Here is a 72,089-nt window from a genome sequence, read left to right as displayed (position 1 = left end):
GCGAGCTGCTGCCAGTTTGAGTAGACAATACTGATCTTGATGGACCAATGGCCTAATTCAGTATAAGGCAGCTTTGTATCTCCATGTGAAGTAACTAAAGGTCACAGAAAACAATTCCACGCCATCCCCTAGATGACAGCCCTTCAAGTACTTGAAGATGGTGAGCATATCACCTCTCAGCCGCCTCCTCTCCAGGCTAAACATCCCCAGCTTCTTCAACCTTTCCTCATAGGACTTGATCTCCAGACCCCTCACCATCTTTGTCACCCTCTTCTGGACCTGCTCCAGCTTGTCTATAGCCTTCTTAAAATGTGGTGCCCAAAACTGAACACAATACTCCAGGTGAGGTCTTACCAGAGCAGAGTAAAGCGATACCATCACTTCATGTGATCTGGACACTATACTTCTGCTGGTACAGCCCAAAATTGCATTTGCCTTTTTAGCCACCGCATCACACTGTTGACTCATGTTCAGCATATGATCCACTAAGACCCCTAGATCCTTTTTGCACGTACTACTGCTAAGACAAGTCTCCCCCATCCTATAACCATGCATTGGATTTTTCCTACCTAAATGCAGAATTTTACATTTATCCCTGTTAAAATTCATTTTAGGCTTTAGCCCATTTTTCCAGCTTGTCAAGGTCATCTGTATCCTGTTTCTGTCTTCTACTGTATTTGCAACCCCTCCCAATTTAGTATCCTCAGCAAATTTAATAAGCATTCCCTCTATTCCTTCATCCAAATCGTTTATAAAGATGCTGAATAAAACAGGCCAATCCTCCAAGAGCTTACAGGGCTCTTAGCTCAGGGCCTATTGTAAACTCCAGGAGGACTGGCTATATCAGGAGTATGTGGCCTAATATGCAAAGGAGTTCCTGCTACAAAAAAAGCCCTGCTTCAGATCAGTCATGGAGGAAACTGAACACCTGATATTTGCTTGGCTAACTTTCTGTGTTGTAAATTGTTAGGAAAATGTAGGGGTCCATTGCAGTAATGCTGCTTGCTGCTCGTACTGTTGTATTTGGAAGGACATCCAATTATACTTCTGACCCTTGTCAAATGCTCTGTGGAGACATGTGCCCTTAGGCATCAGTTGGTCAACTGGCTCTGCTTAAAATATTAGTATTGGCAGGAGCTCTGTTCACAATATTCAAGCCAGGCTTGCCTAAAATGCCAATTGTGTTAGGCTAATAGATAAGCATGTCACAAATTATAAACCCAGACCCTCAGGTGTACAGCAACATGGAGTACCATATGGTAGAATGTTCTAATTTTATTTAATCTTACTGGCCAACAGTACTAAAAGTGCTGAGGTTATTTACTGCAGAAATGGAATATTGGCAACAGAGTATACTAAAGTATAGAATAGTGGAACTACTGGAATTTAAATCTATAATGAGTGATAATTTTCTTGATTTGTATAACGTAAAGGCTGCTTATTAGTCCTGCTAGCCTAGAGTAGGAAGATTCTTTAGCTGTAATAGAAAAATATGCAATATATTGCTTTATGAGTTAGTCATTTTTTCAAAATAGTTCAAATCAGGGTCAGTAAGATCTAGACTTGTTGCTGAAGTTTACCCCCCCCCCCCACACACACCAAAGACCCTAAAATGCAATATGGAGATACTTAAAGCTACCACTGACCAGTGTCTTCTCTATGGGAGTGATCACACTAGAGATTTGACCCGACCTAGCCACACCTTCCCTCTGGATTTAATGTGCGCAATCACTTGCACATCTGCCCCCCAAGTCCCACCTGTACCTACCTCATCTGAGGATGGTCTGGGACCAGATTAAATAGCTGTGGGGAACTTCTAAAATGTATGCAGAGTGCATTTCTCAGCTGTCTGAATGGTCAGGCACGTGCTGCACCTGCCCCACACCTGCCTGCATGTGCATGAGCAATCTGAATGCTCCTCTTGCTTATATGCAACTCATGCCTCTCCTGGCAGCTGGGCAGGGGTTGTGTGATTGCCGAGGCATGGATCAAAGAGAATCGGCTTTTTCAGAGCTGGGATACTGCTGTGCCAAATCTCTTGTGTGGTCTCACCCTATGTCTTCCCAGTAACATGTAGTTTTAAAATACATGTTATCATTGGATTAGTTCAACCCCACCTCCATTCTACTTCATTGGTGGCTATTTATGGGCAACCAGGATAATATATTTTTGATGACATCACACATTTTCCAGTAGCATGGTTCCAGGCAGATATGGGTGAAAATGTGGCCAAAAGCCACAAATATCTCTAACACAAGTACAATTTGAAGCAACTTGGTGGAAATGTCTGACCTTGGACCTATATATGCAGAAGAAGCAGGTAAACAGATGACAGAACTTTGCAATGGAAGAATGGTTAGTCCCACTTCAAACTGCAAGTAGTGGATCATATTTTTGAATGTTCACTTGTTATACAGCTAGAAAATGGTTTGTATGAAGAGAACTAGGTTGTGATCATGCACACTAAATGACGCGCTTTCAAGCCACTTTCAAGGCACTTCCCAACTGGATTTTACAGTGTGAACTGGCAAAATCCAGTTGGAAAATGCATCGAAAGCTGTTGTGTGTGATCATAGCCCTGGGCTAGCATTTCACTTCTTTATATTCTTATTTTCTACTTGTAGGCAACTTTTTTACAGAGGTGGCATTTAAAATTTGTCATGCATATCTGCAGACTGAATTAGAACAGCTGTACCTATCACCTCAAATTTTTCCTACCTTGTTCTGCACTATGTGTAGATTAGGTAAAGGACGTTTGAGGGAAGCCAAGAATTTCAGTATAACTAGCAACATTTCACGGGGGAGTTTACTGATCCATGGTCTGTGTGGGATTTGGAGAAGAAGAACGGGTTAGAACCTGGGAAAAGGGGAAGAGCTTGCGCAAGGTGCTGCGCACATAGCATTATTTTTGTAGAGACACAGTATTGATATATGAAAACAGGGCTTTTGTTGTAGTAAAAGCAAGCAGGAACTCAGTTGCATATTAGGCTACACCCCCTGACATCACCATAGCTTCACTCAGGGCTTTTAAAAAGAAAAGGACCAGCAGCCACTCATTTGCATATTATGCCACACCCCCTGATGCTAAGCCAGCCAGAATGCATTCCTGTGTGTTCCTGTTCAAAAAAAGCCCTGTATGAGCCTTCTGGCTCTATATAATAAAGTCAGTTGGTTGGGTTTTTTTTAATCCTGTTCATATGCAATTTCACCCAAGATGACCTGAAGACAGTATCAGTTTGATAAGAAAGAAAATGTCATTTAAACCATTTTTCCCTCTGTAACAAACATGTTGGTTTAGTGGTGTGATCCTTACAAAACACCAGTTCTGCCTAAATTGGCTCCTATTACTAATATTATCCAGGTGCAAAGTGATTGTAAATGGCACTGTCTTGCATGGCATCAAGAGGATTTGTGAAACAAAAGCAGAAACACTTTAATGAAGGGAGGCATGTGTGATGAATCAGCACCATATATCATTGCCATTCCAAAGCAAAATAAACAAACCCACTACCACTTAGGTAGGATTTTAGTATTGTACTTTATTTCTGCGTGGGAGAACCCATTCCTTGTATGGATAAATCTCTAATCCAAGAACAAAGCTGGCGATTCAATAATTTTATTTTAGATCCTGGGGAAAATAAATTTGATTTTAAGGAATATATGTAAACACAGCCCTATCTGCCACAGAAAAACAAACAGAACTAAAACACATACACAGCACAAAAATAAACTATGGATATGAATAAACTATGGATATGAATTTCAGCTCAATGCAGAGTTAATTGGTAGCATAAAATTGTGCCAGTGATTACAGAGTGTCAGTACTGTGGGATCAAATCTACGGCCTGGTGATTCCTAACAAATAATGAAAAATGCTACCCATATTGAAAATCCAGTCAGCTAGCCAGGATAACCTATATTATCTCTGTAATCGACATTGAACTTGCAAAGTGCACAAGCTCATATAGGACCATCCCAACATATTTTGCCTCCTCAGTCAATTGCACTGTCTGACCTAAGAAAAGCTTCTGTGATCTCTTGTAATGTGTTATAGGATGCTGGGATGCCCTTGTGCATTGTGCACTGCTTCATGGGGTTTTTCTAAAACACCCCCCCTGCTGTCCAAGATGATTTTTTCAGTTGCCGGAGCAGTTGGGTTATGGGCTTAGAAAACCAACTATTTAACCAGGGTTTTTTTTCACTAGCGTTTAGTCTCAGAACAGTTTTTCATTTCAGGGACTTGAAGTAAGACGAGAAATAATAATAATTAAAGCATGGCCAACCACAATAGGGAGATGTCCCATGTATTTTCCCACCTTCTCAAATTGCATGTTTGGGACAATGTTCCTGGGAATTCAAGTCTGCTAATGCTTATCAGTTCAGAAAAATGTAAAAGGTGCCCTCCTGGATCAGACCAGTAATCCACTCATTCCAGCATCCTTTCTCCCACAGTGGTCAACCAGTTACTATGGAAGGCCAACAAACAGGCCATTCCCTAAAAGCTATTTTCTAGTACTGATATTCAGTTTTACTGCCTCTGAACATGGAGGTTCCCATTAGTCAGTGTAGGTAGTAGACATTGATAGACTTATCCTCCATTAATCTGTTGCTTTTAAAACCATTTATAGAAGTCACTATATTGACAGGCAGTATCATGGAAAAGGACTCCAGCTCCCTGGGTGACAAAGACTCTGAAGGCAAGACTCAAAAGCATCCGTGGCATGCCAAGAACCCTCTTTGACATCTGGGGGAATCCCTAAGAGACTGGATAAGAACATAAGAGAAGCCATGTTGGGGGGCCAATGGCCCATCCAGTCCAACACTTTTGTGTCACCCAGTAGCCTTCAGGAGGTCAATCAATGACACCAGGACACTAGAAGCCCTCCCACTTTTGCCCCCCCACAAGCATCAAGAATACAGAGCATCACTGTCCCAGATAGAGTTCCAACAATATGCTGTGACTAATAGCCACTGATGGACCTCTGCTTTTATCCTGAGAATTAGGATAACTACTAAAGCTTGAACTCTAAATCCTCCACCACACTAAAGCCCCTGATGCTTGTCCTCAGCTAACCCTTCACACTCAAGAAGGATCACAGGCTTGTTAGGAAACTCACCACTCACCTTAAAAGACCAATGTTCTGTTTCAAAGATGCGGGTCTTGCATCTCTTCCTCCTTGTTGGAGAACCTACAGACTCAGTCCAGCTTTGGCATTTGCTTGAGCAGTCTTTGCATGCTCTGTAAAATCCAGCCTCAGTGACACCCCTTCCCCCCGTTCTTGTTGTTGCAAATACCCTGCTTCAACAGCCTCAGTTTAGTGGATCTCAGTGCTGATGAAGACAGGAAACGAATCCCACAAGTTAATTAATCATTGAGTGGAGCACTTTCTTTCTCCAGTCTGAATCTATTGCCATCAACTTTATTGGGTGCCCCTGAGTTCTAGTATTACGAGAGGGAAGAACTTCCATCCATCCATTTTCTCCACCCTATGCATAATTTTATAAACCTGTTATCCTTTTAGTAGTCTTTTCTCCAACCTGTAAAGCCCCAGAATTTTTAACCTTCCTCTTAATCATCCTGGTTACTCTCGTCTACATATTTTCCAGCTCTGCAATATGTTTTTTTTTTTAAGTGCAGCAACCAGAATTATATACAGCATTCCAAATGTGACCACACTAGAGCCATATAAGAGCATTACAATATTGGCAGTTTCATTTACAGCCCCTAGCATGCAGTTTGCCTTTTTCCCTGTTATTTTCCCAGTGCTATTTTCATTGAGCTGGTCAAGACAAAACGTTCTCAGTCATAACTAATTTAGAATAGAGATTCTATGAACTTTGCAGTGAGCACACTCTGTAGTTGAATACAGGGGATGGGGTCTTGGTGAGTTTGGGGCCCTGAAAAAAGTTAGAGATGCCCCATACCTTTCTGGCCCAAACCATGGAGATAGAAAATCACTACCCTCAAAGTGCAGCACTCCCTCTCCCCTCACCTCAGTTACTGTACACCAGGGGCAGGGCAGATGCATGGAGGTTGCCTACCCTATCATTTGTTCCTTGCCTCTTAACTTTATATTGCTGCTGTAGTTGCAGAGAAGGCAGGTGGAGCAGCCAACCTCTGTACTTTGCTCTTATGTCCTGACTCACTGCTGTGTGGTGACAGAGAAAGGAGTGGCTTCCAGGACATCTGCATGGTAGTCCCCCCACTCCATTGTGTGGGACATCCCAATGCAGGGACTGGGGCAACTGCTCTGGTAGCTATAGCTAAGACTATCAGTGGTCAAATACACCTTCTTCAATAGCCACAATAATCTGTCAGCCAGATATCAAATCTGTTCATCTTAACCCGCTGTGGAACAGCTTTGCAACTGCACAATAACTGTAGCGATGAAATATCATTTCCTTGCATTGCGTGGTTTTTGCATCTGTGCAGTAAGTGAGGTTGATAGTTGGGTCACGTCATTAAATGACATGAAGGGGGAAATATGCCCCCTATAAAGCTGTGCACAAATGTGCATGCATGAAATAATGTTGATAACACGGACTTAGACACCAAACAATAAGAATTTTTTTTTTTCAAAAAATGGGATGTTAACTTATGCACATTGGTTGACAGGTTGCTCACTGTTTACTTATACTGTGAGTAACACAACCTAACACAAACCACCTCCAGCAAAGAATGAACTTGTAAAAAAACCAACAAAAACATTTGACAGCCACAGAATCTTACCTACAGCATCCTGGCAAACCCTGGGAGACATAGAAAAATAGTGGGGGGACAGGGGGAAGAAGGAAGAAACACTTCTGGGAGCCTGCAGACTCCGGCTCCTGATATGTCTGGTTATTTCCAAATATTTCTGTGATTTTGGGAGTCATTTTTGGTCTCCCCAGAAAATCCCAGGTACATTTCTGAGTCCCAAATATCTATAAAATGCCAAGGTATTATTGCCCCCCAAGGTCGGAATAAAGAGTCAGACACAATGCATTGGAATAAAATTGGGCCACTTTATTAACTAACAGCATAAACAGCAAGGGTACCCCACCAGCGGCCTGGCCAGGGCTAGGGGTCACCGCGACCGCTCCCCTGCCATTAACGGGCGAGAGACCCAGCCCCCCAGCCGGAGCTGAGTGACTCAGCTCCCTCCAGGCAGGCCCAGCAGGGAGGCACGCACCAGAGGGCCCCAAACCCAGACGCACGTCTCGCCAGAAAGGCACCCTCTAGCCGAGCCTCCTGGACAGTCTGCAATCTCCAAACCCGGGTCTTCAAACTCCAGGTTGTTCATGCCAGACCCCAAATTCCCCAAAAGGGGGATGCTTCGCAGTCCTCCCCTAGCCGCATAGTGTCCTAAACCCCAAAAACCTGCCAACTAAAGTGACCAACTATTTAAAGGCACCTTCCCTGAGCCAATTCCACAATCCACTGCACTGCTATGCAGGGTAGGCGAAAAACACACCCCAGCAACAGCCAATCAGCCGGGTGTAAAAAATTCCTACCCGGCTCCTCAAATGAGGCAACCAGCCAAGCCTACATAACAGACAGGGCGGGAGGGAGGGCCGATCAATGACAGAATGAGCTGAGGGGAACGTGGAGCTAGCTGTTAAAGCAGCTAGCCCCGCCCCTCACATTGCGCGCCCAAACGGGCGACTTCTGACTCTTCCCTCCCAGGGAGGCAAACAGCGCAGAAGCAGCCTAGCAGCTACGCTGCAGGCTGCAAGCTTCTGATTGCCCCCCAAGGTCGGAATAAAGAGTCAGACACAATGCATTGGAATAAAATTGGGCCACTTTATTAACTAACAGCATAAACAGCAAGGGTACCCCACCAGCGGCCTGGCCAGGGCTAGGGGTCACCGCGACCGCTCCCCTGCCATTAACGGGCGAGAGACCCAGCCCCCCAGCCGGAGCTGAGCGACTCAGCTCCCTCCAGGCAGGCCCAGCAGGGAGGCACGCACCAGAGGGCCCCAAACCCAGACGCACGTCTCGCCAGAAAGGCACCCTCTAGCCGAGCCTCCTGGACAGTCTGCAATCTCCAAACCCGGGTCTTCAAACCCCAGGTTGTTCATGCCAGACCCCAAATTCCCCAAAAGGGGGATGCTTCGCAGTCCTCCCCTAGCCGCATAGTGTCCTAAACCCCAAAAACCTGCCACTACTAAGGCCAAGTCTCTACTTAGGGCTTAGCGCCCACCGGGAGGCCCAAAGCCACCCGCAACCCTTGCTGCAAATCTCTCAGGAAAAGCATATTACCCTTTTCCGAGAGATGGACCCCATCCCCTCTGTAGAGGCCAGGACATCTTACCAAAATATCCGGATGGGGCAAAAAGTGGCCCAAACCCCTTTCCAGCAGCTTTTTAATTTCCTTGTTGGCCTTATATCTAGCCCTTTCTATCACTGTGGGGTCCAAAGCACAACGCCATACCAGGCGGGGCAGCATGGCTGACCACACTATGATGGTCCCCGGCCATCGCTCCCGAATGTGCTGGAAATCATCACGGGCCTGCCATACCAAGGCCTTGCCCTTCAACAACCCCAGATCATTACCTCCCAGGTAAATAATTAAGATCTGAGGAGGAGGACCCGCTCTATAATTGAATCGAAATGGCAGCAAGCACGGCCACTGAAGGCCCCGGCGCCCCCGCCATTCGACAACGGCATGCTGGCTGAGTCCCAGCTGAGAGCCAACCGCAGTTCTCCATGCCTGAAGAGCAGCCCAAAACACGTGTCTATGGCCGCAGATGAGAACTCGGCTCCGGCTCCTCTGGCCAGGAACAGCAGCATCTAAAGAGAAAAAACAGTTAACACAAACAGAACCAATAACATTCTAACAACCAAAAGGTTGTACATAGGCCTTATGGGCCGATGAACGCCACCGACCCAGCCTCAGAATAGAAGTAGCAGGATCCCCATGACCACCGCTGTAGGGGCCGCCCCAGTCCTAAAGGAGTGGGTCCCAAAACTGCACCTTTGACAACCCCAGCGCACAAAAGCCCGGGCCGTCACCGCCCAAGACTGGTGCCTCATCACAGCTCGCTCACCCTAAGAGCCCCCCAAAAAGGCTAACAAGGACGCAGCATGGAACAAACATGCTTCAAAATGCGAAGCACACACCACGTCCCAAACCCTCATCAAACCATGTAAAATCGAAGGAGACACGGGACTCCACATATCGACCCTGGGACCGGCCTCTCTAGACCACCCCTCCCACATCTTTCGAAGACAAAAGTCCACCGTGTCTTCCCTGTAACCCTAGTGCCTTGCTGTCAAAAGCCAACCCAGACAGGCGCCCCCTAATGGATTGCACTGCCAACCCCTTACCTCTCAGCAAAACACAGTAATGGAGTAATACCTCCACCAGAAGGGGCCACACCCTGCGGCACCCTACCACAGCCCTAAAGTCTTCAAACTGCCGCACAGCCCGTTTGTAAGACTTCAGCGTACTAGGCGCAATAGCTAGACCTATCGCTCTGCAGGCTTCGGCTCTCCAATCAGCCTTAGCTCCTGGGGCATTGGCACCTGTCTGCCTCTGGGGCCAGCTGATGAAATCTCTCCATCTGTTTATGAGATAGAGCGTTAGCCACCCCATTACTTACCCCAGGAACAAGTTTGGCTAAAACAGAATATTAAGCTGCAAACAACGCAGAGTGAAGGCCCTCACCAATCTCATAACCTACCCAGATTTGGATGAAAGGGAATTAATGACGTGGACCACTGCCATATTATAACACCAAAAATGAACGGTGTGATTGGCCATATCCTTCCCCCACAGCCAAACTGCAACTAAGATGGGAAAGAACTCAAGAAACATGAGATCCCAGTTCACCCCTACCCTTGCCCACAAATCAGGCCAGCTAGCCGTGCACCAATGTCCACGGAAATAAACCCCAAAACCCAAGGAACCAGCAGCCTCAAACATGACTTGGAGCTAAGCCTCAATTCCTCCCCCCAAAAGGAGACTCCATTAAAAGACTCCAAAAATTCCTGCCAAACCCTTGAATCATCCCTCATGCTGCACGTAACCCTAGTCCTATGCTGAGGCAAGCGTAATCCTGCCATAGCATCACAAAGCCTCCTAAGAAAAGGCCTACCAGGAACGACCACTTTAACCATCTTATCCCTCACAACCTATTCCAAACCCCAAACAAACTTAAAGGTTACCTGACATAAACGGAACTCGAGGACCCTGGAAAAGGATCCGAAACCCACTTTAAACCCTCTAACAAATACCAGCTATCAACCCTTTGAGGGTACCTCACCAGCCACTGCTCGAGATCCCACCCATATCGGGCTGGGTCCCTTTCTCAGCCGGAAAGGCTCCTCCGCCTCCTCCAGGCTTCTTTGCACTCCTACACCCCCGAGCTTTAGGGCATTCACCAAAAGAGTGGGATCCCCTACAGGGGCATTCGTGCTTAAGCTGGCACACCGTCCTATCACATACCCCAGGGACTCCTAATTCCCAGCAGAGTAAGCGGGGCCGTCACCTGCAGCCAAAGCTGCTGATGGATCCGATCCCATGAAGAGACGGATACAGGGCAGCCCTCATCCGCAATTCCTGGGCATATTGTAACCAGGCTGGCCCGCTAAAGGCCGTATAGCCCTTGTAGATTATATCCATGTACTGGAACAGGGACGCCGCGCGCCACGGCTGTGCCCTGGCAATCTCCACAGCATAAATACAGAACCCAGGAACCCAATTTGCCCAGGTCCTGTCCACTCTTCGCTGCTTTAACTTCTACTTCACTTTTTCATCAAATTCCTCCGTATCCTTTTTTTTTTTTTTTTTTTTTTAACTCACGATAGAGAAGAGAAAAAATGTCCACATATTCCCCCTTCAAAATTTTACCCTGGCGGCAGGAAGCAGATGATCCCCAAGCGGTAAAGCAACCTCCCCAGAGGGCAAGGCTGCAAAAGGCACCATCCCAAGGAGAAGGTGCCCCCTAGCTGGTCCCGCCAAGTTCATCTACCCTCCACCTGATCCCCGACAAGGTATGCATACCTGTCCATGCCCAATTTTGCGGTACTCACGCCCCGGAAGAAGCAGGCACCACAGTATTCACTCCTGAAGTACCCTGCCCAGCCTCCAAAGCAGGCCCCCATACAGCCAATGGCCAAACCTGTCCAGGCCCCACCTGTAAGTTATCACAACACCTACCTCCAAGGCCAGCAGGAACCACTGGCCGAACCAACACCAGACGTCCCAGCTGCATCCACCGCACCTGCATCAGGACCACTGAGATCGATGTCCCTGCCAGGCACGACTCCACCATACCTGCCCTCAAGTATAGACAGCCTGGTGAAAATGTTAACTTGCCTTGCCTTCTTGGATTGCCTCATCCCTCCCCCCCCACTTGGAGAAGGGACACCTAACGCCTGCTCAGGCGCCCTTAGCCTGTGCAGTATACGAGATTCTACTGCTGCTCCATCCTCATCCTCCAAAGATGACAAGGCCTCCTAGCAGGCCTCTAGATGGTATGGGTGCAGTCTTGTTGCCTTTAGGCTTGCCTGGGCCCACACCCCCAGCCATATTGCCACAGAATTGTCTGAGCAAACAATCACCTCCGAAATAAAACATATGAACATATGACGCTGCTTTACACTGAATCAGACCCTCGTTACGTCAAAGTCAGCATTATCTCCTCCGACCGGCAGTGGCTCTCCAGGGTCGCAAGCTAAGGTTTTCACACCTATTTGCCTGGACCCTTTAAGTTGGAGATGCTGGGGATTGAACCTGGGGCCTTCTGCTTACCAAGCAGATGCTCTACCACTGAGCAACCCTCCCTCCCCAAGATGGAGAGCTGAGTCAACCTGGAGCCAGCTACCTGAACCCAGCTTCCGCCGGGATCAAACTCAGGTCGTGCGCATAGGGCTCCAACTGCAGTACTGCAGCTTTACCTCTCTGCGCCACGGGGCTCTAATCCAGTCCTAAAATGGCTGCTGCACCCTACAAGAAAGGAGACCTAAGATGGCTGCTCCACTCTCTCACTAAGTAAGCAAAATGGCTGCACTCCCTTTCCCCAGGGAAGACACACAAAATGGCTGCCACTATTCTCTTAAATGCCCTATCTCCCTCCAAGAAAGGGCAGAAAATGGCTGCCTAATCTTCCCCCAGCAACAGGACTAAATAGCCACCAAAGGTCCCCTCCAACCCACCAAGGCAATCTGATCCCCTAAACAGAAAGGGGGGGCAGACCTGAGCCTCAAAATAAGATCTTCAGGGATGCAGGCTGAGGTTTTTCACACCTAACTGCCTGCACCCCCTTATAGCAGGAGATGCTGAAGATGACCACCGAGCCCTTCCCTCCTGGCCGGCAGAGTCGCAGGCTGAGGTTCTGCCTGCACCCTTTATAGCTGGAGATGGTGGAGTTTGCCCACAGAGCCCCAGTCCCTCCAGGCCGTCCTCTTCCCCAAAAATAAAAGGGGGGGAGGCAGACCACCCCACCTCCTAAGAAAACCCCCCGCTCAGAGACCCCTGAAGCTAACCTCCAAGTGCTAACCAGGGCTGCCCCTGCCTAGCTGCCAAAACTGGGCTAGTCTGTTAGCCAGTAAGAAAAAGGGGGGGGGGTATCCCAACGGACTGCTCTTTACCCCCACAAGGCGATGTTCCTATAGTCAAAAACGACTGGTGCTTGCACAGGGGACCTTTCCTTTTCTCCCCTCAAAGTGCTAACCAGGGCTGCCCCTGCCTAGCTGCCAAAACTGGGCTAGTCAGTTAGCCAGTAAGAAAAGAGGGGGGGGGGGGATCCCAATGGACTTCTCTTTACCCCCAAAAGGCGAAGTTCCTTTAGCCCCTGTGAAAAAACCAACCCAGAAGAACACCCAGCAACAGCCCACAAAATAAACTATCTCCAGGGCACACAGCAAGCCCTGGTAATCAAACTGTTTAAAGGAAGAATGATCCCTCGACGCTCTCAGCTCTAGTCGATCCACCAGACGCTCCACAAACGGCCCAGACAGCCCCGACGCGTCAGGAGCTCACACACAAACTCCGAGCCATCCGAAAACGCCGATCAACGACAGAATGAGCTGAGGGGAACGTGGAGCTAGCTGTTAAAGCAGCTAGCCCCGCCCCTCACATTGCGCGCCCAAACGGGCGACTTCTGACTCTTCCCTCCCAGGGAGGCAAACAGCGCAGAAGCAGCCTAGCAGCTACGCTGCAGGCTGCAAGCTTCTGATTCTGATATATTTTTGGTTCAAGAATATCTGATTTCACAACACTAAAACTGGACTTAAAAAAAAAATCTGTTACATTTGCTACTTTTGAGTTCTGGTCAGAAGATAAACAAGTTCCCATTTGCATCTTTAACTTTTGGGTGTCTACCACCTGGACTTGAAGATTTATTCATTTTTATTTATCAATTAACCCTAGAATTTAGGGATGCCATAAATTTATTCAGCACTTGAACCTGCCATTTTTGATACTAATCATGACTCTATCAGGGATATATTTGGATTGCATTCAGCAACAGAAACAGCTGCTGCTGGTCAGAAGCTCACTCACAGCTGATTGGGGAATCAGTTATGTGAAACCACAAAAAGGGGAGGAGAAAAAACTCATTTATCTTGCCTCCCCTCTAGGAAAAGAAGCAATGCTTTTGATCTCTGCATTGCAAAATGGAGAGAAATCTGTTTTCTCCTTTTCTCTGCAGCCCAACCAGATGATGTGGAGTACGGAGAAGAGAAAGGAAACCAGCTGGGGTTTTGATCACTCCCCCAAATTCACTGTATATCAGCAAATCTAGGAAGTAGCAAATTTTCTAAGATGGGAGACCAGAAGAAACGCGGCTTCCAGCTGATCAGTTTAGATTCATTCAGTTTGCCTGTCATTTAAATTAATATTTTGTTCTTCAGTAGCCTGGATGCCTTTGTGACTTTTTCTCTGCTCCTGTTGTATCTGAATAATTGATTCTCTTAATGTATTTAGCAATCAGTTCCTTGAATTCTGTTTTTGCTTGCCATATTGTCTACTGACAGGTTTTTTTGCCAGAACTCATAGAATCATAGAGTTGGAAGGGACCTCCAGGTCATCTAGTCCAACCCCCTGCACAATGCAGGAAACTCACAAATACCTCCCCCTAAATTCACAGGATCCTCATTGCTGTCAGATGGCCATTTAGCCTCTGTCTAAAAACCTCCAAGGTAGGAGGTTTGTTTAGGGGCCCACCACCTCCTGAGGAAGCCTGTTCCACTGAGGAACCACTCTAATGGTCAGAAAGTTCTTCCTAATGTTGAGCCGGAAACGCTTTTAATTTAATTTCAATCCATTGGTTCTGGCCCTACCTTCTGGGGCCACAGAAAACAATTCCACACCATCCTCTATATGACAGCCCTTCAAGTATTTGGTGATCATATCACCTCTCAGCTGCCTCCTCTCCAGCCTGAATATGCCCAGCTCCTTCAACCTTTCTTCATAGGACTTGGTCTCCAGACCCCTCACCATCTTCGTTGCCCTCCTCTGGACTCATTCCAGCTTGTCTATATCCTTCTTAAAATGTGGTGCCCAAAACTGAACACAACACTCTAGGTGAGGTCTTACCAGAGCAGAGTAAAGCGATACCATCACTTTACGTGATCTGGACACTATACTTCTGTTGATACAGCCCAAAATTGCATTTGCCTTTTTAGCCACCATATCACACTATTGCCTTTTTTTGTTCTCATACTCCTTTTTTGTTCATCTTGTTCTAACAACACTTCTACTTTTAAAAGGATGACTTATTGCCTTAATGGCTTCCTTGACTTGCAGTATTAGCCAAACTGACTTCTTTTAAAACTTGGTGGTACCCAGGGCTGGCCCTGCCACTAGGCAAGATAGGCAACTGCCTAGGGTGCAGCCTTTGGGGGGCACCAAATTGGGTGCCCTCCTCATGATTAGTGATATCACTGTGCAGATCATGAGTGGTGTGTGTGGGACTGCAAGGTTTGCTGCCACTGCCACCCCTTCCAGCTGGGCTTCTCCCTGCCCTAAGCTGCTCCTGCACTGTTGCACTCATGAGCCAACAGCAGCAGAGACAGGACTGGCAGCCAGGCAGTGAGTCCTAACTCTCTTTTCCAAAGCTATCACTGTAGACTTTCCTCACCCCCTCTAGGTTCTCTTCTCCCCATCCAAACCCAAGTTCACTTTAAAAAAAAGAAAAACAAGCAGCAAAGGGGAGGGGGAAAATGAGTACACAGGCAATTGAGTCAGGGGAAGGGTGTGAATTCTTCTTCTCTGAATCTCTCCTTTGAATGCAGGAAGGTGGGGTGGGGGGGAGAAGAGAGACAACAGAAAGTACTTGGTTGCAAATCAGCAACTCAAATGCATTGCAATAATTCATTAATTGAAAGGGAAAGCTTGTTTGATTGCAACTCATCCTTCCCTCCCTGGAGAAAAAAAGTCACAGAAAGAGAGGGTTTAAATAGCACCAAGAAACCCTCCGCCCCCCCCCCCACATGTTCCATTAGCAGGGCAGAGTCTGAATCATCATAACAATCATCCTCATTTCTTCTCTCCCATGGAATCTGCAGGCTCAGTCTCTCTCTCTCACGATGCTCCTTCAGTCAGACTCCAATTTGAAATCAGTTTCCGCCCCAAAGTTGAAAAATCTGTAGACTGGAAAGGTAAGGAAAAGGCCACATTCTCTCCCCCCACTTCCATTTATCTGAAGCTGCAAAGTGGAGATTGAATCTGATAGAATTCCATCCTCTTTTTAATGGTCCATTTGTAACGAAATGTTTTTGATCTCCTGGATCCCACAACAAGAAGGTAATGCAAACAGTGCACTGCCAGCTCCTGCCTGACCAGCCCCCGCAAAAGCTCCTGGCCGAGCTGCTGACTTGCCCAGAGGGGTGAGAGAAGTCTGAATGACCGTGTGGAGGTTCCACTCCCTTCCCCACCAGCTGGCTATGCTGGTGAGTCACACTGCACAAGACCTTGGTGCCCCTGGATATTGCCTGCCTGCTTGCTGGTGAGTAGGGGGCCTGGCTGGGGAGAGGCAAGGCAGGTGCAGATGGGAGACACACATCCCAGGATGCATCCAGACAATCATGGGTTCACTTTCCAAAAAGTGCCTGAAACAGCTTGGGAAAGTAGGCAGTCGTCTGCTGCACCCTGACAAATGTGGAGGGGGGGAACATTTGAACAGCCTGATGCAGGACTTAGCTGTGTCTAACTAGGATCTAAGAGACCCAGATTCGAATCCTGACTCTGCCCTGGAAATTGGCTGGGTAATGCTGAGCCAGACACCTCCTCTCTGCCTAACCTGCTTCACAGGGTTGTTGTGAGGATAAGACAGAGGATGTTGTTGTTCAGTCGCACAGTTGAGTCTGACACTTTGCGACCCCATGGACAAAGTCATGCCAGGCCCTCCTGTCTTCCACCATCCTCCGAAGTCTGCTCAAATTCGTGTTTGTTACATCAGTAACGCTGTCCAGCCATCTCATCTTTTGCCGTCCCCTTCTTCTTTTGCCTTCTGTCTTTCCCATCATCAGGATCTTCTCCAGTGAGTGCTCTCTTCTCAATTGGTGTCCAGAGTATTTCATCTTCAGCATCTGACCTTCCAAGGAACAGTCTTGGTTGATTTCCCTTAGGACTGACGGATTGGATCTTCTTGCAGTCCAAGGGACTCTCAAGATTTTTCTCCAGCACCACATCTCAAAAGCATCTGTTCTTCTGTGCTCGGCCTTCCTTATGGTCCAGCTTTCACAGCCTGGGAATACTACTGGGAATACCGTTGCTTTGACTAAAAGGACTTTTGTTGGCAGGGTGATGTCTCTAGTTTTTATTATACTGCCCAGGTTTGCCATAGCTATCCTCCCAAGGAGCAAACTTCTTTTAATTTCATGGCAACAGTCACCATCTGCAGTGATTTTGGATCCCAGAAATGTGAAGTCTGTCACTACTTCCATGTCTTCCCCTTCTATTTGCCAAAGTGTGATGAGGCCGGATGCCATGATCTTAGTTTTTTTGATGTTGAGTTTCAAGCCTACTTTTGTGCTCTCCTCTTTCACCCTCAACAAGAGGTTCTTTAGGTCCTCCTCACTTTCTGCATATCTGAGGTTGTTGATGTTTTTCCCAGCAATCTTAATTCCGGTTTGTGCTTCATCCAGGCCAGCATTCCACATGATGTACTCTGCATATAAATTAAATAAGCAGGGTGACAATATACATCCTTGTTGAACTCCTTTTCCTATTCTAAACCAATCAGTTGTTCCATATCCCGTTCTGACGGTTGCTTCTTGACCCTTATACAGGTTTCTCAGGAGACATGTGAGGTGGTCTGGTACTCCCATCTCTTTAAGGATTTGCCACAGTTTATGGTGATCCACACAATCAAAGGCTTCAGCATAGTCAATGAAACAGAAATAGACTTTTTTCTGATATTCCCGTGCTTTCTCCATAATCCAGTGAATGTTGGCCATTTGATCTCTAGTTCCTCTACCCTCTACTCTAGTTCCGAAACCCAGCTTGAACTTCTGGTAGTTCCCAATCTATGTACTGCTGAAGCCTAGCTTGTAGGATCTTTAACATGACCTTGCTGGCATGTGAAATGAGTGCAGTGGTGCGATAGTTTGAACATTCTTTGGCATTACCCTTCTTTGGGATTGGAATATAAACTGATCTTTTCCAATCCTGTGCCCACTGTTGTGTTTTCCAAATTTTTTTACATAATGTGTGCATCACTTTAATAGCATCATCTTTTATGACTTTGAATAGCTCAACTGGGATACGGTCACTTGCTTTGTTGTTAGTAATGCTTTCTAAGGCACATTTGACTTCACGCTCCAGGATATCTGGCTCAAGGTCATTGATTTCACTGTCATGGTTGTCAAGGACATTGAGATCCTTCTTGTATAATCCTTCTGTGTATTCTTGCCACCTCTTCCTGATCTCTTCAACTTCTGTTAAGTCCTTACCATTTTTGTCCTTTATCATGGCCATCTTTTTTTTTAAACAATAAAACAGTTTATTAAAGCTTGTTTGCAGTACAGAATACTTGCAAAAACAAAATGTTACAGCAATGTGATACATTCAAACACCCCCTACACCATTCCCACCCCCCACCACCAAGAGCTTAAGGGGAGTTACCAAAACATAAATTCAGATTCCTCATTTCAATTCCCACACTTTTTATCCATAGATACAGCGGGTTCCAAATCTTTTTACAAGCCGAGTAAGACTGTCCTCTTAATTTCATTGTTAGGATATCTAGCTCTGCTGCCTCTAATAGCTTTTGCACAAACTCATCCCTTTCTGGGATTTTTGCAACCTTCCAGTACCTGGCATATAGAATTCTAGCCACAGTGACAATATATAACAATTTTTTTTTTCTAATTTGGGGAGATTTTCCTTTACTATACTTAACAGGTAAAATTCAGGTGTATGCAAAAGTCTTATTTTGAAAATTTTCTGGCACCAGATATTGACTTGGGCCCAATATTTTTTGGCGTGAATGCACTGCCACCAAATATGAAATAAGGTTCCTTTCACCTTCTCGCATTTCCAGCATTTGTTAGAATAGCTTGGATAAATCTTGGCCAGTCTCTCCGGAGTTAAATACCATCTATAGGCCATTTTATACAAATTTTCCTTAAATTCATTTGCCAAAGTTAATTGAAGATTTTGTTTCCAAATATTATCCCATTCTTTCAATTCAATAGTATATCCGAAATCCCTCAACCATCTAATCCAACTCTCTTTAACCAATTCATCTTGCATTTTATTCATTAACAACCAATTATATATTTTGGAGATTAGTTTCTGCCCATCATATATTATCATGTCAAAGTCATTTGGTTTTTTAAAGAAGCCCATTTTTTTATCTACCTGAAATCTAGAGTTGATTTGTGTCTTTGTCCACCAGTCCAATTTGATATTATCATCTAGAGTCAAGTTTTGGGTAGAATCTAACAAAATTTTGTAATTGTAATGGTATCCCAACAATAAACATTAGGATGTAGAGATGCTTCCACAGGGGAAATCCAAAGAGGGACTTGGGTATAAAATATTTTCCTTATTTCGGTCCATATCTTAAAGATCGGCTTCCTAACAACATGGCGAAAAAAATTATTGTTCTCCAGGGGGGTTTGATACCATATGTATGAGTGCCAGCCTTTAACTAAATCTGCTCCCTCTAGCACCAGCAATCTTTTATTTTCCAGGAGTAGCCATTCCTTCGCCCAAGCAAGGCAGCAAGCTTTGTAATAAGTTCTCCACTCTGGCAGGGCTAAACCACCTCTTAGTTTACTGTCTTGCAAGAGTTTAAGTTTTATTCTTGGCTTTTTGTTTTGCCAAATGAAGGCCGATATCATCTTATCCAGCTGTTGAAAAAAGGCTTGGGGGAGCGAGATAGGGATCATCTGGAAGAGAAAGAGTATTCTAGGCAATATGTTCATTTTAATAGAGGCTATTCTTCCCAGCAGAGAGATATGCAAACTTTTCCATCTGTTCAGGTTTGCCTGAATTTCCTTTAAGATTTTGTCGTAGTTATCTTTTTGCAGTGTTCTCAAATCACTTGTCACACAGACGCCCAGATATTTCACTTTCTTCTCACATCTAAAACCTGATTTATTCTCCAGGGATGTAATTTGCTCCTTTGTTAAGTTCTGTGTTAGAAATTGAGTTTTACTCCTATTTACTTTAAAGCCCGATACTGCCCCAAATTGCTCAAGTCTCTCCTTAATATAGTCAATTGAATGCATAGGATCTTCTACTATGAATAAAACATCGTCTGCGAAGGCTTGAATTTTGTATTTTTCATCTTTAACTCCAGTTCCTTTAATTCGGTGATCTTCTCTTATACTTTTGAGGAGAAATTCCAACGTTATAATGAATAGTAGAGGGGACAGTGGGCAGCCTTGTCTCGTACCCTGCTTAATTTAAATCACATCAGAAAGCTGACCGTTAAAGTTTACTTTTGCGTTTTGACTGGTGTATATCACTTCAACTAATTTACAAAATTTTCTTCCGCACCCAATGGCTTTTTAGGGACAATTGACATTGTCGAATGCTTTTTCAGCATCCACCATGATGTCAGCGAATTGTTTATCCGGGTGTTCACGATAGTACTCTAGTATATTGAGGAGGTATCTTATATTCTGGCTCATCTTTCTCCCAAGAACGAAGCCCGTTTGGTCAGCATGTATTACAGATGAGATAACTTTTTTGAGTCTGTTTGTCAGGATCGTGGCATATATTTTATAGTCTGCGTTTAATAAAGAAATAGGTCGATAGTTCTTTATCTCTTGCGGATCTGTTCCTTCCTTGTGTATTAGAGAAATCACTGCTTCTCTCCAGGATACTGGGATTACAGCCGAATCTTAAATTTCCTTGATCACATTTTTATATGGAATTAGTAGGGATTCTTCAAATACCTTAAAAAATTCAATTGGTAGGCCATCCGGGCCCGGCATTTTATTGCTTTTCTGTTTTTTAATTGCTTCACAAATTTCATGAATAGAGATCGGTTCCTCTAATGTTTCCTTCTGCACTTTGGTTAATTGTTGGATTTGGACTTCTTCAATATATTCCGACTGTAGTTGTTTAGAAATCTCGCGTTTATCATAAAGGTTCTGATAGACGTTTTGAATAATTACTTGCATTTGCGACATTTTAGAGACCTCCTCATTCGCATCGTTCTTGAGTGATCTGATAAAATTTTTCTCCCTTTCCTTTCTCAACCTGTATGCCAACCATCTGCTGGGTTTATTTGCGTTCTCGAAGTAATTTTGTTTCGCCCATTTCAGCTTTTTTTCCAATTCATCGGTGAGCAACAGGTTAATTTCATGTTGTATAGCATACACTCTTAGTTTCGATTCCTCTGAGCTCCTCATTTTTTGTTGTTTTTCTTGTTTGCTTAATTCTAATATTAGGTCGTTATAGGCCTTCATCCTTTCTCTCTTCCTTTTTGCCAGGTAGCCAATTGCGATGCCTCTAAAAAGGCCTTAAAGGCATCCCAGATAATTGGCATCAGTGTATCTTGCTTCTGATTATATTCAAAGAACATCTTAATTTCTTTCTTCGCTTTCTCTATAAAGGGTTCTTCTTTTAAGATTTGGAGATTCAGTGTCCACCGAGTTTTGGGACGAGAGTCTTCTAGAGTTATCTGTACAGGGTTGTGGTCTGCGTAGGTTTTAGGCAGTATATGTGCTTGGGTGACCGACAGACCTAAGGAAGCAGACATCCAGCACATATCTATCCGCGACCAGCAATTATGAACATGGGAAAAGTAAGTAAAGTCTCTGGTTTGTGGGTTTTTCGTTCTCCAGATATCAATTAGATTAAATTCATCCACCATTTTTAGGAAGGACGTGGGTAACAGATTTCGAGATTTCTTCACTTTGGTGCTGTCATATTTTTTAATCTTTGGTTGCGTCTAAGACTACATTGTAATCTCCCGCAATGCAATAGTTTCCTGAGTCGTGTTCAAGCAATTTCGAATGCAGTTTTGAGTAAAATTCTTCCTGAGCGTTGTTCGGTGCGTAGATAATAATAATAATATAATAATAACTTTATTTTTATATCCCGCCCTCCCCCGCCAAAGGTGGGCTCAGGGCGGCTTACAGACATGGATTCAAGTAAAACAATGTAATTCATGATTCCATGATTCAAGTAAAACAATGTAAACAGTTTTAAATATAATCAATCACATAATAAATTTTTTTAAAATAGATAGATAGATGTTACCAAAGGTTATTTGTTCCCCCTTTATTTCTAATTCTATGAGCACAATTCTGCCTATCTCGTCACTGTATAATATCTTGGATTTCACGTTTTTTTGTACATAAAGGGCAACTCCCCCTTTTTTTTCCGAGGCACAAGAGTAGTAAAGTTGACCAAGTTTCTTATTTTGTAAAAATTTTAAGTCCTCTTTTTTGATATGGGTTTCCTGTAAACATACTATTTGTGATTTAGTCTTTTGTAATTGTAGGAAGATCTTTCTCCTTTTCTTTGGTTCATTGAGGCCGTTTATATTGACAGAAATAATCTGTAGCCCCGATGTGGCCATCATTGGGTTATCTGATTATTATCAAGTCTCTGTTCTTTTTGTGTTTGCAATCTGGTTTTAATCCTTCCACCCTTCTTTTTCTGCAACTCACTTGAGCCTGGAGCTGTCTGTTCTGGCCTCCCTTCCTGCTCCTCTCCCGACTCAGAATCTTGATTTTCCGTTTTTACAAAGTTTGTCCAAAATTCTTCAACTTTTTCTGGGGTGGTTAGGTTGAATCTCCTAGATTTGTATGAAAAGAAAACCCCCTCTGGAACCAGCCATCTGAACTGTATTGCATTTTTGGTTAGCCATGTCGTGATTTTTTTATAGCCGAAACGTCTCTGACGTATTGACCAAGGAATGTCTTTCAGAACTTTGACATTATTGCCATCACATATTAGACCTTCTTCTCTTACCAGTTTCAATATCTTTTTACACGTTGAAGTTCGAGTGAATCTAACATGTATCTCTCTAGGGAGATTAAACTTTCTGGTATGGGTGGACGACACTCTCTTGGCCCATTCAATTTCAGATCTGCTCTCTATTAAGGCATCATCCTCTCCGGGCCTCATCAGCTTCAATATCTTACTCTCCGTATTCTCCCCCCCCCCGTCCTCTGGGATGTTTTGGAATCTTAAGACATAAGCCGCCTTTTCCATCTCAAGTCTGGCAACTCTATCTTCCATCTCGGCCACATTTGCTTTATTCTCTCTTGTGATGGTAGACGTTACTTCTTCTTGGTCTTCCAACTTCCCAATTCTTGCTGAGAGCTCATGAACTTGCTGGGTATTGGCTAACAGTTGTCTTTGAAACTCATTTAGTTGCTGATTAGTCTTCTTAATTTCTCCCATTAGATCGCACTTGACTTCTTCTAAGGCCTCTCTATTCTGTTGGAAGCCCGTCAACATGATATTTTGTAGTTTGTCAATGGCTTCCTGACTAACTGGTGGAGCAGCAGGTTTACCTCCCCCTGGTGAGGTAGACTGACTATATTTTTTCACTTTGGTCTCCATCCTAAATAAACTTGGCAATCACCCAAATTATTATTATTAACAACCAAGGCTCTATATCCAAAAATTCCTAATGGAACCTCTTAAACGTACAATTTCCCTATTAATTTGACCAAATTTACCAATTTATCATTAATTCATTTGACCAGTTGATACAATTAATCAGCTATTTTATACCTTCACTCAGTTATTAATACCCCAGAATTAATTTTTCAATTAATTAAGGTTAGTTCCCCAGTTGAATAAGTTAGGTAATCAGTTTATCAATTTATCAATCAATCAATCAATTCATCAGTTCATCAATTAATCATATACCACAGTTATTGTCAATGGCTTCTTAAATTGCAGAGGTTTATCAACTATCAGTTCATCAACTTATCAATTTATCAATTAGTCAATTAGTTTGTCAATTTATCAATTTATCAGTTCAGCAATTAATCATATACCACAATTATTGTCAATGGCTTCTTAAATTGTAAAGGTTTAGTCCTTGCCTATACCATTCTCTTGACCAAATCAGTCCCCTTTTCTTCTTTCTTCTTGCTTCTGTCTCTTGCTTCTTGTTTCTGCTCCTCTTCTTCCCTTGTCTTGCCTTCTTTCTTTCTTTCTTTCTTTCTTTCTTTCTTTCTTTCTTTCTTTCTTTCTTTCTTTCTTTCTTTCTTTCTTTCTTTCTTTCTTTCTTTCTTTCTTTCTTTCTTTCTTTCTTTCTTTCTTTCTTTCTTTCTTTCTTTCTTCTAGTTCCAATTAAGTCCAGCCACACCACAAACTTGACAACACCGCTTAATTTATCCAGCACTATTTTAATTATCCACTAGAGGGAGTCTCAGCCAATCTTCAAGGGAGGAGTAGCCGCAGCACCAAAAGTGCCGCTAAAAACCACCCCTTCCTTCTTTAAACACTTTAAAGTCTCACACCTTCTGCCTTCTTTCCGCCTTTCACCTTCCCGCTTCCAAACTGCTTCTTTACCTTCTCAAAAATCTCCTCCTCTTCTGAACTCCACTCACTATTTCCATTCACCGTCTCTGCTCCTTCGGCTCTTTACCTACTCTCTAGTAGCGCTGTCCAATAACACCGTAGCACAGTAACACAGTTTTATCGCCTTTACTCCTTCTGTATAGGTTGAGCCTTCCCTTCACCGACTTTCTCTGACCTTCTTCAACTTGCTCCAACTTTTTTAACTTGCTCCAACTTGCTTGCCTTTCCCACTCACTGTCTCTTCACCACAGGCGCCATTTCTAACTTGCCTCTTCCTGCCTCAACCACCATTTCAGATACCGTTAATACAACGTTTCGGCAGAAATGTTAGATGATAGACACAAGTTCTGTTTAAGTTCTTTTTACTCAAATAGTCACCTCTAAAACTCTCAGCTAGCTAGCTGTTACCTTCAATCAGCTTCAGCCTAGAGTCTCGTTCCTCAAACCGAAAGTGCTCTCCGCCACCGCCACCATTCTCTCCAGCACGGCCACCTCCGCTCCTCTTGCTTGGCACGTTATTTCTGCTTAATTTCTTCTTCTTCTATTCCATTTGGTCTCTCTCTCCTTCTGTCCACCACATCCAGGTACGATTTAAGAATCATTTGCCACCAAACCGGCGCTCAGTTTTGAGGTTAGCTTCTCCCCCCTCAGCTCTTCTCCGGCGACCTGGTTGAAACACAGAAGCGTCAGCTAGCTCCGGACAAGCCGGGTGCCAGCAGAAGAAGCCGCCGCCTCTTCTCCAGACACACCAGCCAGCTCCCCAGTCTACGAAGTACCCCCTGGTACTTCTTTAGGGGGTGTCCTCAGTAACAGGACCCCTCCAAAAGCTAGCTAAACAGAACGGGCTCTGCGAGCACGTTCTGCCTCACCACGCCACAAACTGGAAGTCTCCATCATGGCCATCTTTGTATGAAACATACCCTTGATTTCTCCAATTTTCTTGAAAAAATCTCTTGTTCTTCCCATTCTATTATTTTCCTCTATTGCTTTGCATTGTTCCTCCAGGAAGGCCTCCTTATCTCTCCTTGCTGTTCTCTGGAAATCTGCATTCAGTTGGGTGAATTTTTCCTTTTCATCTTTGCCTTTCACTTTCCTTCTTTCCTCAGCTATTTGTAAAGCCTCATCAGACAGCCACTTTGCTTTCTTGCATTTCTTTTCTTTGGGATGGTGCTGATTGCTGCCTTCTGTACAATGTCACGAACCTCCGTCCATAGTTCTTCAGGCACTCTGTCTATCAACTCTAGTTCCTTAAACCTATTCTTCACATCCACTGTATATTCATAAGGGATGTGAATATCAAGGTCAAATCTGAATGGCCTAATGGCTTCCCCAGTTTTCCTCAGTTTAAGCCTGAATTTTGCAATGAGTAGCTCATTGCAGTCAGCTCCAGATCTTGTTTTTGCTGACTATAAGGAGCTTCTCCATCTTTGAATGCAGAGTATGTAATCAATCTGATTTATGTGTTGCCCATAAGGTAATGTCCACATGTAAAGTCACCTTTTAGGTTGTTGGAAGAGGGTGTTCGCTATGACTAGCTTGTTCTCTTGCCAAAACTCTATTAGCCTTTGCCCGGCTTCATTTTGTTCTCCAAGGCCCAACTTGTCAGTTGTTCTGGCTACCTTTTGACTTCCTACTTTGGCATTCCAGTCCCCTATGAAGAGGAGGACATCTTTTTTTGGTGGTAATTCTAGAAGGTCTTGTAGATCTTCATAGAATTGGTCCACTTCAGCCTCTTCTGCATCAGTGGTTGGGGCATAGACTTGGATTACTGTGATATTGAATGGTTGCCTTGGATATGGACCGAGATCATTCTGTCATTTTTGAGATTGTATCTCATTACTGCTTTCCTCACTCTCTTGTTAACTATAAAGGCCAAGCTATTTCTTCTATGGGATTCTTACCCACAATAATATATGTAGTGATCCTCTGAGTTAAATTCACCCATTCCTGTTCATTTTAGTTCACTGATTCCCAACATGTCAATGTTCAGTCTTGCCATCTCTTGTTTGACTACATCCAGGTTATCTTGATTCATAGATCTTACATTCCACGTTCCAATGCAGTGTTGTTCTTTGCAGCATTGGACTGTTCTTTCACCATCGGACACATCCGCAGCTGAGCATCCTTTCAGCTTCGGCCAAGCCGCTTCACTCTTTTTGTGGTTATTTTGACTTGCCCTCCACTTTCCCTCAGTAGCATATTGGAAACCTTCTGACCTGAGGGGCTCATCTTCCAGCGCCATATCTTTTAGCCTTTTGTTTTTGTCCATGGGGTTTTCTTGGCAAGGATACTGGTTTGCCATTTCCTTCTCCAGTGGATCACATTTTCTCTGGGTTCTCAACTGTGGCCTGTCCATCTTGGGTGGCTCTGCATGGCATAGCCCACAGCCTCACTGGACCGCGCAAGCCCTCTTGCCACATCAAGGCAGCAATCCATGAGAGAGAAGACAGAGGATAGGAGACCACTTTAAGCCATTTGGGTTCCCCACTGGGGAAAAAGGCAGGTCATAAAGGAAGTCAAGAAATAAATTTTCCTCCTCTGCTGCAGCTGGCCAGGAGGAAAAAGCCTCCTCCCTGAAGAGCAAGATATTGACAGACAGGTGAGCAAGCCAGTTCCTTGGGTGAGCCTTCCTGCTTGGTCAAGGATTGTCTGGATCTGCTTGGCTGCTTTTACTCTAATTAGAGCCCCCCATGGACTGCTTTTCATTTTTTTAAAAAAAGGGGGAAGAATTTTATAGAATTTTAGTTTTGGGCCCTGCTATCTATACCATTGGGCCAAACTTGGTTATTATGTGTACAAGCTATAACAAACAATTCCAGAGCCTTAGCTGTGCTAGTTCGTTTCAGCAAAATTACACATTGCCACTGGAATGCTCGTCTTCTTGAAGCTTGCTTGGCACGTACCCTAAAACTTTTTTTTTTTAACCCAGGCTTTTAACTTAGGATTTTGATTTTTAAATGTTTTTTTGCTATCTGCCTCTAGTCTATTATAAAACTAAAACTCTTTTCTGATTGAGAAAGAAAATGAAGGATTGTTATATTACTTGTTCTCACAATTATTGTTTAAAAAGTAGCAATTTCAAGTTGGTTTCTTAGGGGCTTTTTTGTGTGTGAGTGTTTTTTGTACCTGGAAGTCATGTCAACCTCTGGTGACTGACCTCCACTGGGGGTCCAGAAGATTTTCAGAGAGGGGGCTGAATAGAGCCTGCCCTCCCAAGTGCTGGCATTTCAAGGAGGTCATCTTCCAAGATGGCCCTGCTCAGCTTCCAAGATCTGACAAAATCAGGCTTGTCTGGGCTATCCAGTTCAGGGACAGGCCCAGCGCAAGGGGTTCTGCCACTCCAGTCAGAACATTGCACCACCGTTCCCCAATGTTAACCGCACACACAAAGCGCGCAGGGCACGATGATGTAAAAAGTGATGTAATTGCTCAGCCTGCCCCCTTGGCCAGCCCTCTCCTCCCCTTCAGAGGGAGCTGGCTGGGAATGGCTGCCTGCGTGCTTTTTCCTGCATCCCTCAGAATGCAGGAAGAAATGTGTGGATGGCCGTTCCCAGCCAGCTCCTTCTGAAGCGGGGGGAGAGCTGGCTGAGGGGGTGGGCTGAATGTTCTCACTCAGCCTGCCCCTTGGCCAGCTCTCTGCCTCTTCAGAGGGAGCTGACTGGGAATGGCAGCCAGTGTGCTTTTTCCTGTGTTCCTTGGAACGCAGGAAGAAATGTGTGGGTGGCTGTTCCCAAACAGCTCCTTCTGAAGGGCGGGGGGGGGGGGGGAGAGCTGGGCAGCATTGGCCTGTGTGCTTTTTCCTGTGTTCCTGCATGTGGGCATCCGCTGCCCAGACAGTTTTTTCAGCATGAGCAAGGATGGGGTGGGCATGCCTGCCCCTGTCCCCTCAACGAGGTGGCACCCCAGGCGGCCGCCTACCTCACTGACTTCCACAAGCTGACTCTGGTCAGGGAGCAATTTCAAGTTTTGTGCTTTTTATTTTTCCCAGAATTCATCTGTTTTTGAAAATTGATTGTCATTCTGTGTGTGTGTGTACACCAGAAGTTATCCTTGCCTAGGGTGCCAGACAGTCTAGGGGCCAGCCCTGGTGATACCTCTCCTAAACTGAGGTATGCATTGTATCTGGGTTTTAGTTAATGTAGATTTGAATAGCTTTAAGTATCTTGGAGGGACTTAGTTGTTTGGATTCTCCATTACAGATTTTTTTTCCCTGACTAGTCCATCTATTTTTGTAAATTTCCCTAAAAAAAAATCAAATGTGATTAAATGGACTTTGAGGACAACCTTCCATTGACATGAATGCCAAACTTAATACCACTGTGGTTACTGTTCCAAGTGAATGTTATAATATCACATCAGGTCTCAAGTTCTGCTCAGAACCAAGTCCAGGGTCACCTGTCCTCTAGCTGGCTGCATGATCAGCTGTCTCCAGGCTGTTTATAATGCCCAGAAACCTTGACATGATTTGAGCACGTATTTTCCCAAGTCAATGTGCGGGTAGTTGAAATCCCCATATCCCAGTATTTTTGTTTTTCTGCTCCAGTGGAAATAAGGGACACCACCAAAGCAGAATTGGATACTGTTAATCAGATCCCTGTTAAAAATGCAAACCAGCTAGCAAACTCACATCTTATTGGGTTCTTTTCCTTTAATCTGATTAAAGGTCTTTGACTAAAAGCCAAAAACCCTACTGTTAAGTAGCATAATATGGACATAACACTAAACCAATGGGAAAATCATGCAACAGTAGGGGTAAGGTTAGGGAATCTGTCAGTTAAAAGTAGTAAAACTGACTTGTGATAAGACAAAGATGAAAAATTATGTAAGTACTTTGGTAAAACCTATTTCTAAGACTAATAAATAGGGCACTCCAATAAAATGTGTATTAAAGTGCCAATTTTCCCCTGAGAACTATCAGAAATGTAATCTGGGTAAAGAATTTTTCTTAATCTTCTCTTCATAACCAGAATTGGCTGTGCATTCAGTCGAGATAATAAGAAAGCTCTAAGATAATTTGAGATAGTTAGATAAAAAGCATAGGTAGGCTTTTTGGTGGAGAAATACCAAAGAGCAAATCCTGCAGGCATGAGATCATGTGCTCAAGTAATCCCTTTCTTGGATATTCTTGATATAGGATTTAACAACTAAGGGTTCCCGGTCCTGACTGGGAAAGGCAATGGCAAACCACCCTGTAAAAAGTCTGCCAAGTAAACGGCATGATGTGACATCACCCCATGGGTCAGTAATGACTTGGTGTTTGCACAGAGGACTACCTTTACCTTTCGTCCAATATGAGAGAGTTTTGTGTTAAGAATTTTGGACCAAGAGGATTTATGAAAATCTGCTTGTAATAAAGATAGGTGTCCAGAGTTACTATAGAGCACTTTAAAGTACAAATTGAAGGCCAATTGCCAAGCTTTTGCCTCCAAGGATGGTTGCTTTTGCTCATAGAGACTCGCCATCTAAGCATTTTGGTGTGTTGGTTAACTTACAAAGGAAGTGAAGTTGAGGGAGGCCTGAAGGTTTTTTGATTGTATCCAGATGGCTGTGTCAAGCATGCGGGTTCAATGACGAGCCGAAGTTGATACAAAGACTACGTTTATTGATAGACCGATACTTTGGTAACAGGTTCTTGAGAGTAATGCTGAACACACATTGATACAATACTTTTAAGGCCTACTTCAAAGGGATTCCAAGGGATGGGGTTGCGGGGTAGCATTCACACATAAACTATCATAAATGTCTACATTCCCATAGCGTTATCAGGACCGTGTTCTTGCTTTCCCCAGATGTCTCTTATTCCCTTACAGGAATGTATGGGAAGGTGCTGATTACTTGGTTTCAGTTCTCACTACTTCTAATTATGAGCCATAAAGCAAGGCGGGGGGAAGGGAAAGACTAACAAGCTAGCAAAGTTGGATCCTCCCTGATACTTCACAGACCAGGTTAGGCAGGACCCTTAAGCAATCAGTTATCAATGGAATTTCACCATGCTTGACAGGCTGCCCCAAAAAGCAGAATAGAGACAATTTTCATTTTGAAGAACCACCCCTGGCATATATTGCCCTCCATGTGACCTAAATAAGTTTAGGATGCCTTTAGTACAAGGTCCTGCTTTCTTCAGCATCGCTTTCTGATGAGAGAACCAACTCTATGAGGACAATATGTGAAAACTATTCTCAGATATGTAAATTTCTTCACTTGTCAGATTTTAACATTATCAATTGGCCATTAATATAAGGAAAGATTCCTTTTCTTCTGAAAGAGAAGTACCTTAAATTTACCATCATTAATTTCTAGATCTACAGAGTGGCAGTAAGTGGCAAATTTGTTCAATAGTCTCTGGAGTCCAATTCAAGAGTGGGACATCAGAACTGCATTATCAGCATATAATAAGAATGAAGTTACAAGACGAAGAAGTGAAAGATACTATAATAAAGTGGGCACAAAATTTGGGTTATAATATTAAAATAGGGGTGTGGGAAACATTATGGAAATCACATATAAAATTTATTAGAGCTATTACTTTTAAAGAAAATATGCATAAAATGTTTTACTGATGGTATATAACACCAGATAAACTGTCTAAAATGTACTCTACTGTCTCCAACAAGCATTGGAAATGGATTATAGTACATGATATGTTACAAAAGATATTGAAAACTCATATATACTTTAAACTGGAACTTTTCTTATTGAGTATTCTACTGATGGACCTTTCGAGACAGGACAAACACTTGATTATACAGGACAAACACTTGATGATATTACTGCAGCGAGACTTTTGATAGCACAAAACTGGAAACATGATGAAACTCCAGAGAAGCAGGACTTGATTGATAAAATCCTAGAGACAGCTGAAACAGATGCCCTTGCACTTCATCTTGAGGGTAGACTAACACGAGATGAAGAGCGCCCTTGGAAACCTTTTTATGAATGGCTGAAGACACAAATTTGACTCTTATATGACACATATTTGTAATTCCTCAATTTTGATATTTTAGTGTTAATATTAGCAAATTATTAGTTTAATCTAAAGATTGTAAATCTTTATAGACTATGAGAAACATCTGTAAACTAGAGATGCAGAATTTATGTTGAAATAATGTTATTTCCCTTTCCCCCTTTCCCTGCCTTATTCTCTGTTTCCTTACCCTGTTTCTTAAAATTCCAATAATATATATATAACCAGCATATAATAAGAGTGGGATCTCTAGGCTGGCTAGACAAGGTGGGTGACCATTTTTGTCAAAGGAGCTAGATAAATCATTTAAGTATAAGTAAAATAAGAATGGAGCTAACAAGCACCCCTGCTGGACTTCTTTGTCAATAGAAAAGCTTTTAGACAGACCTCTTTCTATGCTGCAATGGACCTGAGCACTCTGGCTGATATGAAGATTTTCTTTCAACATAGTAGTTGCCTATCCATAGTGGATTTCTTTAATTTGTTCCAAAGTTTACAGATGTTTCTCATAGTCGATAAAGATTTACAATCTTTAGATTAAACTAATAATTTGCTAATATTAACACTAAAATTACCATGGCCTTCAGCACCAAGTCCAGATTTTCTGGGGTACAGGTAGACTGGCTATACATCTGTAGATAGAGCTGGGTGTCATCAGCGTACTGATGGCAAACCATCCCGTACCTCCTGGCAATCTGGGCAAGGAGGTGCATATAGATGCATCGGGGAGAGCACCACCCCCTGAGGCAAACCACAGTCAAGTGGGTGTCTCTGGGATGTCTGTCCCCCAATTGCCACCTTTTGTCCCCGACCATGGAGAAAAGAGGAGAGCCATTGTAAGGCCAACCTCTGAAACCCTGCATTGGCAAGGCAGTGCATCAGCAACTGATGGTCGACTGTGTCAAACGCAGCCGACAGGTCCAACAACATCAGTATCACTGAGCCACCTTGGTCCAGATGCCGCTGGAGATCATCCACCAGGGCGACCAGTACTGTCTCCACCCCATGACCTGGGCGAAAGCCGGACTGATGGGGGTCCAGGACGGAAGCGTCCTCCAGAAAAATCTGTAACTGTAGTGCTACAGCCGTCTCAATAATTTGGCCCAGAAAGGGTAAATTCGAGACCGGCTGATAGTGTGCCAATTCAGCCAGATCTAGTAATGGTTTTTTCAGGAGAGGGCAGACCACTGCCTGAGAGTCCTGGAAAGAGCTCCTCAGAGAGGGATCTATTTACAATATCCCGTATAGGATATCGTAGCTCCAACCAGCAAACTTTAATCAGCCAAGATGGGCAAGGGTCCAGGTCATGTGTTGTTGGGTGCACAGTAGAGAGAATTCTGTCAACTTCCTCCAGGCTGAGTGTTGTAAAACGATCCAAAGCTGACCCAGAAAAGAAGTACGGAGCCTCAAGTTCACTTACTGTTTCAACAGTGGCAGGGAGATCGTTGCAGAGCAATGAGATCTTATCTGTGAAAAAAATCGCAAAAGCCTCACAGCCAATATCCAATTCCTTACAGTTTGGTTTGTCTTGTGGCTGAGTTGTGAGATTCCGAATAATACTAAATAATTGTGCTGGGCGTGAATTCGCAGATGCAATCTTAGATGCAAAGTAAAGTTTCTTCGTGGCTTTGACTGCCATCTCATAGGACCTCTATAAGATGTTCTGATCGCTTTGTCTCAAGTATGCCGCCACCGCCTTTCTAGCCGTCTGAGCCTTTGTTTCATCAGCCGCAGCTCTGGGTTATACCACAGGGCCAGCTTAGAACAAGAGCACAGAGGATGCCATGGAGCGATCTCATTGGTGAGCCAGTCTTTCCAGGTCTCAACCAGGTCATCTAGAGATTCACTCGGGGGTCAGGGGTCCTGCAGGGTCATCTGGAACCGCACTAGGTCCATCAGGTTCCGTGGGCAAGCTAAAATATGCTTGCTTCCTGAACAGGTTTGGGGTGGCACATCCATATGAGCCTTCAGGGCGTAGTGGTTCGACCATGGCACCGCTTCTGCAGTGATCCGGTCCACTAAGACTCCCGTCGCAAAGATCAAATCTAGCATGTGTCCGGCTTGATGCGTGGGAGCTGTAACAAATTGGGAGAGTCCTAGTGTCACCATGGATGACACCAGGTCTGTCGCCTGACTAGAGTTTGCATCATCGGCATGGACAGGTTTGGGGTGGCACATCCATATGAGCTCTAGTCAGGTCTGTCGCCTGACTAGAGTTTGCATCATCGGCATGAACAGGTTTGGGGTGGCACATCCATATGAACTCTAGTCAGGTCTGTCGCCTGACTAGAGTTTGCATCATCGGCATGAACAGGTTTGGGGTGGCACATCCATATGAGCCTTCAGGGCGTAGTGGTTCGACCATGGCACCGCTTCTGCAGTGATCCGGTCCACTAAGACTCCCGTCGCAAAGATCAAATCCAGCATGTGTCCGGCCTGATGCGTGGGAGCTGTAACAAATTGGGAGAGTCCTAGTGTCACCATGGATGACACCAGGTCTGTCGCCTGACTAGAGTTTGCATCATCGGCATGGACATTGAAATTACCCAGGATCAAAAGCCTTGGGTGTTCCAATGCCCAGCCTGTTATAGCCTCCATCAGGGACGGTAAGGCACTGGCCGGGGCATTAGGCATTCGATACACCAGCCAGACTGTCAACCCCTCCCCAACATCCCATGCCAGACCAGCACATTCAATACGATTGATCTTTGGAGACAGGAGGGCCTGGAAGGAGTAAGCCTCCCATATGAATAGGACCACTCCTCCCCCCCGCCTGCTAGTCCGTGATTGGTGAAAGACTGAGTATCCTGGGGGAGCCACCTGGGAGAGAGCTACTGTCTCCCCATCTCTCACCCAAGTCACGCAAGCCAGGTCCATTTTCTGTTCACACAGAAAGTCCCGAAGGATTGAGGTCTTATTATTAATGGACCTGGCATTGCATAACACGAATGATGGAGGCGAGTAATTTGACCTGACCCCACAACTGGCTACCATTGGGATGGGATGCAGACTGGAAGGGGGTCCAGCACCTTCATGTCTTGGCCGCCTTCCCTTATGTCTGCTCCCACCATTATACCTTCCCCTCCCCAGGAGTACTGGGATCCTTAGACCAGTCATCCCCTATTGGTCTCCGCGACAGCCTCAGACCAATATAAGGATACTGCGTTGCAACTGTGTGTTGTTCGATATACTTCCCACTCCGCCCTTGACAACTAAAACCACCCTCCCTAATCCAATTTACTCTCCCCCTGCCAATTAATATTTCCTAAATAGTTAATTAATGCTTAACCTTAATTTTTTATCCAATTAATAAGCTAAAAAAACAATTTAACCAGTGGCCAATTAATTCTAAAAAACTCTTCCAGTCATTAATACACCTTAAGCAATTAGCCAATAACACATCCAATCAATAACCAATTAATTCCAATATCAATTAATTCTAACCCAAATTATTCCATCCAATTAATCAAGTACGAATATAATAGGATCAATTAATTTAGCAGCTAAAAATCACATAATTAGAAAAAAAAATTGTTAGTCCTATAGCTGGCAATGGACATAGATTTCATTAAGTGGGTATTACTAAAGTGCACAGTTGAATAAAGTGCTAAGATGTTAAAGGCAGAAAATAAAGTGCCAAGGTGTTAGGTGCAAATGCAATATTAAAGTGCGGTGTGTATGCAGGAGCTTTCCTTGGTCCAGGGATTGGATTTCTCTGTACTTTATGCCTAGGCTAAGTGTTCCTTAAAATGCCACTTACTGGCCCAGTTTATAATCTTTATAAGGGTCTAACAATAGTGAAGAATGAGAGCTAGAACCTGAGACATTTATAGGATGCTTTGCTTGGTTTTGGTAGAATCCAGGAAACTGACCATGATTAACATGGTCATTTTAAAAAAATTGAAGATAATGAATTAATCTTATCCAAAATCTTCTGGAGATGACTGTAGGGCCAGCAGACTAATTATATCATCGTCAGTATCACTACCAGGCAAAGCGATATGGTCCTTTAAGGAAACAGGAGTAATTGATCTGAAACGTCATTCATATTTCTTAGCTTTCCTTGGACAGATTTATTTTGCTCTTGTAGAGCCTCAGTATAACCAAACTTCTTGACAGATTTAGGCTCTTCAGTCACCTCACTCTCCTCTGATAAGGGTGAGAATCTGTTCTGAAATTTGATGGCAGGGTTAAAAAAAGAGTCAAACTTACTCTGTTCAGGAGCACATGTCTTACTTGGCTTGAAAGAGCAATCTCTTTTCCTTTTCATAATAATGCAAGAGAAATGCAGATTGTAATTTCATAGAGAAAAGCTTTGCTTTTCTATTGTTTCATTTTCTATTCTCTTCCCCTCCCCTCGAGAAAAAATAAGCTTGAAGAGGTGGGAGTAGCTACGAGAGGGCTTTCACCAGGCAATACCCCCTCCCAAATTTGTCCAGCCCAACCAGAAGATTGCTTGTGCTGTGTTTGCTTTGCTAGGAGAGACAGAAAGACTGAGGAGGGGGGGGGGGAACCCTTTAAAAGGTAAAAGCTGCTTCCATTTCCCTGCAAGCTGACAGCTTAAAAACAACTGGAGCCAGTGTCAATAATGAGCTATATATAATAACCACCGGAAACAATTAAACTCTCACGCCAAGCGTGTAAATATGCATTTTTTTTAGGGCAAACTAAATACAAATAAAAGTAAGGAACACCAAATACTCAATACTAGAAATTTTCCCACAAAGTCTCTCAACAGTTTTTAAAGAATAACGGCCTCTTCAAAATAGCCTTGGCGAAGATGTGTGTGGAGCCTTTAATCTCTTAGTGTTCCACTCATGATGGTATGGAGAGAATAAGGAACTACTTTTGAAAGGAGTCCTCATGGTTTCGCTTCTCAGTTCTTCCTCAGTCTCTTTCTCCCGATGTTACACAGAGCCACAGCTCTATTGTTTTACCACATGGATCAACGCATGCTCTGATCTGCTACTACCTGACCTGCAACAACACCTAACCCTACCCTTCTTGGGTTACTGTTATTCAATTTCCTGTTCAAACTAGAAACATTCCTAGTGATTACACATCATATTAGGCTATTGTAGATGTTGTTTTTCATGGAGACAATGGCATGCTAACTTTGCTTCTTATTCAGCACACTGACCTGCAACAACAATGAAAAATCATGAATATCTGTTGTACCTATATTCAAATATTTCCCATGCCTCCTGGATCAGAGGAAAGAAAATCCATATCAGAGACTTTTAGTCTTGAATTCCTTCATCTTTTATTTTAGAAGTAGGGTACACATAATATTGGATTTCTATACATTATGCCACATTTAGACAAGCAGTGTATCCCTCTCACTATTATTGTCCGGACATTCCATGCTTAAATGTGCCTTCTTTCAGAAATCTCCTACCACTCATTTTCTTTTTAAATTGCATATTATAGGATTCCTAGTTATATTGATTTATAATACTGCTTCAATATTACATTTGTAAAGGCATGTATTTCTCCAACATATCTTTTTAATCAGACTTAAGGAATCTATTTTTTCTTTATCTTTTTTCCTAATTGCATTAATCGGTTTTGTTTCTATTATCCAATATTCTTTGCAGTCAGAACTGAATACAAGGTTGATGACCTATTTAGATGGTTCCCTCTTTGACAGGTGAACCTGGTGCTTCTACACTTCAGCAATTGGTCCCTAGAGTTTTGCTTTTTATTCTCATCTTCTGATTTGCTTTCCCTAGGGACAGTGAGTTATCAGCAAGGTTAGCTGGAAATGGGAGAAAGAATCAGCATCCTATGTCAAAAGAGTTTGAATCACCATGTCAAGCCACATTTGCACAATTTCCCATGGAATTTCTGGGCCTAATTTAGAATATTATTAAAGACAATGTGGCAAAACTGTAAGATTCCAAATAGGAATGAAAAATAAATCAAGTAACCTTCCAAAGTAAAACAAGGAAATTAGATCTTAGTTTTCTGTTCCTCTAAGGGAAGACAGTGAAATTTGTCAGCACACCTCAAATTTCTACAACAGTGTATCTGCTGCAGTTTGTTGTACATTTTAAGCAGCTTTATAATGGGCAGCAAAGGAATCTGTCTCATTGAAATATGGTAAAATTAGGCATTCTAAAGTGCCTTTTGTTTTAAACTTTGCATTCATGTTCCTTTTGTTTAATAACATTCATTGCTACAGTTCATTGCAGTATTTTCCTCTCTGCTTGCATGTACATAACTGGTGATTCTTCTCTCTTGAAGACAGATCCTGAGTTGAACTTTGATTACATATTCTTGATTTTTCAAGAAAGGATTATTTCAGAAATCTCCTTGAAATAAAATATTTGGGGATTTAAAACTAACTAGCTTTGGGTCTTAGCTAACTTTGAATCTTACATTTTCATGAAGTATTTGGTTGACCCAGAAGGAGTATATCCTAGAAAAATCCTCTCATTCTAGAGGAAGTTTTTGTGGTAACTTCAAAATACAGCGTTGAATAGCTGGAAGTAAGTAGTAAGTAGAAAGGCAAATCCTGACCTGGAGAGCCTAGGATAGCCCAGTCTCATTAGTTCTTGGAAGCGAAGCAGGGTTAGCCCTCGGTTAGTATTTGGCTGAGAGATCACCAAAGAATAACAGGGTTGCTATGCAGAGGCAAGCAACAGCAAACCACCTCTGAATGTCTTTGATTTCAAACAATTTTATTACCAACATATGGTAATAAATTTCAATTTCTTACATCATTAATAATTACTTTTTAAAAATCTATCCCATATATTACTTTCTGCCCACCCCTCCCCCTGTTACCTGACCCCCGACGGTGTTATATACTTAAAATCTTAATATAAAAAGTACCTATGACCGCCCTGCACCCCTTAAGGTGACTTATGGTGACCCCAGCCCCTCTTTCACCCTTTGTTTCTTCCTTCTGGTGTTACCTCACGACTACTAAGAACATAAGAACATAAGAGAAGCCATGTTAGATCAGGCCAATGGCCCATCCAGTCCAACATTCTGTGTCACACAGCGGCCAAATATATATATATATATATATATATATATATATATATATATATATATATATATATATACACACACACACACACACACACACACACACACACACTGTGGCTAATAGCCACTGATGGACCTCTGCTCCATATTTTTATCTAATCCCCTCTTGAAGGTGGCCATGCTTGTGGCCGCCACCACCTCCTGTGGCAGTGAATTCCACATGTTAATCACCCTTTGGGTGAAGAAGTACTTCCTTTTATCCGTTTTAACCTGTCTGCTCAGCAATTTCATCGAATGCCCACGAGTTCTCGTATTGTGAGAAAGGGAGAAAAGTACTTCTTTCTCTACTTTCTCCATCCCATGCATTATCTTGTAAACCTCTATCATGTCACCCCTCAGTCGACGTTTCTCCAAGCTAAAGAGCCCTAAGCGTTTCAACCTTTCTTCATAAGGAAGGTGTTCCAGCCCTTTAATCATTCTAGTTGCCCTTTTCTGAACTTTCTCCAATGCTATAATATCCTTTTTGAGGTGCGGCGACCAGAACTGCACACAGTACTCCAAATGAGACCGCACCATCGATTTATACAGGGGCATTATGATACTGGCTGATTTGTTTTCAATTCCCTTCCTAATAATTCCCAGCATGGCGTTGGCCTTTTTTATTGCAAACGCACACTGCCTTGACATTTTCAGTGAATTATCTACCACGACCCCAAGATCTCTCTCTTGGTCAGTCTCTGCCAGTTCACACCCCATCAACTTGTATTTGTAGCTGGGATTCTTGGCCCCAATGTGCATTACTTTGCACTTGGCCACATTGAACCGCATCTGCCACGTTGACGCCCACTCACCCAGCCTCAACAGATCCCTTTGGAGTTCCTCACAATCCTCTCTGGTTCTCACCACCCTGAACAATTTAGTGTCATCCGCAAATTTGGCCACTTCACTGCTCACTCCCAACTCTAAATCATTTATGAACAAGTTAAAGAGCATGGGACCCAGTACCGAGCCCTGCGGCACCCCACTGCTTACCGTCCTCCACTGCGAAGACTGCCCATTTATACTCACTCTCTGCTTCCTATTACTCAGCCAGTTTTTGATCCACAAGAGGACCTGTCCTTTTACTCCATGACTCTCAAGCTTTCTAAGGAGCCTTTGATGAGGAACTTTATCAAAAGCTTTCTGGAAGTCAAGGTAAACAACATCTATCGGGTCTCCTTTGTCCACAAGTTTGTTTACCCCCTCAAAGAAATGTAACAGGTTAGTGAGGCAAGATCTTCCCTTACAGAACCCATGCTGAGTCTTCCTCAATAACCCGTGTTCATCAATGTGCCCACTCATTCTGTCCTTGATAATGGTTTCTACCAACTTTCTCGGTATTGAAGTCAGACTGACTGGCCTGTAATTTCCTGGATCTCCTCTGGAACCCTTTTTAAAGATGGGGGTGACATTTGCTACCTTCCAGTCCTCAGGAACAGAGGCAGATTTCAATGAAAGATTACAGATTTTTGTTAGAAGATCCACAAGTTCAACTTTGAGTTCTTTCAGAACTCTCGGATGTATGCCATCCGGACCCGGTGACTTATTAGTTTTTAATTTGTCTATGAGTTGTAGGACCTCCTCTTTTGTCACCTCAATCTGACTCAGGTCTTTCAACACCCCTTCCAATATTAGTGGTTCTGGGGCGGGCAAACACTTCTCATCTTCCACGGTGAAGACGGAGGCAAAAAATGCATTCAGCTTCTCAGCCATTTCCCCATCCTCCTTCAGTAATCCTTTTACCCCATGGTCATCCAAGGGCCCCACTGCTTCCCTGGCTGGTTTCCTACTTCTAATATATTTGAAGAAATTTTTATTGTTGGTCTTTATGTTTTTTGCAATATGCTCCTCATAGTCCCTTTTTGCCTGCCTGATCACAGTCTTGCATTTGATTTGCCACTGCCTGTGTTCCCTTTTATTAATCTCACTTGGACTGGTTTTCCACCGCTTAAAGGAGTCCTTCTTACCTTTTATAGCTTCCATTACTTTGTTTGTTAACCATGCTGGCCTCTTCTTATACCTGTTTGTGCCTTTCCTAACTTGTGGTATGTATTTTATCTGAGCTTCTAGGATTATAGTTTTAAATAGTCTCCAAGCTTCCCCAAGGGTTTTGACCGTATTTACCTTTCCTTTCAGTTTCCTCCTCACATGCCTCCTCATCTCAGAGAATTTACCCCTTTTAAAGTTAAATGTGGTTGTGGCGGTCTTTTTGGGCAACTCCCTATTTATACAAACGGTGAAATCAATAACATTATGGTCACTGTTCCCAAGCGGCGCAATCACTTTTACGTCTCTCACTAAGTCTTGGGCATTACTTAGGACCAGATCCAGGATCGCCCCACCTCTGGTAGGTTCTGAGACCATCTGCTCCATAGCACAGTCATTGAGAGCATCAAGAAACTCAATCTCTTTCTCTCGACCAGAACACATATTGACCCAATCAATCTGCGGGTAGTTAAAATCACCTATTACGACACAGTTTTTACGTTTAGCCGCTATCTTTAATCCTTCCATCATATTATAATCATCCTCTCTCTTTTGATTTGGTGGGCGATAACAAACTCCCATAATTAGATTTCCTTTTGGGCCCTCTATTTCAACCCAAAGCATTTCTAAAAGGGAATCTAATTCTCTGACCTCAGTCTTACTGGACCGTATATCCTCTCTGACATACAGAGCCACCCCACCTCCAACCCACCTCCACCTCCAACTGAGTCAAAGGGGTGGGTATAATAAGGATTTCTAGTCTCTTCGGGGTTTTCTTTTATTTTCAGATAGACGGATAACTATGTATGTAGGGGAGCACTGCTGATTTGCTGCTGATTCAAAATACTCAGGCACCAGAGAACTTAACAGTTAACCACAGATTTTATTTACACACAGTCTCCAGCTGGGGGGAAGGGATGTATTTACATAGGCTATTTTGTATCTTGGATGAATAACAGCTGCTAAACAGTTCAGGCTTTACAATACAGAGGTTCACTGAGGTATCTCAGGGTCCACAGTTCTTATATTCTTCACTCTCCAAACTCTAATTAGGTTGGCCTCTTGGGCTTTATCTGTCTGGTCTCTTGAGTCGACGGGTGTGTCTGTTCACAGCCCTCCTGATTCCCTCAGACCCACATCTCTCCCTCAGCAACCTTGTTAGTTCTTAAGAGTAGGGTAAATATTTCTGTGACCACTCAGGTCTTTCACTGTGACACTCGATTGTCACTCTCAGCCACCTGGCTGTCTCCACAGAGCTAACAGAGAGCTTCACTTCACCAGAAGTCTCTTCACAGCTCTCTGTATCAGCTCTCTGTTCAGCTCTCCTGCTGACCATCTACTGCCCACTTCAACTGTCTCCCTCTGACAGTTGCTGACAATTGACTCTCCAGCCGTTATCTGTCACTCACTCCTCCTGAGAGTTCCGAGCACTCCAGCCCCCACCCTCAGATCACATGACTCAGACTCCTGAGTCCTTAGCTTTTCTATTAATTCTTCCAATTCCGTCACAGTACCATTCATTAATAAAAACCAAAATTAATATCCTCCTCCCTCTTGTACTTAATCATTATCAAAAATTGTCCAATGTCCTTTTATTTTCCACTCTTTTTCTACATATCTTCTGAACTTTTTCCACTCCATCTTAAATACTTCTAAATCATAGTCTCTTAAGGTTCTTGTTAACTTGTCCATTTCATTCCATGTCATAACTTTTACAATCCAATCCCATTTCTCTGGTATTTTTTCTTGCTTCCACAACTGCGCATACAATGTCTTAGCAGCTGAGAGCAAGTACCAGATTAAAGTTCTATCTTCTTTTGGAAATTTTTCCATTTGTAATCCCAACAGAAAAGTCTCTGCAACTTTGTTAAATTCGTATCCCAAGATCTTAGAAATCTCTTGTTGAATCATCTGCCAAAACTTTTTCACTCTTTCACAAGTCCACCACAAATGGTAGAAAGAACCTTCATGTTTTTTACATTTCCGACATCTATCTGGCATCTTATTGTTCACCTTTGCCAACTTTTTAGGAGTCATATACCATCTGTACATCATCTTAAAACAATTGTCTTTAATACTCTGACGTTGAGAGTTTCATAGAATTCTTCCACAAATATTCCCATGTTTCCATCTGTATTTCTTTATTTACATTAATTGCCCACTTAATCATTTGAGATTTCACTACTTCATCTTCCGTACACCATTTTAAAAGTAAGTTATAGATTTTCGAAATTAATTTTTCATTATCTCCAAGCAGAACTTTTTCCATTTCTGTTTGTTCTCATTTTATTCCTTCAGTTTTAACATCGCTTTCCACCAAACTTTTTATTTGTTGCATTTGAAACCAATCATATTTATTATTCAACTCTTCAGCAGTTTTTAACTCTATTTTACCGTTTTGTATGTTTAGTAAATGATAATATGACATCCCTTTTTCCTCTCCTGTCTCAGCTGTTATTCTTATTACTTCTGCTGGCGCTATCCATAGTGGTTTTCTCTCATCGCCATATTTCTTGTACTTCATCTAAATATTTAGTAGATTATTTCTTATATAATGGTGAGAAAAAAAACACCATTCAACTTTTTCTTTCCATAGTACATATAAGCATGCCAGCTGAATTTATTTCCATGACTTTCCAACATTAAAAGTTTTTTATTCAACTGCCTCACCCAATCTTTTATCCACACTAGACAAACTGCTTCATGATATAATCTTAAATCTGGTAGTTGAAATCCTCCTCTTTCTTTAGCATCTGTTAAAACTTTCATTTTAATCCTTGGTTTTTTCCCGGCCCATACAAATTCTGAAATCTTTCTTTGCCATTTATTAAATTGTTTACTGTCTTTCACAATTGGAATAGTTTGAAACAAATACATTATTCTTGGTAAGATGTTCATCTTAATTGTAGCTATTCTACCAAGCAATGACAAATTAAGCTTGTTCCATTTTATCCTATCTTCATCCATTTTACGCCATAACTTTTCATAATTGTTTTTAAACAGATAAATATTCTTAATTGTTATTTCCACACCCAAATATTTTACTTTAGGGGTAACTTCACATCCTGTTAATCTCTGCTATTCCTTTTGTTTACTTACTTGCATATTTTTACACAAAATTTTTGACGCTTCTTTATTAACAAAGTCCTGCCAATTCTCCAAAATCTTGTATTTCGTCTAACAATGAAGGTGTTACTTGCATAGGATTTTCATTTATAAACATTATATCATCTGCAAATGCTCTATATTTATAGGAAAATCCTTTGATTCTAGTTCCTTCAATTTCTTCATCATCTTGTATTTGCAGCAATAAGATTTCAAGAGTCATTATAAACAACAATGGTGAAAGCGGACAACCTTGCCTTGTACCTTTGCTGATTATCATTTCTTCTGTAAGATCTGCATTTATACATAACCTTGCACGTTGCTCAGTATAAATTGCTTTTATCATTCTTATAAAGTTTTCCCCCAACTTTATTTTCTCCATTACTGCAAACATAAAGTCCCAATTCAAATTATCAAAAGCTTTCTCTGCGTCCGCAAAGAATAATGCAACTTCCTTCTCTGGATGTCTTTCATAGTATTCTACAATATTTACAACAGTTCTAATATTGTCTCTTATTTGCCTTTTAGGGAGAAAACCCGCTTGGTCTTCCTTTATAAAGTTTATTAGATATTGTTTAAGCCATTCTGCTAAGATTCTTGTGTATATCTTATAATCATTGTTTAATAATGAGATTGGTCTATAATTCTTTACATTAGTGACATCTCTATCTTCCTTTGGAATCAATGAAATTACTGCTTCCTTCCATGTATTTGGTATTTTCCCATTTATTCTTATCACATTCATTAATTTTGAAGTTTTGGTATTAATTCTTCTTTAAACGTTTTAAAATTTTTTGCCGTAAATCCATCTGGTCCAGGTGCCTTTCCAATTTTCATTGCATTCATTGCTACTTCAATTTCTATTTTTTCAAGTGGATCATTCAAAACTTTTCCCATATAATCAGTTAAGGGTGCTATTTTAATCTTCTGCAAATACGCTTCCATCTTTTCCTTCTTCTTGACTTTTTCGACAGTTTTGTAATCCACATTATTGGATTATGATCAGCTCCTATTTTAGGTAATATCTCTATTTTCTTTGTTATAAGTCCCAAATCTTTAGTATTCCACAACATGTCAATTCTAGAGAAAGAGCTATGTCTAGCTGAAAAGAAGGTATAGTCCCGTACTTCAGGATTAAACTTCCTCCATATATCTTCCAAACTCTCCTGTTTAGCCAATTCAAAAAAAGACTTTGGCAATTTCCCTTCTTTATAATTTTTTTTATTCCCAGATCTATCTTCAGGATCTTCCTCCAAAAATTCTGCAATTATTTTTATTATGTATTCTTTTAAGTCTGATTCTTCATCTTCAGTTACACCTCTCAGACGGATCTGAGTTTCCATCAGTTTGCAGTCATGAATTGTCACTTTTTCTTGTAATTTTAACAAGGTGGAGTCATGTGTTTTCACTCTTTCTTCCCTTTCTTGTACTTTCTTTGTTATTACCACAGTGTCATTTCTGAGATTCTTTATTTCTTTTTTTAATTCTTTCTTTGAGTCCTCAATATTCTTTCTTATTTCTTTTTTAGAGGCAGTTATCATTTCTTTCACCTCCTTCATTATCCTAGCTTCCATTGCATCTAATTGGGCTTGCATTTTCTCTATTGAAACAGACTTAGCACGAGTTTGTTTCGGGTCTGACATGTAAAAAAGATCAAAAATTTTGATCTCACCAAATTATATTTGAACCATCAGGTTTGAAAAAGTGAAGCTTGCCCTTTCCAATGCACTCAATTTCGCTGTCCTCTGAGCCTCCCAGGCTCAGATATTAATGTTTAAAGTTTTTATTTCTCCCAAAATGGTGGTCGCAGCTTTTGCTTCACTTTAAAAAAAATTCTTTTTTTCCTTTTACCAGTTCAAATCTTGTTAACTACTATCCAACAGTAGTAATTTTTAAATTGCCAAATCTGTTAACTCCACCAATTTTTAATGTCCCAATCACTTTAAAAACGATGTTAAAACTTAGTCCTCCCGACAACAATGGCCACCGATGTTTCTCTCTGGTATTATAATCTTAGAGTAGGCTGTTTACTTCGTTGACTTCCTTCTTCTTCCTCCAATACTTTCTGTTTTTCTTGCCTTCAAATCCCGTTTCACTGGTAGAGAAATCTCATGATATCTGACGTATTTCCTGTATTGACTGTGAACGCTACAGATCTGTGACGATGGGGCTGCCTCCTGAACCACAATTTGTTACGACTCCCACGCACTAAGCCGGACACACACTAGACCTGATCTTTGCGTCCGGGATTTCGGTGAGCGATATCGCGCTGGAAGCGGTACCATGGTCGGATCACCTAGCCCTTAAGGCTCGTGTGGGGACGCCACCCCAACCCTGTATGGGCGGAGAGCCTATTTTGGCTCGCCCTCGGAGCCTGATGGACCCGGAACGGTTCCAAACGGCCCTGACGGAACCCTGGCCCACTAGCAATTCCCTCGATGGCCTTGTGGAAACCTGGCAAGACCGATTAACCAGGGCCATTGACGAAATAGCACCCCGGAGCCCTCTGCGCCCTCGTAGGAGGTTGGCCCCATGGTACACCTTGGAATTGCGCCAACTCAAACAAGGGCTCAGACGACTAGAGAGGCAGTGGAGACATACTCGGGACGAAGCAATGAGAACATCCTACAGAACGCTTATGAAGTCGTATGAGATGGCAGTCAAGGCCGCAAAGAAAAATTACTTTGCAGCCAAGATTGCATCCGCAGATTCGCGCCCAGCACAACTGTTTAGAATAATTGGGGACCTTATAACTTTGCCACAAGGCAAACCAAACATTAGAGAATTGGAGATTGGCTGTGAGGCATTTGCGAAATATTTTGCGGATAAAATCTCATTGCTCCGCCAAGACCTGCCTACCACCTTGGAAACAGTGAGCGAAATTGAGGCTCCGTGCCTGTCTTCGGGGTTGGTCCTGGATCGCTTCGACCCGCTCGACCTGGAGGAAGTCGATAGGATCCTCTCCGCTGCTCGCCCAACAACATGTGATTTGGATCCTTGCCCCTCTTGGCTGATTAAATCCTGCCAGAGGGAGCTCAGAAGTCCTTTACGGGACATCATAAATAGATCCCTCGTAGAGGGGCACTTCCCAACGCCTCTGAAAGAGGCGTTGGTTCGCCCTCTCTTAAAAAAATGTACAGCAGACCCGGCCGAATTGGCGAATTACCGTCCGGTGTCTAATCTACCATTCCTAGGCAAAATTATTGAGAGGGCAGTGGCGTTGCAGCTACAGAGGTTCCTAGATGACGCTTCCGTCCTTGACCCGTGCCAGTCTGGGTTCCGACCGGGCCATGGGACGGAGACAGTGCTGGTCGCCTTGGTGGATGACCTCCAGCGGCATCTGGATCGGGGCGGCTCTGCGGTACTGATGTTATTAGACCTGTCGGCGGCATTTGATACAGTCGACCATCAGTTACTAAAGCACCGCCTTGCCGACATAGGGGTTAGGGGGCTGGCCTTACAGTGGCTTTCCTCCTTCCTCTCTGATCGGGGACAAAGGGTGGCCATTGGGGGCGAGCGATCCCAGAGGCACACACTTGATTGTGGGGTGCCTCAGGGAGCAGTTCTCTCCCCAATGCTGTTTAACATTTATATGCGCCCCCTTGCCCAGATTGTCCGGAGGTTTGGGCTGGGTTGCCATCAATATGCAGATGACACCCAGCTCTATCTACTAATGGACGGCCGGCCTGGCTCCGCTCCAGGGAACCTGGATCGGGCCTTGCAGGCTGTAGCGGCGTGGCTTAGATTGAGTGGGTTGAAGTTGAACCCAGCGAAGACAGAGGTCCTTTGCGTGGGTCGCGGCGCCCAGGGAGGGGAAATAGCTCTCCCAACCTTCGACGGCGCACCATTGGAACCAGTGCGCCAGGTAAAGAGTTTGGGTGTTTTACTGGAGCCTTCATTATCAATGGAGGCCCAGATAGCAGCCACTGCCAAGTCAGCATTCTTTCATCTGAAGCGGGCAAGGCAGTTGGCCCCCTTCCTGGAACGCCGCGACCTCGCAACAGTGATCCATGCAACGGTCACCTCAAGATTGGACTACTGTAATGCCCTCTACTTGGGGCTACCTCTGTGCCGGACTCGGAAGCTGCAGCTAGTGCAGAATGCGGTGGCCAGGCTGTTACTGGGGCTCCCGAAATGGGAGCACATACAGCCGGGGCTGCGCGGACTGCACTGGCTGCCAGTTATCTACCGAGTCCAGTACAAAGTGTTGGTTATTACCTTTAAAGCCCTATATGGCCGAGGACCTGCCTACCTAAGGGACCGTCTCTCCCCGTATGAACCCCAGAGGGCACTGAGGTCAGCAAGTAAAAACAAAATGACCATCCCTGGGCCGAGAGAGGCCAGGCTCCAAAGCACCAGGGTGCGAGCCTTTTCAGTTGCGGCACCTGCACTGTGGAACCAGCTCCCGGAGGAGGTGCGGGCCCTGCGGAACCTCGACCAGTTCCGCAGGGCCTGCAAGACTGCCCTTTTTAGACGCGCCTATAATGATACGGACTGCTGAGTTGCAATGAACGAAGAACCGCCATCTTTAACACCATTTAAACTGGCAGAATCAGCGCCAGAACAGCTATTACTGCCAGATATATATATAATGTAATGTAAATTAAGTATTTTAATTGAATTAACGGGTTTTTATGTGTAATTTTAATTGTTAATCTAATGTTTTACTATTTATGTTAATATATTACTTACTGTTAGCCGCCCTGAGCCGCTTTGCGGGGAGGGCGGGGTAGAAATAAAATTTATTATTTATTATTATATTATTATTATTATAGACTAAACAATAAATTCCTTTCTTCTTTTAAAACTGTATTTTAAGTTTACAAAGTTCAAATTTAGCCCCTTATCTTCTTTCCTTTCAAGCTTTCAATATTTCCAACTCCCACCTTTTACTTTTGTTTTGTTTAACTTTAATTAGTCTCGGAGTGAAGAGATAGCAATCAGTACCTTTTTTCTGTAGTTTATCCAAATCAACACCAGTCCTTTGTAGATTAGATGTTTAAAATTGTAAAAGAAGGTCTGGATCCTGTCGAGCTTATGTCAAATTAATGACTCTGGAAACTTCTGCATACGATGAATATGCAGCTTCTCTCCGGAGATCCCTCAAAGGAGCCTCCCCCGGGACTCCCTTTCAGCCAAGGTAAGTCTCCTCAAAGTATCTGTGCATATCTTGGACAATTCTCTAGCTGAGAAATGTAGTCAGAAGGCATTAATTTGCCTTTTACTACCCTGAACAGAAGTGCCAGCCTGCCCCCATTAGGGAAAGCAACTCAAGTCGCCATTTTCCAACCCTGGAAGTCCACCACCTCTGAATGTCTTTTGCCTTGAAAATCATAGTGGAGTCACCAGAAGTCAGCTGCAACTTGATGGCCAAAAAAATTACTCGGTCAAAATTTCTATCAATTTCACCAATACACTTCTTCAAGGAAATCTGTAATATATGCTATGCAAATACACTACTGAGTTCTCTTAAATAGCCATGGTTATTTAGTTAAAATTATGTAAATAAATAAATGCTTCTACAGTAAAATATCAACCATGTACAAAATCACTGGAATCTATTCTGTTCTTATGATTGCATGAAGGAGAGAGAAAACCTCCCCATACATAGGAGAGACTGTCCAGCACCCAACAGGTTTTGGTTCAATTATATACTGGCAATAAATAACCAAAAAATAAGAAATGAATTAGGGCCATGTCTCACTGTAGTCCAAACAGGAAGTTTTGAAGCTATATAACCCATATGAAGTGGAAACAGCAGAAGCTTACCTATTGGTGCAAATTCTGGCTTCAGTTATAGAACAAGAAGGTATTTAAAGTTGTTTTAAACTGGAAGAGGGGGCATAGCTGGATTTCAAACATTCTGAAAGGATAGGGGGAGAAATGGTGCAGAATCCTGGGAATAATTCCAAATAGCATAGCAGAATGTTTCCAGGTCTGGAGGGTATGTGTGTTTGGAGGTAAAGAGGTGGAGTTTGGTAGAAAATTCAAATTGCAAACCTTGAATCTGCTGGACAACCATCCAAAGTAGGAAATGCAGCAAAGATTTATGATATGGATGTGGATATGGATTCTTTGGTTAAGGCAATGGAAATGCTAAGGTTGACAAGTTCTGCTAATGACTAAAGGTGCTATTAATGGCTGGTGATATTCAAAGTTTTGAATGTTAGTCATAAGGTTGCCAAGTCCTACCTTGACTGGGGTGGAGGAGTCCTCGTGTGTGTGTGTGTGTGTGTGTGCACAATGATGTCGCTTTGTGTTGGGCACATGATGTGGGGGACATTCTAGTATTTGGGTTAAAACTCTATGGTACTATAGAGCTTTTACTACAAATGCTAGAGCATCCCCCACATGATATGCCTGGTGCAATGATGTCACCCGGAAGTGATGTCATTGTGCCAGGCACATTGCATGATGACAGAGCTCTTTGGGGTGGGGATCCCCTCTGCACCCCACTCTGTGCTGGCGGGTAAGGGGCCTCCAAACCAGGGGAACCCCCACCCCCAGTGGGAGCTTGGCAACCTTAGTCAGGCACCAAGTAAGGTGAGACCTTTTCCAGGTGACATTGTACTTCAGCTAATATGAATGAATTAGGTATGACCAAGCTGCCTTTGCTGACTTGTCTCCATCATGGCCAGAAGTTGCTTACTGGCTTAGATGCAAAGCAAGACAGACCATAATCAATGATACTCTTCTGCTCAAGCAGCCTGCACACACAACTAAGTTTTGCTAACCTAGCCTTGAGTGGAAAATATGAATGAGGTCAGTCTCGTATTTATTTATTTATTTGTTTATTGAATTTCTGTCCTGCCCTCCCCTGTGTGCAGGCTCAGGGCAGGTTATAGCAAACAAGTAAATGGTTAAAAACAACATAATTACAGTTAAAATCTGTACAAACCCAGATGACATAGATCACAAAATGGCAAACAGACAGTTTAACAAATACTCCCAGATGCTCCCTGTATGTGTGCCCAAGATGGATCAAAGTACTGGGCAAGTGGAAAGAAGCTAAATTAGTATAGTGAAAAACAGGGTGGAGCAGGGAAGATCGATGTAATTGGACACCTGCCACCTCAACCAGAGACCTGGTGGAACAACTCCATTTTACAGGCCCATACATAAATGTTTTCAATAAAACTTTATCTCATTTAAAGGAACCTTGCCTAGAACTCTTTGTCTACTGTGCAATATGACCCAAAGAGCACCCAGTCTTGCTCTAGGGTCTGATCAGCCCTGGGTTGGAAAGAAAAGGGCTCACAGGTTCACTTTTGTACCTGACAACTGCACAATAGTCAAATTGGGGTTTGACTGACCTGTCTTTCCCCACAGACACAGGGAACCTGGGGAACTTTCCTTCAAGTGCTACAAGGTCTGTTTCAGATCACAACTGTACTGCCCAGAGAGGAAAGGCATCAACCTTCCCCATGACATTTTCCTGAGCCAAAATGGCCTGGGGACACACTTTTTGTCCAGTTGCAGGGCTGTATGTATTGTGTCATTTAACTCTAAGTAGGTGTAGTTATTACATGCATGTGCATTATCATACAGTGTTATGGTAGTTACTAGTTATCATCTCCTAGACATCATTTAATCACCTGGCCTGACCATCTGTGATCCTACAGGAAAACTGATTCACCCACTGCACAGAAGCAAAAGTTTTCACAAGCCAGAAGGAAATGGATCTGCACTACCACAGCTACTCTGCAGTTGCAAAAGTGTTTGACTGAAGTAAAGGTCAAAGGTTTGGCACACCAGCCTTGGCCTGGATTCATCTATAGACTTAGAAGGCAGTCTTAAGACTTTGTGTACTTTGCCCTTATGCAAGAGAGCTGATGCTCTTTCACTTCCTTCCTGGAATACACATTTGTGTTAGTGCTAAAGTAAACATCTGTCTCCTTCTTCTGCATGCTTGTAGTAAATGATTGTGTAAAGAAAAGTGTATAAAATAAATGACCACTGTCAGAGAGACAGACTGGTGCGTAGAACCTCAACCCTGTGTCGTGATTCCTTCATTTGACAACTGTTTGTGTTTGATAACAGTGATAAGAAGATGCAAGGCTTGGCTCATGAGTGACTATGGCTGTCAAAAATGGTGTGCTCCCATGCTGAATATTCACTGTAAAGTCTGTGGCATGCCTAATTTTAAACAATTCCCAGTGCACCAATGCTAAAATGCACTTTGTAGTGATGTAGTGGTGGACTCTCATCTGGAGAACTGGATTTGATTCCTTACCCCTCCACATGATGCCTGCTGGGTAACCTTGGACCAGTTACAGTTTTCTCAGAACTCTCTCAGCCTCACTTATCTCACTAGGTAACTGTTGCGAGGAGATAAAGCAAAGGAGATTGTAAGCTGCTTTGAGACTTTTTAGGGTAGAGAAAAGTGGGGTGTGAAATCCAAGACATTTTTTTCTTCCAGTCCTCAGAGAACAGTTCTGGAACCTACTGGTGGCTGGATGAAGGGGAAGGTGGGAAATTCTCAACTGCAGACTTATCTGTGGCTGTTTTGTGTCTGCAGGCAAGGCTGCTTCACCCATTAGGCAAACTAGGCAGTTGCCTAGGGTGCCGGGAGGGTGGGTGTGACAAATTGGGCTCCCTACCCCCTCCTGGTGTCCCGGCAAGCACCAAGTTTGCCTGCTACCACCATCTGCCCTTTCCCTTCACCTCCCCCCCGCCACTGCCCGCCCCTCCTTTCCCTTCCCTTCCCTGCCGCTGCAATCACAGCGCGCGGCAAGGCAGTGACTGCACCCCCTTCCCTTCGCTCCCCCCACGCATTCACTTCCCAACGTGGGTGAATCTTATCTTTAGAATGACCAGGCTGAAATGAAGGCTTGGCTCCCCCTCCCTTTTGGTTCTGGAAAGGAGGGGGGGGGAAGAAGCCTTCATTTTAGCCTTGTCATTCTGAAGATAAGATTCACCCGCATCAGGCTGTGAATGTGTGTGTGTGGGGGAGCGAAGGGATGGGAAGGGGGTGCCACTGCCATGCTGTGTGGCACGGGGGTATGATGGAGCGTAATGCTGCATTGCCGTGCTGCAGAGGGTGCAGGTTGACGGCGGGGGCCTGCCTGATGAGCCATACACCCTTGGGCCAGCACTGACTGCGGGGTGGGAGCACCGGGGGGGGGGGGCACCAGGAACCGATGGGCTGGCGCTGTCTGCAGGAGAGGTGCTGAACCAAAAAAGGAACGGCTGAACCTCTGCTGCAATGTTTTGTGAGGAAGCCCTGCCAAGGCCATTTCAGGGGCCTTTTGGAAGGGTCTGGCAGCCTTCTTGGCAGGTAGCCAATCACTGGCCACCTGGGAATGCTTCCTGTAGAGCAGGATTAGGCATGGAATTGAAAAGCATCAGCTTCACTCAGGTCTGTGCCTCCACTATTTAAAACCTTGTTGCAGGACTGTGATCAATGCTATGCTTATGTTCCATCTACTGTAATCAATAAAACTTTGGCCTGTCTTACTCCACTTGGTTCTCATTGTATTTCTGTGTGTACCCACCTTCCCTTTCCCCTCTTGGTTGCCTCTTCCTGCCCTTAGGATTGCAAAAGATTCACTGTGCCATCTACGTCCACAAGCTTTTTTATTAGATTAAATTTATTTAAAGGTATACATAAATTATTCTTGAAGGGATGCCACACTTTCCTATCAGAGGACACGATAGTTTTTCTCCTTCCTTCCTGACAACTTTTCCAACTGACTGAAGCTATGCTGGTTATATTTGAGGGAAATAGTGGATGTATAGGAAATAATATCCACTTCGTGGCAAAGAAAAAAGGAAATGAAGATGAAGATGTGATTCTAAAGGATGGTAGAAGCAGTATGAAGGCAGTTTTAATGTGGAAAAGCTTTAGATAGACCCAGCAAATGGGTTTAATGGAATTCAGTGAAATGGGAACTCTTGAACCCATGTCTCTTAATATACTCAGAAACATTCCCATGTTAGTGATGGATACTCCCATCCATCCCCAATAAACGGCCTGGTTTTTTTAATGTTGGTGCCACACTGAGAACCTCATCTATGGATTTCTAATACAAGCTTTGAGAATCTGTAGCTTTTTTGCATCATGTACATTTACATATCTTTGGTTATATAATTCAAATAAAATTATTGACAAATAACCCCATTTTCTGAAGCCAGTGCTACACTTCACTGTTTTAAACAGATGGAAATTATTGTTTGGGTGATCTCACTTCATTACCTCCACTGAAAAGGAGCTGGTATCGCACAGTGAGTGATGTGCTAAATCACAGAACAGAGTCAACTCAGGGAAGAGAGAGAAAGATATGTTCCCTTCTGAATGTACATCAATGATGAGGTGTGAAGCTATAGGAGATAAGCTGTCTTGAAAGAGTGGATTTGACACAACATGGTGCATTTTTGCATATTGGGTTTATTGAGCTTCATACATGAAAATGCTATTCTCTTCAAATAAACAAACTGTGCTTTTGAATAAGGGAGAATTGTTAGGGGTGTGTGGCAGCCTGTAGATTCTTCGTTTTTGCTGCCTAAAAGTATCCTATCACTATAACTGTTGACTTATGCTATCTATCACACATAACAAAGTTTGAGTCCAGTGGCACCTTTAAGACCAACAAAGTTTTATTCAAGATATAAGCTTCCATGTGAAGGAAATAAATTTGTCAAAATTGGAGATGGATGGGCAGGTGTACCCTTAATTGCAGAATACTGAGAGTAATTAACTGAGACCTTCATTATGCTGTATGCTAATTTAATGCTCACCCTCTACTTAAATGGTAATTTCTGTTTAATTGTATTTGAAGAAATGTGTGTGCACCTGAAAGCTTATACCTTGAATAAAACTTTGTTGGTCTTTGAAGCGCCACTGGACTCAACTTTGTTGTGTTGCTTCAGACCAATACAGCTACCCTCCTGAATCCATCTATCAGCCAATTTTAGGGTACGCAGATAGATTTTTATAAAAAGATTTGGTTCTTTCATTTGGATACTGTGCCTGTGTGTTTTGTAGCTGTACATCCAAAATACTAATATGACTGAATCCATTTTGGACCAATTAAAAGATGAGAGCTTTCCTTTTATATGTAGGGATGTAGAACTCTGAAAACTCTACAATAAATGTACAATATGTGCAATAAAACAAATGACATAGTCCTCCCCCATTTGTTTCTTAGAATGTTTTAAAAATTGTCTATGGTCAAATTCAATTTGGTAAAATGACCATAGTTCATAGCCTGGCTGGCCACAATATTGGTGGAACAGTAGCAGACCAGCTCCAGGTTTTCTTGGGTAACTTACATCCGTGTCCACCAAGTCTATGATCACCAAGCCAGCATGTAGACCACTCTCCTTGCTGGTCCTGACATCCAGTGGCCCAGCACTGGCTCTACACTGAGTGAGTTACATGTAGGGGGAAAGGCAAGAGTGAGCAGGCCAGAATATTGATGCCACATCCACCCACTACTATGGGCAGAATCACTGCACATAGCATAGCCTCAGTACCAGATAGACACTCCACCATTGCCTGGTAGTAGGGGATGCCCTGAATCATGAGTGCATGCCTCTGAGCCAGCCTGAAGGTATCATTCAGCACTTCTGGATAGACAAGTCAGTCTGTACAGTATGACACAGACTTGTTCCACTATAATGCAACAGAAGCAATGGCTGACAATACCTTGAATATATATGGTTGCGAAGGTGCTCCTATAGTAGTGAGGGCCACACTCCAACACAAGCCCAATCAGGAGCATTTTCTTGACCTGACTTCAGTTAGACTGGCAGTGGGCATCACTGCCTCTTGGGCCTAGTATGACATACCTCCAGGTATACAACAATGAGGCCCGGCATCATGGCCAAAAGAGATGTGAGCTCTGTGTGGTGAAATTATGCACTATTTTATGGAATATACACAGGTAAAGATAATGGATGAACTATTATGAACAGAATAGTATATTAACTAATTAAGATTAATTAACAGTATGCAGTTTTATATGTGATTAACTTATCAATGTTAATATTGGTAACATATCAGTTCTGTACTAGTATAATTGTTGTATACAATCTCTGAGATTTGTAATTCTGAGATTTATAATTGGGTGAGGAGGCAGAGAATTGTTTCCTAGAAGTCAGGTGTCTTCACTGAGTGTCCCCTGGATTCCCTAGAAACAAAGAATATTAAACTAGCTTAAGTCAGTATAGCACAGCTACATCCTAAGAACAAGCACAGAGAAACAGAGCATCAGGGTAAAATCTAGCTGTTAGCCAATAGGATTTCAAAAGAGAAAGTTGGTCTGAGGCTGCAGTCAGATTACAGGTTCCAGTGCTAGAACACTGACCTGATATGGCCTCATCTCAAATTATTCCAGGGTGGGGGGAGTTTTTTTTTTGGGGGGGGGGTGCACCTGGAAGTCATGTCAACCTCTTATGATTGACTTGTACTGGGGACCTGGAGGATATTCAGAGAGGTGACTGAATAAAGCCTGCCTCTTTCCTCCTGACTCAATATTCTAAGGAGGTCTCCCATCCAAGTACTAACCAAAGATGACCCTGTTTAGCTTCTGAGCTCTGATGATATTGGGCTTGCCTGGGCTATCCAGTTCAGACATCCCATCCTTAACTCATTTCACCATGCACTCACCCCGTGATTGATCATTCAGATTATTGCTGTGCATCAACCATGGAGTGGCCAGATAGGCAGCATGCATTTTGTTTGTTTGTTGTACACACATGCACTTAAGTGTGTAGCTGAAGCACTGGCTCCTTTTTGACAGCTTTGCAAACCCTCCACTAAGTATTGCAACTCCTCTCAGCTTCCTTTACTGTGCCTCTCTTCCTTGGAATATGTGGAGAGGAAGTGTAAGCACCATGCAGATTTACACAAGAGTAGCCCCATTGACTTCAGAAAATTTACCCTTGTGTCAATCATGAAAAGCTCTCAAACAGCAACTCTGAGGCTGGAAAAAAAATGTGAACCTAACTAGGGACTATTCCCATGGCTTTCCATTCCCAAGGAACAGAAGAGAGTGTGGGGTTTTTTTTGGTGGGGGGAGGATTTGTTGCTCAAAACCAACCCCCCCCCCCCCAGTATGTTTGATTGCAGAAGTGTGCAAGTAGTGATTCAAAACCTCATGGCAAAAATCTGCTTATGTTTCTATTGCTATTTGAAGGCAAGGTGGTGTGGGAATGGAAGAGAAGGTTCAGACTTCCCAAACAGGTTGACTTCACCAACAGAAGAGTTCAGACAGCTGGAGATAAGGGGTGAAAGTGCTGACTTTTGTAAAGATCAGATTTTCCTCAGTTTCAAATAACTCCAATTTGAAGGTAGGTCAGAATGGAATGGCAAAGACTGGGAACAGGAGGCAGATGTCACTGTTTGATCATGCACTTTAACTCCAGAAGGGAACAGCAACGGCATCAGATCAAACTGCTTGTCTGACCACAGCCTGGGTCTGCCATGAGATTTCACTTCATTATTTTCTTGCAATTGCTCTAGAAGCATTTCCTTAAGTGCCACTGAGCAGTTTACATTCCTGTTAATCTCCAAATGGATGAACACATATTTTTGCAAAACTGGTATCTGTGACTTTCTCCTCAATTGCTGAGAACATAGGATGCATTTGAAGGTTAAAAATTGTTTGCTCCTCTGCTAGTTTTTGATACCTAAATTCTTTCAGGAATGGGAATTTGCATAGAGAGCTAATATTGGAAATCACTGGATGAATTTATATCAATCATAAAATTATTAATGTGCAGGGGATGGCAGGGAGAGGGAGTTACATACTATACACCATTTATCTCCATTAATAGGAACCATATATTCTCTCCTGTTAAGTTTATTACAATACCATTGAGGAAAAAGAATAACCTAAGTCAAATATGTTTCACTTTGCATGAGCAATTGTTTCAGATATCTGAGGAAATGTGCATACACATGACAGCTCATGCCCTGAATAAAACTTTGTTGGTCTTAAAGATGCCACTGGACTCAAACTTTGTTCTAATTGGTAAAGTGACTGGTCAGGTAAGGTTTACCCGAAGTCCCTATAGGCAGTCTTTCAAAAGGGGCAGCTCCCCATGCTAGGCTTCTTTTCCTTTTGTGAAGCAAAAGGAAAGATGCTAGGGTAGAGAGAGGATGCTAGGATTCTTCTGCATTACAAAGCGATTCCTGCTGTCATACAGAAGAAATGGGGTGTGCTGCTTTATGGAAGATTATAAAGTCAGGTCAGTGTTCTAGCACTGGAAGCAGCAGAAAAAAATCCTTGAAAGCTTTTATAGATGATATCAAGAATTAGTTTGGCTGGGGCTGTGGAGAAGAATCAGCTCTAAAAGGGTAATTTAGCCAAGTTCTCAATACTTGCTTGCAGCACCCTCAGATGCCTACTAATATCCCATCAATATCACATCTGCATATTCAGTATTTGTTTTCCAGGAAAACTTGTGGTCTTCCACTGGTTTGTAAGCAAGATCAGGCTTGGCATGTCCTTGATGTATTAAATTTTGATAAAATTAATACACATTTATCTCACTAACTGCTTTCTCATCAGACAGAGGTTCTGGTGTCACTGAAAGGTTAGCCTGCTGCTTGTAGTCCTTTATACATATAAAAATTGGGGACTTTTTACTGCCATTTCCCTTCCCTCCTGGCTGCTTTCTTTTCCCAGCATTTCATACCTGCCAATTCCTTCTTCCCCATAATGACAACTTTTCGGCTTCATCATGATAACTGCAATTTTCTAGATTACCTGAAGAGATCTTGGTAGCCACTTTAGATTGCTTAGACAATCCAAAATGGTTGCTGACATTTCATCAGGTAGTTTTGGAGAATCTCCCTCACTCCCCAGTTGCTTTTGGTTGTTTAAGATTTGTATGCAAACCCAGAAGTTCCCAATCTGTAACTTACCGCTTTGTACTGATTGTTTTGATCTGCACAATGGAAGCCATTTTCAGATTTAAATATTCAAAATAATTGGCTAAAGTGTAAGCAGCATTAATGTATGCCAGGTAACACTGATGTCACCTGCAAATACACAGCACCATTCTACTTTTTGTTTTGTAAAGCACCTGAGAGAGCCACAGCTGAATGCTGGCAGGGTAAACACAAGTTATTCCCATCATTGGCTATGTTTTAAACATTGGCAGAGCTGACTGAGGAATGATCAAGAAGTAATTCTAACATCAACTGTTAAGTGTTTGTAAGCAACCAGAGCTCTAAGAACTTCCGTCAATGCTCAGTGGCCATTTCTTACATCTTGGCTTTGGCTCCCCATAAAAGTAGGCAAACATCTTTGGTGCCAATTCAATAAATGGATCTCAATGCCTTTGTGTAATTAGATGCATATCATCTGCCAATATTGCTGGGAAAAAATATCCTGGCTGTCAGTTTATTGGCACCATGTGTCACACCGAATGGGAAGTTACATAACCCTTTGCAAATGACTGTATTTTTCTCATATCATCATTTACTTGTCACATGCATTGACCCAAATCTTCATTAGAGTCCTCAGTAAAATTAATCTCTTATTCATTCTGGCACCAACCCAAAATTTAGTCATTTTTAGAAAGAACTTCCTATTCTACTATGGGAAAATGGGAATTTGCCAAAGCTTTGATTGCAAAATGCAGGGTGAGAATATCATGAAATATGGGACATTAATACATTTGTTAGTTTTGCTAAAAAGTAGGGCATCATATTCAATCTGGTGAAATTGGATTCCTCCCCCGTTCCCCCATTCTCCTGTCCTCATCAAGGTGTACAGTGATTAGTGCATGCTTAAGCACTTTGCAATCAAAGCCTTGGCAAATTCCCAAGCATTTTAATATTATGTGCTCACACATAAGGGTGCATATGATTGCAGCCTTGAACTACTTTGAACTACCTTATAATGTATCAGACCATTGGTCCATCTAGCCCAAAATTTCTGCTTGGGCTGATAGTAGATTTCAGGGTCTCAACTGCAGATCATCTAGACCTTTTATCCAGAAAATGTCAGTGTCTGAACTTAGGAGTGAAATATGGACCCTCCTTCTAAACTAGGATAAAGGAGGATTCTCCTGCCCTTATCTGGAAAACTGTATCTGAAAAAGTTGAGTCTATCAATTCTTGAAGTAAAAAAGAAAGTGTTGATTTTTAGGATGCCACCAAACTCCTTGTTCTTAGAAAACTTGTCAGTCTTGTTAAATTCTGTAATAAATTCTTTTAGACAGGGATTTAAATTAAGCACTGCATTGACTCTTTTAACAGTAAATGCATAGTGTTTATTATAAGCTCATATATATGCAGATCTGGAGAGACAAGCAAAGCCTCTAAAATAAAATTATGGATTGGCCCACATTTGTTTAGATGCCGTGAAAGAGGTTTTCTTACATATTATCTAACTTTCTGAATGTTAGGTTTTTGTAGTAACTGTCATTAAAACTATGCAAGAACAACATAGTAATAAAGACAAAAAGTTAATCAGTTTTAAAGTAAAAATTCCAGAGGGGTGACGATGTGACAAAATAAACAGGACTGTTGTGGATCTAAAACCAAACCAAACCAAAACATTTTATGTATTTATTAATTTAGATAAAATTGAAGGCAGCAAATAGTGAAAAAAGGAAGTTTGATTCTTCAGGTTTAAACTTGTGGGTTTTTTAAAAAATGAACATACTATGTGGAAGGAAAACAGTCCAGCTGACACAGTTATTTATATTTGTTATGTATGTGAATCTTGTGTTACCAAATGGTGTTCCTGCCTGGCTCATTGGAGCCTGAAGGACTGAGCTTGGGAACTTAGAAACAATGGGTGGTAGGATCCAAATCTCAACTGCCCTGCTCCAATAACAGGCCCTCTGCTGGTTTGAATGACCCAATGACGTGCTAGTGCAGGAACCCAGTGTTGTATATAGTTGGCCCAGCGGGCCCTGTTCTCCAGTTCAGTTAGTGCGGCCACCACCATGCTGTACTCAATAAACAGCTTGCTATCACTACCACCTTGCCTCTTCAATGTTTAAGAACCCTCTATATTATAGTAGTGACGATGATGGAATCCTGGTAGGTGATCCAGTAACTTGCACCGCACTGTGCCTCGCAGCAGCTGCTTCCAGCTCCGCGCATTGCACTGCCATCGCTGAGGAAGGGTGTCAAGCCAGGACCTGAGATGAGCAAAGACTGAATGTCCAGCACCTCCGTGCCTCCTGCTAACCATCCACTGACGGGCCCCCACATGGCCGGCCAACCCGCCCCGCAGGAGTTCATCCGGGAGTTCAACCCCGAGCAACTGGAGCGGTGGGAGAGATGGGAAAAGAGGCTGAATTACTTCATCCTATACCATAAAATAATGAAGAACAGCAAAAGCACCTACTGTTCAGCTGCTGTGGCGAGGACACGCTGGAGCTGGTGGAAAATTTACTGTCTCCAAGGACGCTGCACAAAGTCACCTACAAAGACATCATGGAGAAACTTACTGACCATTTCTCACCCCGGCTGACCTGCACACCCCGGTGCATCGAGTGCCACAAGCAAAACCAGAAGGCAGGAGAATTGATCACTGCCTTCCTTGCAGAGATCCGCCACCTTGCTTGTGAGTGCGCATTTGTGAGTCTAGAAGAGGTCTTGTTAGACCGTTTTGTAACATGCCTCTGTGACGAATGAATGCAGGCAAAGTTGGCAGTAAAGAAGACCCTCACCTTGTAGGATGCTGTAAGTGAAGCCATAGCCTACGAGAAGTCACACAAGGAGCGGCACTCCACTGGGACACACCAGGTCACCAGCGGATCCAACCCAGATGACTCTGAAGACGGTTTCAAGATGCACCAGGCCAACCCGAAGTGCCAGCAACCACGTGCAACAGAGACAGCATCGACCTGAGGCTGCGCCAGTTGTGGAGACACCCACGAAAGATGCTCATGCAAATACTGCGATGCCGTTTGCCACACGTGCGGCAGGACTGGCCATCTGGCACAAGTTTGCCATTTGAAGCCACCCTGCCAGGGCCAGGGGAACTCTGCATGGCCACCGCCATGTGATTGCGTTTGCGGAGGACATTCAGGTACTCACCACTGCGGGGGACCAGGTATGCCAGCTTCCCCTGCCTTCCCCTGATAAGTTCAAGATGACTGAACTTATCAAGGTGACTCATTGAAGGCAAGCCCTGCAATATGGAGATAGACTCCGGGGTGGGCCAGACAGTCATCTCAGCAGACTACAAATGAACTATTAACAAGGCACTGCAAGGCCATGCATATCCAGTCCCCATAGTCAGTCATATGCTGGCTTCACTGGTGAAAATTTTTGGGAAGCTGGATTTGGCTTAGGCTTATCAGCAGCTTCCCATGGACGCCACCACGCTGGAGGCCCAAACCATTATAACGCACAGGGGGGCATTCTGGGTCAAGTGGCTGCAGTTTGGGGTCAGCATGGCCCTGGGGATCTTCCAGAATTTAATGGACTCTCTCTTAAAAGGGATTCCCAGGGTCCAACTATTCTTCGATGATGTGCTGATCGCCACAGCCATCCAAGAGGAGTTCACCATGCGCCTCCGGGCTGTGCTATAGAGTTTTGATGGGGTGGGCCTCAAGGTCAAAAGGGAGAAGTGTGTGTTGGGGGTTTCCACTATTGATTTATTGGGTTACACGGTGGATGCAGATGGAATCCACCCAGCTAAGGACAAAATTAGGACCATTTGCAAGGCACCTGCCCCCACAAACAAGGCAGAATTACAAGCTTTCTTGGGCCTCCTAAATTTCTACCACGCCTTCCTCCCCCACAAGTCAGTGGTTGCAGATCCCTTTTACAGGCTTCTAGATAAACAGGCTCTTTGGGTTTGGGGTCGCCCGCAAGCCGCGACTTTCCAAGTGGTAAAAGACATATTGACTTCAAACAGCTTGCTGGTGCACTTCGACAAGTGGCTGTCCGTCATTCTGGCCTGCGATGCTTCCCCGTATGGGGTGGGCGCTGTTTGGCCTATGTGCTAGCGGATGGCCAAGAGGTTCCGGTAGCCTACTACTCACGGACCTTTCAAAAACTGGAGTGCAATTATGTGCAGATTGATAAGGAGGACCTGGCCGTTGTGGCAGGGCTAAAAAAATTCCATGACTATTTGTATGGCCGGCCTTTGGCCCTTCACCATCCACATGGACCACAAGCCCTTCCTTGGTCTGTTTGCCCATGACTGCCAAATCCATGAATGCTATCTCCACGGGTCTTGCAATGGTCCATTTTCCTCATGGGGTACCAGTACGACCTTCAGTACCTCCTGGAGAAGGCCATGGGCCATGTCGACACCCTCAATCACCTGCTGCTGCCTTCAATGGACTCTGATCCAGCCCCTGAACACCAGATCATGGCATTGGACTTCCTACTGGACTGTCTGGTGCATTCCAAGGATATTGCACACTGCTCCAGAAAGGACAAAATCCTCTCTCGTGTTTTGGACTGGGTGTGGAGGGAATGGCCCACGGGCTGGGTGGGGCTGGAATTTGCTGCTTTTGCATCCTGCTAGGATGAATTGTCTGTACATAAAAGTTGTCTGTTGTGGGGGAACAGAGTGGTGGTGCTCCCGGTGCTGAGGCAGTGGGTTCTCACAGCACTGCATGAAACCCATCCGGGGATCGTGAGCATGAAGGCACTGGCCTGCAGCTATGTATGGTGGCTGGGAATTGATGATGCTATTGAGTCCTGGGTTGCCTGATGCCAACCCTGCCAGGAGACCCATCTGGCCTTTCCTCAAGTCCCAGCCCAACAGTGGGAGTCCACACGCAACCCCTGGTCCCGCCTGCACCTCAACTTCGTGGGGCCCTTTCAGGGGCAAATATTTTTCATCATAGTGGACTCCTACTCAAAGTGGCTCAAGGTCATACCCATAGTGTCCACCTCCTCTCGGGCTGTATTAGAGGTCCTCTGCAGGGTTTTTGCCACCCATGGCCTGCCCAACACACTGGTATCTGATAATGGGACAGCCTTCACCTTGGCCAAGTTCCAAGATTTCTGTGGCTGAAACCTAATTAAACACAAGGTCAGCCCCTTTCCACCCAGCCACCAACGGCCAAGCTGAACGGATGGTGAGGGCGATTAAGGAAATGCTCCGTCACATCGTCTATCTGGACTGGGAGGCCCGCCTTGCAGAGTGTCTACTGGCACAGCATTCCATCCTTAACATGGTCACCAGCCATAGTCTGGCTGAGCTCCTCATGGGCCAGCGGCTGACAACCTTGCTAGACTGCATGCACCCAGACTGCACCCCAGAACTTCAAGAGGTTCCTGAGGCAGTCTGGGCTCTCAGAGGGTTCGACACAGGGGACTTGGTGTTCACAAAAAACTTCGGGAGGAGTGGGTGGGTCAAGCATGGATACCACCCCATGTTTCCAGGGTGCTAGGGTCAGTCATGTACAAAGTCACCTTGGAGGACGGGTTTACATAGAGGTGGCACATAGACCAACTGAGGTCATGTGAGGGGCTAGGGGGCAGAAGCAACTCACTGGCCGCACCAGCCCCAAGTGGCCCAGAGCTTACCAAAGCCAAGGCCCGGTTCCCACTTCCCCATCTGCAACTGAGACCTCTAGCGAACCAGAGTTGTCAGAGGTCCTGGAACTGCCAGCCAAAGAGCCTGCATCGCCCAAGCTGCCGCCAACTGTGCAGGAAACCGCAACCGACCCACCTCCCACTCCTGTGCTCTGGAGGTCAACATGAGAGCATCGCAAGCCTGCCTATCTACAGGACTATGATTGCTAGGGCTTGAGAACTGGGGGTGGGGGGGAACAGGGATGTTATGTATGTGAATCTTGTGTTACCAAATGGTGTTCCTGCCTGGCTCATTGGAGCCTGAAGGACTGAGCTTGGGGACTTAGGGACAATGGTCAGTAGAAACCAAATCTCAACTGCCCTGCTGCAGTCACAGGCTCCCTGCAGGTTTGAATAACCCAATAATGTGCTAGCGTGGGAGCCCAGTGTTGTATATAGTTGGCCCAGTGGGCCCTGTTCTCCAGTTCAGTTAGTGCGGCTGCCACCATGCTGTACTCAATAAAGAGCTTGCTATCACTACCACCTTGCCTCTTCAATGCCTAAGAACTCACTATATTATAATATTAGACCCTGGAGGCATATAGTTGTTCGGAGTGGTGAGCTGCACAGACAACTAGCTTGATCCACTTTCTGCCCACCCTACCAATATCAAGCACCAAGAAGGGAAGAAGCAGTCATCTTCCAAGAGCAGCCAACAGAACAAGTTAGTCAGAGAAAGCAGAGAATAATTGTGTATATATAAATACCTGCATGGGCTTTGAGTGCTCTTTTCCAGGGGTTCACTTCTTCCATCTTTCTTTCTCAAGTGATCAGCTGTTTTGCACAGGTTTTGAATACTTTCCAGTGGGTTCAATAGTTATTATCCAACACAGCACACTTTGTTGACAGATGTGCTCTGCATGGTTTCGGGTATGGATTCACTATGGATTATCTTTTTAACTAGAGGTCCTCAGTCCTAAATTTCTGTTCTTAAGAAGAAGATGATGAAGATATTGGATTTATATCCCTCCCTCCACTCCGAAGAGTCTCAGAGCGGCTCACAATCTCCTTTACCTTCCTCCCCCACAACAGACCCCCTGTGAGGTGGGTGGGGCTGAAGAGGGCTCTCACAGCAGCTGCCCTTTCAAGGACAACCTCTGCCAGAGCTATGGCTGACCCAAGGCCATGCCAGCAGGTGCAAGTGGAGGAGTGGGGAATCAAACCAGGTTCTCCCAGATAAGAGTCTGCACACTTAACCACTACACCAAACTGGCTCTAAAAAGATAAATTGATTTCTATGATGTGTTCCAAATTTTTGATCCTAAATATGCAATTTGTTAATGCAGTACTGCATACATGCAAGTAAAAGTAAACTATTATGCTTTCATATGTTTTAGATCTTTGTGCTTGTGGCAGAGTAGGAATCCGGATTGCAGTAGGATTATTGGAATTGGCCAGCATGACATATAAACACAAAGGATAGCTTTGGAGTGTTTTCCATTTGCTCTGAATTTGTATACCTTCACCCTGCTCCTGGGCACATGGACTCTGCCTCTTGACTCCACTGTCTTTCCCTGGGCAAATGGACCTTGTACCCAAAAGGTGCTAGTCCTGAGTGAATGTCACAATGAATTTGCAGCTCTAATTACATCCCACCTGTACTACTCTCAGTATAAACACTCAAAAACTGGGAATGTGAAGAAAACTGAGAGAAAGGAAGTGTTCTAGTATACTGGTGCAGTTCTGCCTTCCTGGCCACCAGGTATATACTGAAGCTGAACTGAGAATCTGGTAGGATGTAACTGAGACAGACTGCTGCTATCTCTTTCATTCAAACCAAGTCTCAGTGATAAGCCTAACTGGCACAGTCTTCTAGGATCAAGTCCTCAGCAGCAGTAGTATTTCCACAGGCTAAACTGGCTTTTAGTATCAGCATCTTGAGACCTGATTAATATGTTGATGTTATGCCTATAAAGGTTTTTGGAACTGGAAATATTCCAAGTGTTGTCCATGTGTTGGACCCATGGATGACATAAGGTCTAGTTTGGCCCTAAGGAAGAGACCAAAAGAGGAGACAGCCCATAACTGTTTGACTCCCTGGTTGAAAGTATCTTGGTGGATAAATTTACAATTCAAACTCAGAATTAAAGAGCAGAAGTCAATATTTAGGCAGACAATCCAAAGTGAGAAAGGCAAGGCAGGTGAGGGCTAGGGTGCCAGCAACCTTATCCTGCTTCCTTGAACAGGGCTGCTGAGAAACCGGAGCCAAGTCAAACAGGATTTACCTTAATCTAACTGACGTGATACATCTTCAAGAACATATAACAGAATATGGTTTGGTTAAAGTCTTGGAACTATGATTCCCAAGTGCATGTACGCTCTGGTTGTAGTCAACGAAGATCAGGACTTCTCACTGTCCTTACAGAGGGTATATGAAGGGCACTATTCGTATTGGCTCATAACAATGCTGCATGCCATTTACATTTGTGCTGTCTCATGGGAAATGTAGTCTTTAAAACAAAAGATATTTTGGAACAATCGAAATGTGACTAAATAAGGGGGTTAAAATCCTCATGCAAGGAGTGTATCACTTCACATTGCTGCTTTTAAACAACCCTCCCTCTTTTCTCAGAGCCCCAAATAAAGACACGAGACCATAGCATGGGGTTAATTAATTAAAAAAAAAGCTGGTCAATGTCATGAATATTAAAAATGCTAATATTTAAATAGATGGGCTGTATTAGGCAGCCTAACCATGAATGCCTTTATTAGCCACCAGCTTTGGCATCACAAGTGTACGTAAGAAACCTTTAGTATGATACAGCTGGGTGTAAATCCTGTAGTTTAGTTTTCAGCAGTACATTCACCCCCATATGTAGCAAACACAGAAATCATAGCAGCTATATCCATGTACAACTTGCTTTGTTTTCATGAGATTGTAGTTGGAGGATTAGCTAATGTCCATTGCTGCTCATGCATAAGGGACATTGCCTATGTAAATTGCCTATGTAAATTGGCCCTCACTCTTCAGTGTTTATGAACAGGGAGTCAAAGCTATGTTTCTATGGTGACCGAAGTGATTTTAAATAACTTTGAGGCAGCAGGTAAAGATGAATTTAAAACTCTTGCCTTGCTTTTCTTTAAGCATGTCACTTTTAAATAGCCAAATTCATCTTTAAATCCATCTTTAAAATGTTGTTGTTGGCCAAGTATTGGGCCCATGGATGCTACCTATACACACACACTTCAGTAATTTCCTGAATCTGATATGATAAGAAATTTGTTAAAAGAAGAAATAATATTTTTGAGGGGGGGGGTTCATCCCAGTCTGCCCTTGTTTTATAGTTTAAATGTACCACATTTTCACTGCCAGCCTTAATTGTGCTGAGATATTTTATCTAGTTTCAAGTCAGAATCCAGTGGCACCTTTAAGACCAACAAAATTTGATTCAAGGTATACCTTGAATAAAACTTCGTTGGTATTAAAGATGGACTGGACTCCAACTTTACTCTTGCTTCAGACCAACATGGCTACCCACCTGGATCTAATTCCAAGTCATTCCTGCCATCCAATGCACCACAGACAATACAATGAGTATCTAAGTACCATTCTTCTCTCAGAGTCCATAGACTTTATTGACAGGAAGCTAACATGGCCTTGCACCAAATGCTTAGCAAACTTTTAGGGAATTTTAGATGCAAGCAGAAACAAGTTCCTTCACTGATTTATGCTCTGTGACTTCATCTCAAGGTTAAACTAAGGGATTATTTCAGTCACCAGAAATAACTCAGGCATGGACAATCTGACATGTGTAGCAAACACAATTCTTTTGCTAGAGTCCTGGTGCTTCATCACCAGTTAAACAAAAGCTGCCTGAAGCACAAGCCAGTGTCATGCCTAGAACAGTCCCGACTTTCAGTTATAGATGACGGAGGTCATGTTTGATTATCTACATAACAAACTAGTCAGCTAGCTGAAACGTTCAGTCTATGCCACAGAGCTGACTGCACACAGCATTTAGACACATTTAGAACCATAGAACAGGAAGAGACGTGGAGCTTTCTTTCCTACCCTCTGCTCAACCACTAAAATTTGATTACTAAAACAAATACAGCCAGCAGCCAACAACTTAGACCTAAGGTCTCTGCACCACCATTCACTCTCACAGAAATAGTTTTTCAGTGCCATCTCAAAGAGAATCATATCCATGTCCTTAAAGTCAGTGAGTTTAGAAAAGTATAACTTTGCTTAGGATGGCGCTGCTATAGAAAGAGGTAGGTAGTGAGTCCCAAAGGATTAGCTAGTGTTGCCAAGTAAAATTCAAGAAATATCTGGGGACTTTGAGGGTGGAGCCAGGAGACTCTTGGGGGTGGAGCCAGGAGCAAAGTTGTGACAAAGGAAATTCTGGCTATCACATTTAAAGGGACCACACACATTTTAAATTTGGTACCCCACAACATGTCAATTCTAGCAAAAGAATTATGTCTGGCTGAAAAAAAGATATAGTCCTGTACTTCAGGATTGAACTTCCTCCATATATCCTCCAAATTCTCTTGTTTAACCAGCTCAAAAAAAGACTGACAATTTCCCTTCTTTATCAATTTTTTTCTTCCCAGATCTACCTATTGTGTTCTGAATTGTTCCATTAATGTCCTCCATCAACAAAATTTGCCCATAGGTCACTTCATCAAGATGTTGTGTAATATTTTTTTTAAAAATGTCCTTTGCACCATTTGGAGCATAAAGTCCCAACAATTCGGCCCCTTCCCAGCCGACCAGTCCATGGACTGATGAGGCTGGGGGCCGCCCATTGCCTCCCCGCGCGGATCGGAGGCAGTGGGTTGTTCCAGGAGGGAGGGGGTGATGGGCAGCCTTAAAAGGCTGTCCACGCCCCCTTACACGCAGTTAGAATTTGCTCTCGGCCTGTTGCAGCAGCGATCGGCTGCTGCCGTTTGTTGCAGGCCTCGGGAGAGTGTGGGCGCGTCGTTGAGGCTCCGGACGAGGGAGGACTGCCACGGCGTCGGTCCGACGTCGTGCTGAAGCGGCGGCGCCGTCCCTGCGCCTCGGGAGCCTTCGGCGGGTTTTTAGGAGCAGCGTGAGGCTTTCCCGCGGCGGTTTGCTCCCTCGCGGGTGGAGCCCCCTCCCCCGCCTGTCCTTCGTTGTTTCTTGGCCTCGTTGGGCCGAAGATCACCCGACGGGCCGCGCGGCCCGATCGGAATAGCGTCGGGGCAACCCCCCATTACAGTCAGTGTGCCTAGTAGTGGCACGTTTAAGGGTAGGGTGGGGCCGCGTTAGGCCTCTTACCCCCCCCCCACTGTTTCTCATTGCGTTTGCTGGGCAGTGTATTAGCCTCCCCCCCCACCCTACCACACACACACACGCCAGGCATTTCAGTTGCCTGGCCTGTGAGGGCAGGCAGAGGCTTTTGTTTGGTGGTGGGTGTTGGAGAGCTTAGGCTTTCTACTTTGGGCTGCAATTAGGTCACCTTGCCTGGGGCGGGGCTCTGCCCCCTTTTCTCACCCCTAATCTTGGTTTTGTCTCAGTGGCTGAGCATCTGCTTGGTGAGCAGAAGGTCCCCGGGTTCGGTCCCCGGCATCTCCAACTCAAAAGGGTTTAGTCAAGTAGGCTGGATATATATATTCGTTACAATGGGTCCTAAGAAGGGGCAAGGCAATAAAAAAGGAAAGCAGCCGGCCAAGCGCCCAGTCAAGAGGCCAACCCCTGAGGCTCCCCCGCAGGATGAGGGTGATGAAGTACAAACCCGCCAGGCCATTATGGCTCAGTTGGCAGCCCTGGAGGAGGCAAGGGGTTTGGCTGGCCCTTCCAGGCGGGCCACTGGTTTGTTGGGGTCGGGTAGAGCTGCCACAATCTCTTTCCAGAAGGAGGTGCTGGCCCGTCTCTCTGTGTTACAGGGAGCCGAAGAAGGCGGTGGTGAGCCAAAGCAGGTAGTGCCCCAAGAAGAGGAGCAAGTTGAAGAGCCGGATGCGGTGGTGGTGGTGCCGTCTGCGGGGGATGGTAAGTCTTCCGTGCCACAGCAAGGAGTGGTTTGGCCATGGGGCCCGTGGGGGCCCAATGTAGCTTCTGCTTCAAGGCCTGTGGGAGGAGCCCAAGGTGTAGGGGCCAATTACTTGGGGGCCGGGTCATTTTTGAGGTCGCCGGGCCCTAGTTCTCTGCTGCAGGCGAGCACTTCTACAGCAGTGCCCACGCCTGATAGTTCCGGTTTGACATGGAGTTCGGCGCCTGGGAGTGATGGTTATGGTGGTCTTTTTGGGTCGGGCGGACAAGGCCCGGCAGTGTGTGTGCCCCCATGGGGATGGCAGCAAGCCTCGGCCGCTTCTCTACCATGGTCCGGGCAGCATGGTACACTTTGGGGTATCCCTCCTCACCCACCTGTTCCTTACGGGTCTTTGGAATTTCATGCTGTCCCTTTTGGGGACCCTGCCATGCCCCTGGGGGACCACCTTACCATAGCAACCAGGGAAAAAATTCTGAAAGGCGAATTCGTGGATGTATTCAGCCTGTTGTATAGAGAGCTTGAGAAAAAATCAAAGGACGAGCTTGACGAGAAGGATAAGGAGAAGCTCAAGCGTCGTAAAGTTGATCGCACGTGGGCGAATTGGCTCCCCGGTTTTCTTATTTATGCGGGCGTCATTGCTAGGGCCCAGCCATGGAGAGCCGCCCCATTGTTCCAGTATTGCGATATAATATATCGGGCATACAACGACTTTGCTGGAGGGGCGTGGCTCCAGTATGATGAGCAGTTCCGCATGCGTGCGGCAGTTAATCCTTTCCTTCAGTGGAATCAGATTAACCAGCAGCTTTGGCTGCAGCTCATGGTGCCCGCAAAACCAAATGTCGGTGAGCGATCTGACAGTGGTCACTTGGTGCAAAAGACGGCAGGAACGACCTTCTCTGGAGCCCGCGCCTCCGCGGGGCAGTCGGTTCAGCCACGGCTGCTTTGTTGGGAGTTCACCTCCCAAGGTTCGTGCTCCAGGAAGGCCTGTAAATACAAACACGAATGCCCGATTTGTGCAGGCCCTCATGCCTTCACGGCATGTTCCAGATCAAAACAGAGGTGGCCCAATAAGCGAACAGGCGGTGGCGCTGGTCAACACCCTCAAAAAGGGCCCCAGCCCCATACATCTGAGGGTTCTTAAACAGTGGATGGAATTTTACCCCCGTAGGGATGATGCTGATTATTTAGTGGAGGGGTTCTCAGTTGGATTTAGGATCCCTTATGAAGGCCCTCGTACTGCATTTTTCTCCTCCAATTTGCGTTCAGTTAGGGGTTTGGAAAGCATCGTTAGGCAGAAGATTAGTAAAGAATGCGCTGAGGGTCGGGTGTTAGGCCCGTTTAAATCTCCTCCCCTGCCGAACTTGAGGGTGTCCCCCCTGGGAGTGGTACCTAAGAAAGCTGCAGGTGAATACCGGTTGATTCATCATCTTTCTTACCCAAGGGGTCGATCAGTAAATGATGCCATTCCATCGGAGCTGTGTTCGGTAAAATATACTTCTTTTGACCGAGCAGTCCAGATAGTTCGGCGGTGCGGGTTGTGTGCTGAGTTGGCAAAGTGCGATATAAAATCAGCCTTTTGCCTCCTCCCAGTTCACCCCTGTGATTTTGAATTATTAGGTTTCGCGTTTGAGGGAAGTTACTATGTTGACAGGGCGCTCCCGATGGGGTGCTCTGTTTCTTGTTCAGCGTTCGAGCGTTTTAGCTCATTTTTGGAATGGGCCTTACGGTTTAGGACTGGAATTCAGGACACGGTTCATTATTTAGACGATTTTCTCTTTGTGGGCCCCGCGGGTTCTGGACAGTGCTCGTTCTTGTTAACGGCTTTTGTTGACTTGGCTAGGGAATTAGGGGTACCATTAGCTCCTGAAAAGACCGAAGGCCCTGCCACGGTTCTTACCTTCTTGGGCATCGAGCTTGATACGGTGCGCCAGTTTTCCAGGCTTCCTGAGGACAAGCGAGTGAGCCTTTTAGCTAGGATCCGAGCGGTTCTGGTTAAGCGCAAGGTCACCTTATTGGAGTTACAGCAGCTCGTGGGCCACTTGAATTTTGCCTGTAAGGTCGTAGCCCCGGGCAGGGCCTTTTTGCGTCAATTCTGTGATGGGATGGTCAATCTGCGCCTGCCGCATCATTTCACCCGCGTCACTTCGGAGATGCGGGAGGATCTTATGGTCTGGGAGACATTCCTGCAGGATTTCAATGGAATTTCTTTCTGGCGTAGGGAGGTGCAGCTTGAAGCCGAGTTACAGATTGTATCAGATGCCTCTGGTTCCATTGGTTTTGGTGTTTACTTTAGGGGGCATTGGTGTGCCGAGCAATGGCCACAAGCCTGGTTGGGCACTGAGTTGTGTCGGAACTTAACATTCCTGGAGTTTTTTCCGATTGTTGTGGCTGTTTTTCTGTGGGGTGAAGCCCTTGCCGATTCCACGGTTCACTTCTGGTGCGACAATATGGCCGTTGTCCATGTCGTCAACAGGTTAACCTCCAAGTCTCCAGCAGTTATGCGGTTAGTCAGGGTGTTTACGTTGCACTGTTTGAAATTGAATATATTGTTTTTAGCTAAGCACGTTCCTGGCATTTGTAACGGGGTGGCG

Source organism: Heteronotia binoei, chromosome 1 (genome assembly GCF_032191835.1).
Source record: "Heteronotia binoei isolate CCM8104 ecotype False Entrance Well chromosome 1, APGP_CSIRO_Hbin_v1, whole genome shotgun sequence".
In the NCBI taxonomy this organism is placed as follows: domain Eukaryota; kingdom Metazoa; phylum Chordata; class Lepidosauria; order Squamata; family Gekkonidae; genus Heteronotia; species Heteronotia binoei.
This window is presented reverse-complemented; position numbering follows the sequence as displayed.